Source organism: Phaethon aethereus, assembly GCF_964289735.1.
Source record: "Phaethon aethereus genome assembly, chromosome: 4".
NCBI lineage: Eukaryota > Metazoa > Chordata > Aves > Phaethontiformes > Phaethontidae > Phaethon > Phaethon aethereus.
Genome location: NC_138578.1, coordinates 74,907,291 through 74,979,379, shown reverse-complemented (window position 1 = coordinate 74,979,379; position 72,089 = coordinate 74,907,291). Strand labels below are relative to the sequence as shown.

At 40.0% G+C, this 72,089-nt stretch overlaps 2 protein-coding genes across 8 annotated transcripts; one reads left to right on the top strand and one right to left on the bottom strand.

Annotated features, from left to right (window-relative positions):
• Window positions 1-14,303: 14,303 nt before the first annotated feature.
• ADD1 (adducin 1) lies at window positions 14,304-44,758 on the top strand (the record flags this gene model as incomplete). Of its 7 annotated transcripts, none has more annotated exons than XM_081999296.1 (16): window positions 14,304-14,498; window positions 15,774-15,936; window positions 17,074-17,225; window positions 20,427-20,507; window positions 21,669-21,818; window positions 22,798-22,941; window positions 23,067-23,165; window positions 23,546-23,722; window positions 25,629-25,880; window positions 29,049-29,150; window positions 30,990-31,079; window positions 31,933-32,025; window positions 37,894-38,050; window positions 38,916-39,290; window positions 40,066-40,161; window positions 44,406-44,758. In XM_081999296.1, the coding sequence occupies 16 exons, from the start codon at window positions 14,304-14,306 to the stop codon at window positions 44,756-44,758; spliced, it is 2,679 nt and encodes an 892-aa protein (XP_081855422.1). The 7 variants fall into 7 exon arrangements, with proteins under 7 accessions (XP_081855422.1, XP_081855421.1, XP_081855423.1 ...); XM_081999295.1 differs by having other exon boundaries at window positions 25,629-25,973; XM_081999297.1 differs by having other exon boundaries at window positions 25,629-25,973; window positions 37,894-38,064; window positions 39,134-39,290.
• A 3,084-nt stretch (window positions 44,759-47,842) lies between these two features.
• MFSD10 (major facilitator superfamily domain containing 10) lies at window positions 47,843-71,178 on the bottom strand (the record flags this gene model as incomplete). The annotated part of the gene is made up of 12 exons (XM_081999081.1): window positions 47,843-47,949; window positions 48,668-48,757; window positions 49,903-49,950; window positions 51,657-51,747; window positions 53,520-53,628; window positions 54,999-55,110; window positions 56,077-56,185; window positions 60,555-60,743; window positions 62,565-62,723; window positions 63,713-63,816; window positions 69,733-69,829; window positions 71,008-71,178. The coding sequence occupies 12 exons, from the start codon at window positions 71,176-71,178 to the stop codon at window positions 47,843-47,845; spliced, it is 1,386 nt and encodes a 461-aa protein (XP_081855207.1).
• Window positions 71,179-72,089: the final 911 nt, after the last annotated feature.

The window sequence follows — 72,089 nt, the reverse complement described above, 5'->3', positions numbered from 1 at the left end:
TCTTGAAGCTGTTTACACAATCAGAATAAACTGTAAACCAGAATCTGGTAATTCATGTGCTTGATTTTCAAAATTTCAGTTTCATAGTAGACTTCCTTGATTAAAAAAAAACACTTCTCTGTTTACGTATTTAATTCGAATAAGTCTAGTTTCCACATTTAGGTGTCTTGTGGTTAAAAAACCTACAGAATCTTTTCTGCTCCCCTCTTTAAACATTCCTGTTTCAACCTCTTAATGAACAATGATGGTAAATGGAAACTTTTTCTTTAGGTATGGGCTTTTCCATGCTAGAGGTGAGACTGAGCAGCAGTGCCTCAGTGTCTGTCTTCATGTGTCCATAGGCAATTCAGAGGGATTGTGGGCATGCCACCCTCACTCGTACTGATCTGTGGGGTCCATATACTCAGACTGTAAAGTGTGGAGCTGACCTGTACTGTCTGTTGTAATTTCTAAGGCTAACTTGAAACCTTGGAATACAGTGCATTTAAATTTGCTCTAATGTTGTCAGTGCAATTATATTTAAAACTAACATGACCTGGTCTTTGGGTTTTTTTGTATCTGATCAGTTTAAGGGTTTATCCCAGGAAGTCTTCTGTTCTAGAGGGTAGTACCCAAATGAGTAAGTCAACAGATTCTTCATTCTAGGTTGAGAGATGTTTTCAGTGTTTAACCTGAATTAACTTAAAAAAAAAATTAAAAAAAATCTAACCAAACCCGTAAAATTGCTCTCATGCTTGCATGAAGTGAAATCGCAGCTTTAACAAGTCTAGTGCAGTGTTTTGATTATTTATGTGTAACTCGGGGGGGGGGGGGAAGACTTCAACTGCTTTTCTCTCCCCTGTAAATAAGTAAAGGTACAAAATGTCATCCAGTTGTTTTGGAATAAGTTATTTTTGAAGAATAGTTCAAAGGGTTAAATGACATCGTTTTGTTCATTGCCGATGCGTTTCAGAAATCTCATCCCTCGCTATTCAGTCTACATGAAAATAACTGGATTCTGGCCAAAATGGGGCCACTTTGTCTGTGCACTGCTGCATTTCAATTGGTCCTTTATGCATCATGATACTAGTATTTTAGACATGAATACTTAAAGATACTGAAACTTCTTGCATTTTTAAAGTATTGGGGAAGTATCTATGTTCCTGTTAAAAAATGAGTTTTAATTTCTCCTGTAATATGTAGGAGCTTTTGTTCTTCACAGCACTTCTTGAAAGCATTGGTTCTGAGCAGCTTCAACAGTGGTGAACATTAAAGATAATTTAAATTTTAAACATAAGGAGTTTGTGGTTTGGGGTTTTTTTTTTATATCTGTGATAGCATTGGGTATGTGGGTTGTTCTTTGTTTGTTTGTATTTTTCCCAGAGACTGATCTGGGGTAACATTTTTTTAAAACCCCAACAAACATTTTTATAAAGGTAGATTTTCATGTCTAATTTTAGAATGCCCTCTCTCATTTATTTAAAAAAAGAAAGGTAGCACTGGATGGGTGGTACCATCAGAAAATATTACTTATAAAACCTTATAGGAAAAGTGAAACAATGCTACTGTGGTCATATTGCATAATGGAGGGGCTTTGTTCGTTTTGCATATTTTGCTGAACCCTGAGGTCAAAAGAAAATCTTGAGGGAAGAAGAAAGTTTCTCTTTCGTCTTGGCTTTGCACCTAGCACATGTGTGTGACTTTCCTTTAGACAACTTGCAACTTGTGCTGTGTCCTGTATTCAGATGAGCTCTGGAGTCTTCTGCCTTCTAATAAAGCTGCTTATGAACTCCACAGTTGTCATGCAGCACTGCAGCCTCCCCACTGCTGTGGGGAAGGGCCTGTGCCGTGCGCTCTTCCTCTTGACCTGCTGTGTCGGAAGCATCCCCAAGTTTACAGTGGACAGTGTCAGAACCTTGTCCTCGTTCACAGATCCTGAACTCATTCTCATTTCTGTCTAAAGCCACTGGTGCAACCACTGCACATCTCCCTGAACTTGCTACTCAGTGAAGCAGCACTTAAGTTGTCTTGGGTAAGCGCCACCTCTGTGTGAGCAGATGGTTTTCTTTCCTGGGGACTGTGTAGAGTACTGCGAAAGAATTCAGGGACTTTCATGACTTGTAAGTGTGTTGTTTCCTAGGAAAACCTGATTTCAAATGTGTGTGTGTGTGGAAATTACACTTTTTTTTTTTACCTGATTTATTATATTGGCAAATTAAACATCTAATTTTGCTTTGGTCAGTTTTGGCTCTTTCTTTGAGAAACTGATGTGTGCATTTGTGTTTTCCACAAATCCAGTGTTAGAATTAAAAATCTAGCAGCTTTTAGAACTTCAGTTTAAAGGCCAGTATTCATTTTTGGGTCAGACATGCTGATCAGTTTGTCTCAAGCTTTCAAAGTACTTGTTGGATAAAGCTGGGGCCCTGCCCTGGGAAAGCTGATGATCTGATTTGACCTGTGCTCAAAAATCTGAGGGCACTGGCTTATTGGTGTGTTTGGTGCGAGGCTTGGGAAGTGCATGTGGGTTCACAGAAACCTAAAAATAAGCAGTATTTGGGTTAAACCTCTTTTATTTGTATGGACTCATGACCCTGATGGTAGAAATAAATGTACGTTTGTTTTCTGGTACTGCCACCACCATCCGTGAATATTGATAGTGGGAAAATATTTGAATTTTACATTGTCTTGGCCTCAGGTACTTTCTGCACAATTAGAGGATGAAAACAAAAATTAGTGACTTGACTCATTCTTGTGTAGTACTGGGTGGCATGTGTAGCTGAGTCTCTGACATCAGTGACAATATTTAATGTACCAATAAAACAAGCTGGGAAAAATACTTGTCACCAATGTTTTCTGTTCAACAAATTTTATAGTTTTGTCAATAAGGCACAGAGAGACCACTTCTCTAGTGCAACCCTTTTTATTCTACAGGCTGTTAAACCTCACTTTAAAAACATTAACCTAAGCAATTTCGTTTCAGTGGACTAAACTGCTGAATGCATTGAAGAAGCCAATGAGACCAGCTAAAGTATTTGGGAACTTGAGTAGTTTTTGTCACTGAAATTTCTCAGTAACGTATGCCTGAATGATTTGGATTGGAGGTTTGCACTTTGTGCTGCAGAAGATCATTAAAAAATAGTAAGAGATATCCTACCTGATCTGAGGGAAAATTTGTCCTCATTGCAAGTCTGATCAATTTGACCTGAGCACAGGAGAAGGATTAAGGAGGATTTTTGGTACTGTCTGAGTACTTGTGCCTTCTGTCTGACATTCAGTCTCCAGCTGTCACCAACCTACGAGTCAGAGGAAGGTGCTATTTAAAAAAAAAAAAAAGTGCTAGGATACTAGAAGTGCTTTGGAAGCTGCAAATAACATGAACATATTGTGCATGTGAGAACTTATTTTTCTCAAAGCCTAAAAAGGAAGGACAGGTTTATAGATTCCAGAAGCAGATGGACTCTGATCTTGGCGCAGACAGAGAGTAGAAGGTATTCTGGAAGTTGGATTAAAACTTCCATTTTATGAAGCTTTTTTTCAAAGCAAAGTTACTGACTGAGTAGTGTCTGTATATGATTAGTAAACTTCCATCTCTATTCAAGGCCAAATGTGTTTGATACTCACTCCCAAGTGTTAAATCTCTCCATACTTTTGTTAGCAGGACTGAAAGGCCCCTTCACCTCTGTGACCAGTTAACATTTCTGGTTAAATGAACAGATCAAGCTACTAATCCCTACAAGTTAGTCTTCTACCTCTGGATTGTTTTTGTAGCCCTTCCCTGAACTCTGATATTTCATGTCTTTTTTTGAAACATGTACAGGAGAACCAGAAATAATATTCTAGTAGCAGGTTTTTTTCTAAGTTAGGGAAGGTAATTTTGCTACTTGATAGTCTTTTTATTTTATGCTAACAGTAGAACACTTTCCCACAGCATCATCTTTGCAATACCTACATAGTGATCTATGACAGCTTGTGAATTCAGTTCTAATCTTCCCTTTTCAGTACTGAGTAATTCTGGCTTAATTTTTGTGTCCAGTTTTACTCCTTTGCATTATCTGTGTTAGATTAGATTGACTTTTTTGGTATTACACTATTAATTACTTAATTCTCTATAGTTTTTACTTGAGAAGCTTCTTTGAATTGGAATTCAGGTTTCTGAAATAAAATTGCAGACAAATCAAATTCTGTGGTATTTGGCAGCGTAATTACAAACATTCGTTTTGGGTGCTCTCTAAGTCCAGGTTCAACATGCAGCAAACTTAGTTTCAGTCTCAGTGTTGGAACAACTTCATAAAATAAATTTGTCTAAAAATCATGATACAGCTGCAAACCATAACGCTGAAGCCCATGTTTTTCACTGAACTGTAAGGAGTTGTTTTCAGGGCTAATAGCCACCGAAGCAGCAAAAAGGAAAAGTGTTTCCACTGCCATTACCTCCTCTGACCATTGGTGCTCCTCTGGTAAGAGGCAGTGGAAAAATGTTTGCAGAATTCATACTTTCACATTGTGCCTGGAGAAATGCAAAAGTCACTAGTGAAACTCCTGTTTTCTCATTTGAATGCAAGTTTTCTGATACATTTGTGAAGCCTAAGAGCTTCAGAATAAAAGCTTAAGGTGTCTGTGCTTTAAGATAGTTACGTAGAGAGTTTCTGTTGTATGAACAGTGTGACATCTTATATTATGATTTCTGCTAAAGGAACAAGTAGATTAAGTTACTGAATCAAAGAAGTGAAAGCAAGGTAATTTTCATGTTGATAAGTTGGTTTGAAACTGTTAGTTTTTAGCAAATTCTTGGAGGCTAGAAATGGCTGTTCTGGTTTTTGTTGTGTCAACTGCTTAGGAAAATCGGAGAAGAAATGAGAGGAATAAAGAGGCAAATGGAAGTTAAAAGGTTAGGACTGCAAAGAAACTGGGGGCCTGGTCAATAGGAGGTACGAGTTAACAGTTGCAAGAGTCATTCCCTTTGTAGTCTTAGTCCTAGTCCCGTTTTTAGATTGGGATTTCTTCACATTTTTAATTAGCTTGGAATGAGCTGTTTGTTGGAAATTTAATCTTTCCAATGTAAATTAATAAATCATGTTAGAGAGGGTTTAACATGAAAATAGTACCAATGGTGACTGTAGGCTCCAGCCATACCTTCCAGTGTGACTGGTGCCAGTTGCTGAGGGGAGGAATAACGCAGTGTGCTGCACTGTTCCTCCTTGTGTGTCGTTCCCTTCCTGCGGCGTCTATCTCTGGGATACAGTGCTTTTCCAGGTCAGGGAAGGGAGGTGAATGATTACTGTTTCTAAAAGTTTGATAACCTTGGTCTTTTAAATCCTTTATTAAAAGGAGGGAAGTTACCTTTCTGTATCTTGGCTTCTAGTGTAGTTTTAATGCTGGCTTCTCCCCTCTTCTGTTTGCAAGGACTAAATTATGTATTCTGAGCCCTATATATTGAAACTTCTGCAGAATCTAGACAGCTGTATTTGAACAATATTGCAGCTGAATCTGCCCAGCTAAATTCTAGCTTAAATTTTAGGTGGGCTTATGCTATGTAGAATCATAGAACAGCCCAGGCTGGAAGGTATCTTAAAAGATCATCTGAGCCAACCTGTTGTGTGAAAGGGAGCCTAGATGCGATTATCTACCACCGTGCCCAGTTGCGTCTTGAAAACCTCCAGTTGGTGGGGACTCCACCACCTCCCTGGGGAAGTTGTTCTAGTGATTGATCGTTCTTAGTGTAAAGAATTTTTTTCTTATATCAAGGTGTCCTGGTTTCAGCCAGGATAGAGCTGGTTTTCTTCACAGAAGCTGGTGTGAGGCTATGTTTTGGATTTGGGATAAGAAACTGTTGATAACATGCTGATGTTTTGAGTTGTTGCTAAGCAGTCAAGGACAGTCCAGCTTCTCGTGCTGGCCGGCCAGCAAGAAGGCTGAGGGTGCACAGGAAGCTGGGAGGGGACACAGCCAGGACAGCTGACCCAGGCTGGCCAAAGAGATATTCCCTACCACACAATGTCATGCCCAGTACATAAACTGGAGCTGGCCAGGGGGCAGGAATCGCTGCTTGGGGACAGGCTATTGATCGCTGGGTGGTGAGCAATTGCTGTATTGGGCATCACTTGTTCTTGTACATTCCTTTGTCAGTATTATTGTTGTTGTTATCATTGTTGTTTCTTTCTCTCTTTCTGTCCTATTAAACTGTTTTTATCTCAACCCACGAGGTTTTTTTCCCAATTCTCTCCCCTGTCCCACTGGGGAAGGGGGAGTGAGCGAGTGGCTGTGTGGTGCTTAGTTGCTGGCTGGCGGTAAACCACGACACAAGGTGAAACCTCTCTCGGTGCAACTTGTTCCTGTTGCCCCTTGTCCTCTCCATTAGGCTCCTTGTGGAGAGACAGCCTCCATCCTTTTTGTAGCCACCCTTTAAGTACTGGAATAGAGTGATGAGGTCCCTCCAAGCCTTTTCTTCTCCAGGGACAAACAACCTAACTCCTTCAGCCGTTCCTTATAGAGCAGGTTCTGCGGCATTTGGTCATCTCCATGGCCTTCCTTTAGACCTTCTTCAGTCTGTCTCTGTCTTGAATTGTGGAGACCAGAACTGGACACAGCCATCTAGGTGTGGCCTGACAATTGCTTGGTAGAGTGGGATCATCACTTCCCTTATCTCTGCCAGTAATGCCTCTGTGGATGCAGCCCAGGATCCGATTTCTTCATTGCTGCAGTGGTGCACTGCTGACTCCTGTTCAGCTGCTTGTCCATCAGGACCCTCAGGTCCTTCTCAGCAAGGCTGCTGTGTCAAGCGCTTTGCTGAAGCCCAAGTAAACAACATCCACTGCTCTCCCCATGTTGACAGAAAATGTTGTTCTGTTGTAGAAGGTGATCAGGTTAGTCTGGCATGATTTGCTTTTGGTAAATCCATGCTGGCTTTTCCCAATCACCTGCTTCATTTGGCTTTGGTAAAGCTAGACTGCAACCTGACTTAGTTATCGCTGTGGTTCTCAAATGTTCTCTTGACACAGCAGCCTGGAAAACCTGATTATTAGGAAGTTAATAAAAGTCCTTTTTGAAGTTTTGTTTCTTAAGATACATACTTTCCAACCTGTTTGGGACTGGGGCGGGGGGATTTTGAGGTTTTGGGTTTGATTTTTTTGTAAAAGGCACACAGCAACTGCTGTTTTAACAGTTCTGTTACATAGATTCTTGCCCTTCATAAGTAGTTGGAATTTTAGGTCTAATTTGAAGCAGGATTCTAGCTTTATTCTTTGCTCTTAACCATTTTAAGAGATATTTTTAATGTAAGTATTGGAAATAATATCATAAGAAATGTTCAGTAGACAAGTAATACTGTGTCTTAAAAACTGGTAGAAATGTTCACTGTTTTGTACCGTTTGAGGCCTCAAGTTTGCCCAAATGAATTTTTGCCAGTTCTGTAGTGTACCCTTGTGATCACTCACAGCCCACTGTACTAGGTTTCTGATTTTGGTGTGTTGGAGAAGGTGAAAATAGGAAATAATTACTGACACAGTAGATGCGTTTCAAGGAAGTTTTTGTGACTTGGTCTAATTTTTTTTCCTTGTTCTCTAACACGGTTTGTTTCTTGAACTAGCATCTTAGAAATTAAGGGATGATACTACAGTTATAAAATGCAATACTTCTGATCAGATAAACTTTTTGTTTGATTTCTCTAAATTTTTAGAATTCAGTATTTAACTTGCAGCATCTCTGTTAACAAGAAAGTTGATGGTGCCTACATTCAGTACGAGATAAATAACCGGTCTTGTTCATGAAATAGTCTCTTCTTGTTTGAAAACAAAGAGCAGAGGAAATGTTGAAGATGCATGAGCTAGGAACATTTGCTAAAAAAGAATATAATTGTTTGTGATGTTAAGGATGTTGTCTAGTAAGTACTACAGTCATGATTTACTTTCTTTGTTCTCAGACTTCCTAAGACAGTGCCAGGTTTTCCTTTTAAAAGTTCAGTAGGAAACATTTGAAAGGGCAAGAACAAATCCAGTGCCATTGGGGCTAAAGTCTTCTCACTGGAAATGATGGAGATTGTAGTGCAAATCATAAATAATTTCCCTATTACAATGTTATATTAATTTTTTAAGGAGCAAATTTGGCAAATGTTATTCTAAAGTGAAGGAAAATTGAAAAAAATATAGAAAGTACCAGTGTATTGAGTGAAGTGGTAACCATGCAATTTTATAAATAGTATTTTTTGCAGATACCAGGTGATAATGAAACCTTATTTTCTGTAGATGGATATTCCGCTTCCTTGCCATCTCCCCACTGAATCAGTTTTCACGCGAGCTCTGTCTGTCGCAATGACTTAGTTACCTCTTGGGTTTCTTGCTGCCCGGAGTACTGCACTGCCCCAGTGCTGCCTGGCTCTTTCCCTTCCTCTTCCTCCCACCTCTTGCCTTGTGACTTCCCTGTGCTGTAATTTCAGCTCTGTAGCTTTCCACAGTCCCCCTGACTCCCTTTCCTGGGCCATAGAAGCTACTCTGCCTTTCCTCTATTCTTTCCCTTTCCTTTTCTGTTTGCATCCAAAATAGAGCTCCATTCTCTCTCTCTGCCAGCACACTGCCTGATTTGTCACTTACATGAGCCTTTTAGGTAACTTTTACTCCTCAAAGATTGCTGATTGCACAACAGTAAAAAAAAAAAAAAGAGGTTATTTTCTTTAAATTTGTTTTGCTACCCCCTTGTCCCTTCCCCAGTAACCTCTTGTCAAATCTGTTTTCACCTCTGTTAGACTTAGTGGCATTGTTCTGATGTGCGAGGAGTTAACTTGTTGAAAGAACTGTCAGAAAAAAATGGATACAAAGCAATTACTATATCATTGTCAAAATAGGTCTCGGAAGCTATACGTTCTGTAAATGGGCAACCTTGGTTGTTGATGCTAGTGACTGGAGTTGTATCAACAGTTGAGAAGTGTGCTGCTCATTTACTTTGCAAATTTGATACAAGGTCCCATACAGATGTTTTTCTTGTGTGTACAGAGTAAATTGTAAGCTACCTCTAAGAAGAGGGCAGGTTTTTGGTTTTGGTTTTTTTTCCTATCTGAAATGACTTGATTTTGTAAGGTTTTGATCAAATAACTCTTTCCTAAACTTAGAAAAAACCTGAACAGAACTGTAGCGGGTTTTTTTTTTCTTTTGCGTGTGCTGAATTAGAGTTGGCAGTGTATTTTAAATTTTTTAGACGCCTTGTAGGTTCCCTTGTCTTCTTGACACAACCTTCTTCCTGCTTCTTAGAGTGTATTTTTATTCTGAATTGGCCTCAGCAGACTTAAAGCTGCATTGGTGTGAAGAGGTGTGCTCAGTCCTTTGGTGGCAGTGAGCCTTTAGATTATGTCAAATCCCATCAACTGGAGCTGTAGTAAAAACAATTTCCTCTGGGTGTGGAGGAGCAGAAAATAACCCGTTACAAGTTATTGCAAACAAAACCAACCTTTAAATGATTACAAAAATTCATTTCCTCTAAGAAATGTAGTTAGCTGGTCCCTGCTAGTGTACATGTGAGACATTTTTAAATCCTCTCAGGGTTCCCATAATATTCATGATGATGATTCAGGTGGGAAACACTGAACCTGTAAACTACCGAAGGCATAAATACTTAAATCTGTCCCAACTTCTACGTATTGAAATGAGTTTAATACTAAAGTTTTAATTGTGTTTAACAACTACAATTAGATCCCAGCCCAAATAAAATGGTGTTTTTAAATTATTGTAATTTTTTTTTTATATTTAAGAGTTTGGGGTTTTTATGTGCCCTTAAGTTATTGTAGATTGTTATTGGGTATTATTCACTGTCTTACCCATTTAAATTTATGTAACTATATGTGCATCATCTAACTCTACAGATTGAGTGCTGAGGAATGTAAGCTGTCCAAAAAATTGAGATTTTTCTTCTTTCTGGATGTTCATGTGAACAATTTTATGGCATTCCTGTTCCAAAACTTTCTTTTGTTTAGAGTAAACTCTGTAACACCACTTCCTCTTAGGTGAATCGTGTGGGGAAACTCTCTTGGGTTACAAGAGGATGGGGAGGAAGGGAATTTTGAACAATAAAAGTAACGCAGAATATTAATACTAATTTCAGAACGTTTGTTTGTAAAAAATGCTCGGTATCTCTGAATGTTCTACAAATTTTATAATGCTGGTTTTGTGATTAAAAAAATGTATTTCATGAACAGCCTGTTTATAGTACTTGCATACACATAACCTGTACCCTGTGATAAATACAATACGCTGTTGGCTTAGTGGCTCTCAATTGATGTGGTGGTTTATTGAAATTTCTGGTCTTTATACCTACATATGTATTAAAATAATGGATCTAATTGCTTCAGTTACTATAAGGTGTGGTTTGCGTTTTATGATATTCCCCCCCCAGTAATACATGCTGTTCCCTCTAACGGTCTCTTTATATTTGAAAATAACTGCTTCTGAGAGAAGGGCTTTTTATGCACTTAGTTTTCAGCCACGGCTTTTTCAGTTAAGGGTGTGGCTTTTTCTGACAAAGTTGTGTTAGAACAGACTCTTGCATAAAAACACTTATCGTGGCAAAAAGTCCTTTGACATTACAGCTTATCTTGGGGGCTGTAGTACACTACATCTGTATGGAAGAGTCGTGGGTATGATGACAGTCTTAAGTTTTGTCATTTTCTACTGTCTGGGCAGCCCGTTGTGATTTTCAGAGTGACTTTACGGTTTATAGAACCATTGGCCATTCCCCAGCGTGTGTTCAGCTTAAATGCTCAGGTTCCTTTTATTTATTTATTGGTATCCATATTACTGAAGCTCTTACTGGGGAGTTCATCATGCCCTACTCCCAAAGGGTCTTCAGAGGAAACTCATAAATAATTTTCAATGGCTTGTGCAAAATGCTGTCAAACACATCTGGTTTTAATTCAGAAATCAATACCTTTATCATCAGTAGCTGACAGCCATTAAAATAAACAATTACTATTACAGTTACATTAAAAGTGTTAATTACTAGACCATGGTGGGGGGATGTCATTAAGTTTGGGCATCAACAAAACTGAACTATGAAAACAATATTTAATCTTGGATATAAAATGATCACTTAAACCTTGAATTCCCTGTTAAATTATTGCCACTACATAGTGGTGAAGCAGTAATAGCTTCCCAGGATTGTCCTGAACACCGTCTTATACTTGGGTGAAGGAGGAATACAACTTTGGCAAGACACTGTGATACCACTGTACTGTTGCCTGTGCAGTCTGTTAAGAGACCAGCTTCTTTCTGATGTGGGTAAGAAACTGTGAAGAGAAGTAACTATGTGTATAACTCATTTGGAAATAGCTTTTGGTACTCTGAAAGTAAGATGGAATTAGTGTAAATAATTAAATGCAAAATTATGTTTCCAGATGTGTGTACACTCTAAATAAGACTGCACATACACACATACACGAGATACAACATTACACTTAAATACATTCTGGAAGTTGAATGCTTCAGCCAGTAGGAGTGGGCTGCTGTTCTCTGCTGATGGCAGTAGTGGTAAGCGTGGACTTGATAGTTTTCTTATGGTTTGCTTTGAAGTAAATACACATTTGCGGCTATACTCAGCAGAATGCAGTATAAATTCTGAACTACTTGAGCTGTTCAGTTTGTCTTTATTTGTGAGCTTGCCCTTGTGCTGTTTCGAAACTCTCTGATTCCTTGTGAGAAGCAGAAGTTGAAGTTCAGACTTAGATTGGGAAAAGTGAACTATTATGGTGAGAGAGTAAGCTATGTGTTTGGATCTGCAAACTGTCATTTTCAACAAAAAACTGGATGTCGAGGCATCAGGAGAGCTAATAGAGCTCAGATGAGGGCTTCTGGAAAGTGGTAGTGGGCCTTCAAAGGCATTTTGGGGGTATGAAATGGGCAGATGATGCAGGCTGGAGGTTGTGATGAGGAAGAGAACTTAGAAGGGTGTGTGTGTTAGGTGTCTGAAGCTGCCAAAGGAGAGGTGGCTCGTTTGCTGTAATTTCACTTGCTTAAAACTTTCTAGGTCTACCTTGAAATGTTCTCCATGCGGTTAAAAGCATTATTTCTTTCTGCTGTACTCTGCTATATTTCTTTCTGAGTGGAGGAAAGCCAGTAATTAAAAGAAGTTAGAATAATAAAGATGTGTATATGTGCTTACTTTAAAGACAAAAGGAAAAGAAAAAAAAAATCCGACTGACTTTTAAAGCCTAAACTGATTGGTTTAAAACAAAGTATGTTAAACGGTGCAAAGATATCTGTGTTTGTTTAGCTATTCAGTGGGTGGAAATCACTGAGCATCTAAAACTCCAGTGTCTTAAGTGCTAGCATAGATTTTGATAGTAGTATCTTCTTCTGCAGAGTCAAGGAAAATACTTTTTGTTCATTGTGTTCAACTGTCTCAGTTCAGTGATTTGTTCATTCTGAAGTAAGAAACCAGTTGAGGTTTGAAACTTGTTTTCTTATGTAAGGATTAAAGAGGATGAGATCTGCTAATTCTGATGTCTTGAAGTAGATCATTTTCTTCACTGGAATAACATAATCTGCATTTCAAAATAACTTATGTAAACTTCCCTTTTCTGTGTGGATCCATAACTGAGGTGGCTTTAGCTAATAAATATGCAAGTAAATTCCTAATAAAATTAAATTCCACAAGCAAGTACAGTTTTAAGACAAGTCACTAAGAAGAGTACTAAAAATAGTGAAAGAGTAGAGATGTGTATTAAAATTTACTAGTTATAACATGTGGAAGAATAATCGTTACTTAAATGAAGATGCATACAATCTTTCCTACTACATAGCCAAAAGAATTGGAATGACTTGATAATGCCAGCAGATTTTAATGGTATTAATCCTTGCAAAATGGGAGATGCATCATGAAATTGACTTTTTAAATCAGAGCTCCCCTTACAGTGTGAACCCCAAATCTAAATTGGTATTACTGAAATTAGTCTGGTTTGCCTTACTGGGACAGGGAGCTAGATCCTGCTACTTTGTTCTCTTTACCTGTTCTTCCACTTCCAGGAAAAGACCTACTAGCTTTTATCGGCTCATTTTCTTAGTAAAGTTGCTAAGTGTCGTGATGGCAAGGGGTTTCAGCCTTGCCTATTTTGTGTATAATGTAAGTAATTACAGTTTGCTGAACTGGCAAGCCATTCAGAGTTCAATATTCTTATTACAGTTTTCCAGTTCAGTGAAGTACAGTTTGTTAGTGACATTTTGTTTAATCATGTACGATATGCAAAGAAAATAAAGCTTTTCTGAAAAAGCTCAATTTTAAATTGATATGTCAGGTGATCAGGAATCAGAGTTTTGAGCCTCAAAGGTGTTGCAAGGGTGGCTTTATTGAACTGGTTGCTTGTCAGTGGAAGGCTTCAAAAAAAATCTTCTAAAAAGGATTTTGGAATGAAGGTTATGATATTATGTCCAGAAAACTGGGATAATGTTACTCAAAGGGATTCTTGTGACTGAAAAAAGGATGTGTGTATGAGCAATACCAACCGAGTTTTCAGCCTTTCTAGTAGACACATGCGATTGCTGATTACAACATGTAAAACTGAAATGAACCTTGGCCGGTGGGTGGGGGGGTTGTGTTTGTGTGTGTGTGCTTTCCAGATTCCAAAACCCACATGCTAATGTGGTGATGCACATGTTGTTGAATGAACCTAGAATAAATATACTTGTGAAAAGCACGCCTTAGGTTGTAGAGTCAGTATTTCTGCCTTCATCTCCAGAAATGTGTTCGCAATCTGAGCATATTTTTGGTGGGGTTGATTCTTCATATTAATGAACATGTGTAATTATGTTTTCCATAACGATTTAAATTCTGATTTGTAGAATATTTTCATTATGTCTGCTTTAATGTTTTAAGTAAAAATAAAAATGCAAAACCAAACCAAAATAACCCCCCACAAACCCAAACCAAAACCAATGAGTTTTGACCTCATGTGTCTTGAACTTTGCTGTCATTGTTGGTGAGAAGTTTTGAAGGACTTCCAGTGTTCTGAAAATCAAGCTATGTAGACAACTTAAGGAGCTGATGGTGGTTTAAATGGGAACTCTTGTATTAGTTTTGTGTAGCATGTTTGTGTGTAGCATAGTTGACTTTGCGTATATGTTAGCCTACTTTTCTAATCTTATATATTAAAATCTTTTTTCTCCTTTAAAATATTACTATCCAATTGCATAAACAATGGTTTTTGTATTTGGGAAGCCATGCTAATTTTAGATGGATTTGAATTGTTGCTCTGAAACAAGAAATACATATGAAGTTCTTAATTATTTTCTTGCTTGATTTATTTATTCCTCTTCTCTGCCTCCTCTTCACAGGTTCCTTAAAACTGTGCTATGAATGGTGATTCTGGTGTGGGGGTGGTGACTTCACCACCTCCAACAACAGCCCCTCATAAAGAGAGGTATTTTGATCGAGTTGATGAAAATAATCCAGATTATTTGAGAGAGAGGAATATGGCACCTGACCTTCGCCAGGATTTTAACATGATGGAACAGAAGAAGAGAGTCTCCATGATTCTTCAAAGCCCGGTAAGAAAAGAAAATGCTCTAACTTTAAAGTGATACATTTAATATCTCTACTTTTAATATCCCTATGGAATTGTAGAAATTTGTGGTATCTCAGATCCATTTGATCTTTTTTCTGGTTGGCCTGTCTTCTAAAGTTCTAATTGTAGCCTAATTTTTCCTCACATTATCTGGTTGAATTTTTATTGTCTACTCATGAAGCAGCTCTTCAATCTTGCTTTGAGAATTCTCTGTGTAATCGTCAGCATTTTTTCATATTGTCCATCTAGTCCTGATCAACCATTTCTTAACTTGTTTCATATATTCAGTATTCATTTAAACACTTAAATTAGGTACCTGTTCTAAGAGTAGCTTATACAAGGGAGGCTTGTCCTGTGCTCGGTTTTTCATGCATAATTCTGACATACGAAATATTTTTGTATATATCTTTCTGAAAAGGTGCACAATAATAAACTATGAATGATTGAAATGTAATATTACAAGCCGTTTCCCTCAGGGAGAAAGTACAGAATGCAAAATTTCTCTCATAACATTCGTTCCTTTTGTAATAACTGATGGGTGACTTTAGATACAAAATATTTCATAGCAGGACTTCATTAGGAATAGGGATGTAGTGGTATATTATTTACAGGTTTTCCATGTGAAAACAACCCATTTTATTTAGATTCACTTAACGGTTGGAATACTTTTCTTTCAATACAAATTCCAGTGTTCTTGTCAAAAGCAGCAGCTACCAGCAGTAGTAAAAAAATTCTTGTTTTCTTCTGTTAAAAGTTAAAACAAACAAAAAAACTAAACCAAAAAGAACAAAGCAACCAGGAAGAAAGTGAACAACCCCTTGTTTAAACATATTTGTAAAATTCAGTGGCTATTCCTTCCTGTGTTGCTGGATGCCTTCTTGGCACTCAGTTCTCTGTAAGCCACACTGGTAATTTTTCTTCTCTTTTCTGGTTCTACTTTTATTTTCATATTTGGTGTTCAAGTCTGTCGTACATCGTGCTTACTCTTCCAGAAATCCATATAAGTAAATTCAGTGGGTTTTGGTGTTACTCGGAGAGAGAATGCTGGAATTTCCATTAACAAAAATATGAGTGACTCGTATCATTTGAGCTGCAGAGAGCAACATTTGCAAGTAACAGTATGCACCAGTAATTTTGCCCTGAGCTGTTTTTTAGAAGAGGTATAGGATGTTTCCATCAAAGTGCTAAAAAGAAGCTGTGTATAAAAGTTTGAAGTTCATTTGAACATGCTTAACGACACGCAATGTCCTGTTGCTAGGCTTTTTGTGAAGAACTGGAATCTATGATTCAGGAACAATTTAAGAAGGGGAAGAACCCAACAGGTTTATTGGCTTTACAGCAGATCGCAGATTTCATGACAACGAATGTACCAAATGTCTACCCTGCAGCACCACAAGGCGGAATGGCTGCACTGAACATGAGTGAGTACATCTGAATTTATAATAGCTGAATTCTTTATTTCCTTTTTTTTTTTTTTGAAAGGCTTAAAATGAAGGCAGTGTGAATGAAATGAAAAGTGCTGTGAGGTTCAAATGTGATCCTGTTCTGCTTACAGGAACATTGCAAGCATAAAATGAGTTAATTAGTTTCTAATGCCACAGTGATATGCATTGTGATTCATGTATATAATTTATATCAAAAGCTATTTCCTGTATGGTATCTTAATTGAAAAGTAAGCCTGATAAGTCAGCACTAGTAAAAAATTTAAAGATTTATATTTTGCTAATGTTTACCACATGGATTGATGCAGGAAAATGAAATGCTCATTAGTAGTCCAGTAACAGTGAAGGTCGTTAGAAACTAATTATTTTTGCCATTGCAATACTGTTTGCAGCTTTCTTCTCTGAACTGAAGCTATAGACAAGAAACTCCAGCAGGCAAAACAAAGCAGGAAAACAAATACCAAAATGTACAAATGCACATACACATAGGTTTTGTGTTCAGATAATATAAATCCTTGCCTGTGCTTCAAAATAATATCTGTGGTTTAGACTTAGCATGGCCTGGTTCTGCTTTATTACAGTTACTTTTAGCCACGTTTCTAATTGCACTGTAACTAGAACTACAGTATTTGTAACTATTTACCATAATCTCTAGCTTGTACTTAATGTTTCCTAACTAAATGAACTTGTGTGCATCTTTTCGGATATATAATTCTCCTTTTCAGGAATACTAAATCATATATCTCAAAAAATGGAATATTCAGGGTTACATTTTTCTGTTAACAATGAAATTGTATTTTACAGACAATTGTTAGTTTGAGAGAGGAAAAAAAATACTTTGCTAAGGAGCCCACTGTCACATTAGCACTAATGAATATTAGGGAAGGAAACAAGTGCTGAGTCTGCTGAAGATAGAGACTTGTCTGAGACTGTCATTGTGTTTGTGGAATATAAATTATGACATTATAACAATTAAAGTTTGCTATCCATTTCTTAGGTTAATATGTTGATATAAACCAGTAAGAACAACCACTGTAATAGTGGTGTGTGGTGTTAGGTGTTAATTGAAGTTGAAGACAACCCCCCTTGTACTTTTTTACCGCTTCTCCTTTTCAGGTCTTGGCATGGTGACACCGGTGAATGATCTAAGAGGATCAGATTCCATTGCTTATGAAAAAGGGGAGAAGTTGTTGCGATGTAAATTGGCGGCTTTCTACAGATTAGCAGATCTCTTTGGCTGGTCTCAGCTTATTTACAATCATATAACAGTGAGTATTGAATCAACAGATAACTGAACCAATTGTTTTAACATACAAGAGAATTGCTTCCCTCCCCCATTAGTCACTTTCTCTTTGTGTGGAAGAGGAGCAAAGCAGTATTGAAAGCAGTATAATAGTGAAGAGATTTGTCATTACATCTCAAGAATAAGAACTGGAACAGCTTGGATGTCAGCTACCATAGCGTGGATAGAGTCTTAAGAGAGTGTATGTGAAAGTTCTTATGATGAAATTAAGATTCCTGAAAGACTCAGTCTTTTAGTATCTTAAATGCTTTGAATAATTGTATGTGTCATTCTGCAAGGTTATGTCTTCGTTTTCTTGCTAAGTACTGAAATATCTTATTAGTCATACAGATGAATTTTATAATTCAAGGTACCAACCTTTTGGAAAAAGAAGCCATAGTATTTCTGAACATGAGTGAACTACTTAGTTTAAAGCAGTGTGCCAGCAATTTTCCATGTTACTGGATAATTGCTGGCATCCATAAAAATAATGACAAGGAGGTCAAATCAAGGATGTTTTATATGCCAGAAGAATGATCATGAGTCTCATGAGTAAAGTCACAGCTGTGGTGTGCAACACAGTCAATTGTTTTCCTAACAGAGCTTAATTGTTTTTTTTTTTTCAACACTGTAGAGGTTGTCCTTTATGTATTTTCAGTTCTTCTAGTTACAGCCTGAATGAGATACGGTAATTTTACTATTACTGCTTTTTGAAATTTCAAGGTATATTATTTGTGAAGCCAATGAAGATGGTAAACGAGATGGGTAGGCACAGGATCAAGGCGATGTTGGTTAGAGCATTTGGTCCTTTCAGTAAGGGAATGTATCCAACATAATGGTTCTTGTAAACAAATCTGTGCCGCCCCGTGATTTTTCATACATGATGGGAGAATTCATTGTGTAAAAGGGACATTAATGCGGTAAAAAGATTACTAGGCAAGCGGGTTTGGAGATGGCTTTCTGGTGTAAAGTTCAGCCCTGGGAATGTTTATGCATTTAGATAAAAAAGTAAATGTAATGAAGAGCAGCATGCCAAGGGAAGTGGTTAAGGAAAGAGCATGTGATTGGGGTGGAATGCCTCAAGTTTACTCCCTTGGTGGAGGTAAAGCACAGCAAGATTAGATAGTAGTGATACCAGCTGAGGTGGAAGATAGTCAAAGCACTTGGAGTTTGAGATTCTGAAAGTATTTTTAGACAGTTTTGAAGGGCAAAGTGGTACTGGAAAGCTCTTAGTGGTTTGTCACTGGCAATCCTAAGTTGTCATTCACCCATCTTTTAGAAACTCCTCCAGTGAGTAGCATTCTAAAAGGTGACTAATAGATATAACGTACCTTCAGAAGCTGATCTAGAACAAGGTTGTTATATTTACAAAATAGTCTTGTCTTTGTTCTGTATACCCTTACATTTAGTAGTGTGGTAGTAAGACACTCCTTTGGAATGTGATGAATGTTTACCACTTCATGCAGAACTGGAGTTTGACTCCAGGTTTTCAGTTTTTTGTGTGTGGATGCTGTAATTACTAGGTGATTGCATTCAAGTTAAAAGCTGCCAGTGTACCTCTGACTTATAAGAAAAGATAGAACAGCCTCCTGTGAGGGGCATAAGCCTGTGTATTAGAGGAGAAAGGAATTGTGAGAGTGTGAGAGCATATGCCAATCTGGGCATATCAGGGAATTGGGTGGAGTATCTTTGCTTTTCTGGATCTTTATCAGTCACTGACAGCTGCTGTGTGTGGAATTGTTCAGACTGGTGTAGTCCTGACACAGAAGCAGAATTACAGAGCATCAAGAGCTTTCATGTCAAGTACAATAATGCAGAGTAAACTTGGGTGCCTCCAGGGTTAGGCAGAATTTGAGATTACAGGCTTACAGAAGGTACACATCATTCACCAACTCTTGGTTTGCTTTGAGGGCATGAGCTGTTTATTTGATATAGTCTTAAAGTAAGGTGGTTTGTGAGTCTTGCTGCTCGTTTATCCTATGTTTGAGCTTTCTTACTAGCTTTTGCGGCATTTTGAGTAATACCTGTTCATTGTCTTGCATAAATAAGTAAAAGATATTCCAGATCATTTAATTTCCATAATGGAGAACTATTTTGGTGATTCATAAGTACAGGTTAACTTAAACTAACTGGTGCAGTATAAGGCTCTTAAGCTATAGCATGTTACCAGCTGGTTGTAAAGGAAACTATATTTCTACTTTCTAGAAGCTTTTGGATGACTGATCAACTACTTATTTTAGAAACTTTTTTCCCTGCACTAGAGCTGTATTACAGTATATATGTATGTAATGTTGCAAGTAGTAGAAGACATGAGGGAGCATAAAGTAGCTGCATCTTGGGGAAATGAAAAACTCATAAATAAAAAAAATTAAAAATTTAAAAATATTTAAAAAAAAAAAAGTGGGTAGACTGATAGCAAAATAGGGAGTTGTCTCATACGTCCAGTAAAACATTTGAAGCCTTTTACTTCTCCATTGAGAGACACCTAAGCTACCTAGCTGTCCTGTATTTTTCGTTGTACAGACTTTAAACAGATACATCCCAAGATGTGAATGGTTTGAATTCAGAATTAGTTTTGTATTCTAAACTCCTGATTGTGTGCTTTAGACAAAAGAGCAAAAATATAAGTGGCAGTCAGGATACTTGGTAGAAAACCTACAAGTGTGCTCTGCTGCTCACAGATGTCTCGCCTGGCACCAGCAGCAGCGATGAAACCCTTCTCAGCATCAAGATGTTTTAGATCTGTGGGCCAAATTCTTGCGTTTTCTCACATACTTCCATTTCATACCTTCTGTTTTACTGCGACAGAAATACAGTTGGAATACAAGCTCATTGTTCTAAAAAAAACCCAGTAACCTCCCTCGCTCCCCACTCCCTTCCTTTTATCCATAGCAGTTTAGTTGTCATTACCAGTAAGGATCTAAGGATTTAGTACCTTCCACCAATCTGAAGGACTCTGATATATCTACCATGTGGTTTTGTTCAACTTGAATTAATTAACTGTGCTGTATGTTGATTATCTGTTGTAGCATACACGACAGTCATATTGCATATGTTGTTGGCATACTTGCCCATTCCATACTCTGGAAGTGAAAGTAACTTTCATGGTTTTGTGCCACCTTGTATGCTTTAAAAGTAAAAGCCTTTAAAATATTCTTAGTAACTTTTGCTCTTGTTTTATCCTTAGGCCAGAGTAAGTTCTGAGCAGGAGCACTTCCTCATTGTACCTTTTGGACTCCTCTATAGTGAAGTTACTGCATCTAGTCTGGTAAACAATTACTGTTTTTCACAGCTGTTAGATACGAATAGCTGAATCTGCCTATCTGTGTATCTGTCAATGTTTAAATTGTGTCCTAGAGAATATTTCACTGTGTCATATGTTTAGAATAGTTTTATTGAACATGGTTGGTTTTTGTACAGCTGAGGTATCTCGGAGAGATTTCTTTGCACATGTTCACTACCCACTGTCCTGCAGTTGATCTAGTTGATCAACAACTATACAACAACTAACAACAATAGCAGTTGATCTTGTGTTGCTCTTGACACCTTAAGGTCCCAATACTCCCTCTCAGCTATCTGTGAAGTTGGCTCTTTCTTACATAACTCCATGTTAACCATCTGTAAAATTTTAATTGAAAAAGCTGTAGAAAAAGAAATGGAGAAAACTTAGACTTGCTCTTTCTTGCTTCTACAAGACTTTTAGAAGAGTAAGGGCCACGCTGTGGGGGTATTTTGTGTATTTTGGTGTTTTGGTTTGTTGGTTGTTTTTTTAAGGTGTTCTGCTTTTATCTCTATCAGGAATGTAAGTACCTTGAGAATGAAGGTTGCTGAAGGTAGAGAAATGCACACACAGAGTAGAGAGCATGTTCATGCAGAAAATGGCTAGCAGTGGGATTTAATAAGAAGATAGACTACAGTGAGGAGGTATATAGCATAGCCAGATCAGCATGTGTTGTGGTTTAACCTCAGCCAGCAACTAAGCACCACACAGCTGCTCACTCACTGCTCCCTCCCACCAGTGGGATGGGGAGGAGAATGAAAAAAAAAGAAGGTAAAACTCATGGGTTGAGATAAAGATAGTTTAATAGTTTAATCTGTAAAGTTTGCAAGTTTCTTGTATAACCCTACCGTAACTCTCAGTGAGTTGCAGCCATTTGTCACAGCTCTCTCAGTAACTTTTGTCAGCTTCTTGCACTGTTACCTGTTATGTGGAACAGTTTTGTGTCATATCCAGTAGTCCCTGATGTTGTCTTCAGTTAGCTTAATCTAAAGCCAGGGCCCTGGTCACCTACCTACAGCACATTTTGACACTTGTTAAAATAAAATGCTGAAAGAAATACAGTTTTAGTGTTTCAATGGTAGATGTTGAATTAAATCAGATTTTTGGCAGTCATGATTGATTTATGAAACTAACTCTTTTCATTCCCAGGTCAAAATCAATATTCAGGGAGATGTAGTTGATCGTGGAAGCACTAACCTGGGAGTAAACCAAGCTGGTTTTACTTTGCACTCTGCAATTTACGCGGCTCGACCTGATGTTAAATGCATTGTTCATATTCATACACCAGCAGGGGCAGCGGTAAGCCCACTTTTTAGTTTGTCATCTGTCCTGTTCCCCCCACTCAAGTGGAAAATAGGTGGGTCCCCTTAATCATAGATTTGCTTCCTTTCTGAAGGGCACAAAGCCTTTAAGTCTGCCTTCAAACATGTGGTTCTGTTTTAATCAATCACATCCTCCTTATTTGGTTGTTATGTGAGTGGTCAGACAGTAAATTGAGCTCTATAATTGGAAAATACATATTTCATATTTGTGTGTCCTTTACCACAAAAGACCATATCTTTTGGCAGTGAGTCATGAGAGCTTTAGCATATTTTGTTGGTTTTGTAAAAGCACAATTTATCAAGGTTTTCTTAAATATTTGAAACTTGTCCAATACCTCTCATTAGAACAACTGGTTACAAGTCAGTTGTACCTCTTCGGAATTTTTTGAGAGAGTCATCTGGTGACTTTATTTCAAAGTTCACATTCTGATTCTTTTAATTTTTTTTTAAACTGATTAACAGCAGTGATACAACCATTTTAAGGATAAAGTATTAGATTCCTACAATTGTGAATTATAATGTAGTCTTTAAAAATGTTCCTTAACTTTACCCGCAGTGCTGCAGAATTACCAGTGTCAAAGTTTGTCACTAAATTTCTTCTTTTTGGAGGGGGGGGTTGGAATAGAATCACTGAGTGGAGTGGAAGGAATGAAGGATACAGTTGATTTGGGTGGTAGGTTTTTTTTTCCTGACTCTTTTGATTTTGGTGTTGAAGTCATGTAAAAGCAGCCATACTGAGTCAGACCCAAGATCAATGTGACTTTTCTATCCAGTCCAAAAGTTGTGAAAAATAGAGGCTTTAGGGATGGAATCTAAGACCACTATGTACATGTCTGTACGGACACATACATAAAATATATAAACATATTTTTTTATCGTAATTCTTATCATTGTTATATTTTTCTAATTTTTTTTCTGATGGAAGAAATTCAGTTAGTTGTTTTAATATTTCTCAGGTTTCTGCAATGAAGTGTGGTCTCTTGCCAATTTCACCTGAAGCGCTTTCTCTTGGGGAAGTAGCTTATCATGACTACCATGGGATTTTAGTGGATGATGAAGAAAAGGTGGTTATTCAGAAAAATTTGGGGCCTAAAAGCAAGGTCAGTATTTACATCTAGAATTAAAGAAAAGTATATGTGTGGGCATGGGGGAGGCATGTTCTCTAATCAAGAGCAAGAAGATACGTGCCTTACTGCTGTTAATTTTCTTTGCAATATCTCTTTAGGTCCTTATTCTGAGAAACCATGGCTTAGTATCAGTTGGAGAGACTGTTGAGGAGGCTTTCTACTATATTCATAATCTAGTGCTTGCCTGTGAGATTCAAGTAAGAGTTTTAGTGTATTATGTGATACTAGTCTGCTATATTAACCTGCAAACAGATTAATAGTTGCACACTTTACTGCTTAAACTCTTGATCTAAACTAACATGGTGATCTGTGAAGTCTTTGTTATGCGAGGATGTTCAAAACCTTAGTTTAACTAGCAATATTTAAATACTGTGTTGGAACCATCGATTTGATACATACTGCCTATTAAAACAGAGATATTTTCGAAGCCTTAAGACAAGTTTTATGCAAGTAGGTTACTTTATTTAGCTTTGAAATGAAATAGATTTCTTCTCTTTTGCTGATGTCAATTTTTTTATTTTGGGGTATTCCCCGCCCCTCCCCCAAGAAACTAAAAGATGACTTTATTGTTTTTAAGGTACGTACGCTGGCCAGTGCCGGTGGACCTGACAATTTAGTGCTTTTAGATCCTGGAAAGTATAAAGCCAAGTCTCGTTCCCCTGAGTCTCCAGCAGGTGAGGGTACCGTATCCCATCCAAAATGGCAGATTGGTGAACAGGAATTTGAAGCTCTTATGCGAATGCTTGATAATCTGGTAAGGCAGACGTTTTTGTCTAATTGTTTTATATTATATTGTATAAAATACTTTAAAAGCTGCAATAAGGGACATTGGTAAAGAATGGGCTGCATGTAGTTGGGATAGTTCGTACAGCCTGCAGCCTGTTCTTTCCCAAAGACTAAGGGCCCCCAGGGGAGGGGACAACACGAAAAGCATCACAGAATGCTTCAGGTGTCCTTTGTGCAGATAGGAGATTTAGTTCTGTATTCATTCTGGTAGTTATCAGTGAGATGAGAGTGGATCCTTGCGTGATTTGGCACTTCCAAATGAGAGTACTACAGTGCTTGCTGCTCCTTAGTCTACGTCGTCCCCTCTGTACTAGAACCTAGAAGAGGCCAAAAGACAGGCTTGAAATCTATAAAAGTCTTCAGATAAAATGGTTTCAGTAAAATCCCACCTGCAGTGAATGACCAGTTACTAACATTTGCTGCTCAGCTTTAATGAGGAAAGATGATACCTTTCCTGTTAGAAGGCTCCAAGTGGTGACTGTAGACAGTGGTAATGAACATATAAAAAAATTTGGTCACTGTAATAATCATAGTCTTTTGATTTGTGATTCAATTAGTCATTTTCCTTTGTAGACCTAATGGTGTTCTTCATGGTCATGTGATGCATATGCCCCTGACAGGATCCACACTGATGATGCTCTCTTAAAACACTATCCATCACATATACTATGTAGTAAATAACAAGGTTTTTTTCCCCTTACGTCAGTGTCCTATCTGTAGTATGGAGAAAAAAAATGCAGGCTACTTCATGAGTAATTTGAATATCTAATGCTTTGATATCAAAGTGATCGGCTATAACCTTAAGTCAACAGAAAAATTCTAATTGATTTTTAATGAGCAATAATGAGACTATTAATGTAGTTGGCTATGGGTAATGGGCTCCCTTTATCACTCACTGACTGGTACCTTTGGTAGATTCAGCTGAATTTCAGTTTCTCTAGGGACTATCAGTTTTACATTTCTTACTGCAAACAGAAAGCAGGATCACAAAGGAAATAGCATTGTACCTGCTAGGAAGGAGTGTAGGAGTAGAAAGGAGCTTTCAGTCATCCAATACAGGCCCTTACTATTACTAATAGCCACATATTTTACTGGATAGTTAACTACATTAGGCAGTAGATAATTACTCAAGATGTGCTTTGATTGTTAAAAGATGGAGCAGCTGCCAAGATAATGCCTCAGCAGTGCTTAATGCATGGAAAACCTGCAAAGAAAGCAAAGTCCACATACTCGGGACTGAAGTTTCTTTAACAACTAGCTTTATCTATAAAGAATTTGAGTGCTTTGGGAGGTAGGCTATTCACACTGTTTTTCTTTGAGCCACACTGAAAATAGTTTGCTAGTGGAAACTTCTTACGGAAACTGTTAAATGTCCTTTTTGTATGTTAAATGCTGAGCAAAATATGGAAGAAAGCAGGGGAAAACAGGACTAGTGTATTATGGATGATAAAAAGGGAAACAAAATATAATTTGGAGGGAGTATGAGAGAAAAAACAATGTAGGTAGAGAAGATCAGGGAGAGGAGAGAGTATGGACATAAAAGCAGCATTCTTGAAGCCTTCCCTTGTATGTGATATGTTGAATTCCAGATGTTAGAATGCAGAAGACATCTTTTTATCTGACCTGCATTTTGTATCATACACATCCTTTTTTATGTCCTTGTTTTAGAATTGTGAGAAACAGTCAATAGATTTGATTGCAGTAAAAAAAAGAAAGTGTAAATGAGTAGCTGGAATATGGTATAATGAAAAGTCGGGATTCTGTGTTTGGACTTAAATGCATCTCCAGAGACTTGAACAATTACTTGAGCAATGAGAAATATCAGGAAAAACTTGGAGATGTAGAGGACTAATTCTGCTGCTCTGCTTCTTCAGGGTTACAGAACCGGCTATCCATATCGATGCCCTGCTCTGAGGGAGAAATCTAAAAAGTACAGCGATGTTGAGATTCCAGCTAGTGTCACAGGTTACTCCTTTACTAGTGATGGCGAATCAGGCACTTGCTCCCCCCTCAGACACAGTTTTCAGAAACAGCAGCGAGAGAAGACAAGGTGGCTGAACTCTGGCCGAGGGGATGATGCTTCTGAAGAAGGGCAGAATGGCAGCAGTCCCAAGTCGAAGACTAAGGTGTGGACGAACATTACACACGATCACGTGAAACCCTTGCTGCAGTCTCTCTCGTCCGGTGTCTGCGTGCCAAGCTGTATTACCAACTGCTTGGTCTGTGCCTACCTTACTGTTCATAGTTAGATGATGTAGAGCAACTTGGGGTGGCTGGCACTTAGAGGCTTTGGGAAGAAGAAGATTACTCTGCTAATTCTTTTCTTCTTTCTTAATGTAAAAAAAACTAAATGTGTTTTACTAACCACTTAATTTGGCTTTGATTAGATGTGAGCTGTAAAAATCATCTTGCTTGTTAGTGCTTAAAACTGCTTAAGACTTTGGAGCCTCTAGTTTTCTTTGGCTTTTCAAGCTAATGACCAAACAGATGGAATCATAGTTTTGACTGAATAGGTTCTGCATTTAAATGGTTTAATTAAGGACAACTGTGTTAGGGAACTACTAATTCTATCTGCATGAAAGCTTTTCAGTTAAAACAAAAATGAAACTAACTATTCTGTGTACTTTTGTACAAGTATGTATAAGAAAGTCTAACTTCTACCCACTGTTACATGTACCACCTGAATTTGCAAGCCATTTGCAACCTTCTGTAAGTACTAGAGGGTAGAATTTCTCATTCTGTGAGAATTGATTTCAAAGTGTTTTAAGTGTTGGGTTTGTGTGGGTTTTTCTTCCTTAAGCAGTTTTTCTTATCTAGTTTCTCAGCTCCTCTTCCTGTCCTGTTTACTATGCTTTTGTCTAGCCCAAAGCCTCTGAGTGTTCACAACCAGCTGCCTTCTGCATGTAGTGTTGCATGTAAGTAGATGGCCATAAATGGAAAGTCTTTCCTAAAGTATCAGCTGGGTGCGGCATGACTAAAGTGCAGCTCAGGCCATCAGCAGGCACTAATCAATAGATTCTGCAACTGGTGGTTTGTTTTGTTTTGGTTTTTTTGTTTATCAATGCTGCTTACAGTTAAATTTTGCACTGAAAGATATGTTAATTGAAAAGCAAAAGTATCAAATGCTTTCAAATGGACATCAGTAGCTGTTGGTGTGTAACTGTGGTTTTGGTAATTTCTTGGGCATATACAGGACATCTAAAAAGTAGGCAGGGATTTGCACATGCACAAGCTTTTGTAACGGTTTACTTCAAGCTGAACTATAGTAGTTCAGTAGTACTTCAGTAGAGGTACTACGTATAGTAGTAGTATGGTTACAGGTGAGTCTTAAAAATAAACTCATAGTACTCATGAAAAGGAAAAAAACCACACTTTTTTGTTTCCAGAACACCTCTTCATTCTTTCTTACCCCTACAAAACTAAGCTTCTCCTCTGAATACATTCAGAGTTCTCTATATTTTGAATACTTCTATGGAATGATTACTCATGCAATGCGTGTACTGAAATATATAGTGTTAACATGTAGAAAGCCCTGAAAAAACAGAGGATCTCTCTCTCTCTGTGGTATTTTTATTCTTTTTGGTTTAAGAAATTAATATATACGTATATTGTTTGTACTATCAACATTTTACTAAACTCAGCTGTAGTTTTGCCTTCATTGGAAGAAAGCTTAAAGATATGCATATGTTTGGAGCAGTTTGCGCTTTTCAACCTTAGCTTACAAAGTAGGTAGTATTTTATATTTGAAATTATTAGTGCAAGATTGAAGGAGAATTCCTGCTCAAACTAGTCTTGTTTAGTGATATACTGAAGCAATAGAAAATTTCATGCAGTATAACAGGTTTGTGTATTTAAATTTTTTAATGCTTGTTATTAATCTAAAGAAAAAGTGGCTTGTTATGTTGAGGTTGGTTTTATATATGCTTTGACTAAAAATTATCTTTAATAAAAAGCTGGAGTAGTTTTTATCTGAGAAGATAATCATCAGTGAGTATTTCACAGCTCCATGTTCATTCCATTTTTTACTTTATAGTTGCAAAACATTTTAAAATTCTGTTGCTTTTTGAAGTTTGACGGTTTCTGGCTATCTTATTGTTTCTTGAAGTTACTCAGGAAAAAACGCATAGCATTTGCTCTATAAACAGGTTTGCTTTACTTTTCAGTGCATTTCCTATGTAATATGATTGGAAATTAGGACACCACATATAATAAATATATTAAGGTAAAAGACTTAGTTGTGCATCAAATTAAACAGAGCTCCATACTAAATGCACTGATCAAATAAAGCAACCTTCTATGAAGAACCCATGAAGCGCTTAAAGTTTGTGTTTGGGATATTTTTGTAACCTTTTGAGCTATGAGTTATAAAATATTCGACATCACCAAACTGTTCCTCTAGGTTGCTGTGCTGATACAGCTATTTATTTGTGCAGAAACTAATTCTGGAAACAGAACATTTTGCTGAAGTAGCTTGTTTTAATGCAAAACTTTGGTGATGCCCACTCTTGCTTCACAGTACAGAATCATTCACTAAACCTGGTTAGTGACATCACATTGCTTTTCATACTTCTGTCATCTTATGCTTTAAGTTCGCTTTGATGTTTGTTGAGTATCAGAGGATTGAATCAATGATCTCTCTGTCTCTCTTGTGCTATTTTGTAAAAACACCCAGTGCAGAAAATGAAAATGGCAATAACAGGGATTTAGAGATCATGTCTTAGATCATGCTGTACTTCTGCTTGGCTAAAGTATAGTGTCCTTTTTAAACAAATACGAACTCCTTGTGAAATTTCTGATAAAAATGTCCTCAGAAATAAGTAATTATATTGGATTTTTCCTACTCCTGTATTAATATGTCTCTTCATAAAGGGAGAAGTAGACTGTTTTTAGAAAAAAACACAGAACACTGCAGTTGTCAGTGTGATCAAGTGCACAGAAAACCAACTTAAAAACCTTTCAGTCTCCATAATCTCTGAATTGCACGCAGGTGTAGTAATTGCATCATTTTGGGTGGATGTTATTTGCAAGTTAACTGGCTCTCTAGCTTGTTGTTGTTGTTACTGGCTTGACTTAATAGAATGATTCTGATATTTATAATTGTATCTGAAGGTACAGTTTATATTATTGAAGAAGGAAGCAACTTAAACAGTCTTAGGAATGAATAGAAGAATATAATCATTGGTTCAGTTCTCTGCTATGTATAATGCATGATCAACTGTTCTGTAAATTTGCTGCTCTGAGTGTCCATAGCCATTGCAGCAATTCTGACTGTTCAACTGTTCTTGATATTACAGTGGACTAAAGAGGATGGACATAGAACTGCCACCTCTGCGGTCCCCAACCTGTTTGTTCCGTTGAACACCAATCCAAAGGAGGTCCAAGAAATGAGGAACAAGGTTTGTAATAGCAGTAAAATAACTTTTTTTTTTGGTCATCACTACAATTAAGTTGTATGCTTGTAATGAACTAACTTACTTTTCTATAGTGAAATTTTTAGGGCTCAATAACACAGCTCTGGTATCGTCCTGTCCCTTTATAACAAGATAGTGAAACAATTCCTAAATATTCTGAATTCATCTTGGAAAAAGATTGTATTACTCTCCACTGTATGAAGACTTGCATTGTCCTATATTTTGTAACTGTCAGACCAATTGCTGGAGATATCTGAAACAGCCACCACTGAATTTATGGTAGTAATTCTGTTCCCTTAGATCATAGTTTTGCATTAGTGACGTGTTGTCCTGTTTTGGTTTCACGAGGTGAATTTTTAGCCTAGACAAAGAAGTCTGCGAGTATCTCTCCACATTATATTTTATTATATTATAATAGGGTGTGATTGTTGCAGAGATTTTTTGGGCCTTTGGAACTGCATGTTAATTTTTTTTTAAATGACCTAGCAGTTAATTTTCCAGTCTTCAGATTTCAGATCTTCTTGTCACCAGTATACCAACAGGAAAGCATTGAATGCATTGGGGCTTTTTCACTTTATTTCTTTTAAAGTATAAAATATGCACTGGTATCTTGTTACTACTTAGTAACTTGTTCTGGATAGTTTTGCTGCTTCTGATGGCCATATGGAACATGGGAGTTAGCATTATGTCACAGGAAAGTCTGTGTGCTGGGGTACTAGCAGGAATACTGACTTGCACTAAAATGTTTTATATAAGGCTGACAGAGCTTTTGCTTTTCCTGGCTTGGCACAATAAAATAATAATCACTTGAAATGAGAAGTCTGGTGAAATTGCCAAGAAGTTTCTTGGTGTTTGAAACACAAATATTGCTGTATTAAAAACTTGAATGAAGTGACTAAGAGGAGAGAAGTAAAACTTGAAACTTTTTACTTTCCTGATGACAAGAAGGGTAGTAAACTAGAAACAAGTACAGATGATGCAGGATCTTCATACTTTCTGAAATACCAAGTATTAGTAATACCTTGTGTTTCTATACTTGTATGCATGCATTTTTATATAAATTGAATGTCCTTTTTACTTGTAAAGTAGAGGTCTTTCAGGATGCTTCCTTTTCTTCATTTATCTTAGAATTTATTTCTAAAATATTCTGGTTCTTGTTCCAAGTCAGTTGTTAGGAATTCTTTAGCTCTGTAGGATATCTAATTTAAATAGATAACATCTAATTTTAAATACCCAGTTTCTGTTCCCATCATCTGTATGGAAAATCTGAGAGGTATTTAGGATGCAACAAAAGTGATGCATTTTAGTACTGAGTGTCAGCTTATGCATAGAAAAATATTCATACGTCCTTTTGAGAATATGGTCCTGACTAGATGTAAGAATTGAATGTTGTGCAGTGTTTTACAGTAAATTCTTCAGGAAGATAATATTGTGGTGCAATAGGCTAGTGACAGAAACTTGTAAATGACCAGTCAGATGCAGTAGACTTACATAAAGATGTAAGTGGTTCTCTACTCTCCTCAGTGTTATTCACAAACTGAAAGTGTGTGTTATCTATCTGTAGAGTTTTAACATGAGCCAGTACTAAAAAGCACAGGACAGTACCTAAAGACTAAATTCTGAGAAATGTGAGGAAACAACTAGGAACCTGAGCACATATCAAGTGGTGTTTATAAGCAGAGCTTTATTTGATGTGTAGGACCATAGCAATCTACACTAGTTGCAGCCTATTGGCAGGTTCACCCAGTCCTTTTTTAAATATGAAAATGTGGTTAACTTCTCTCTGTTGTTCATGTGACTGTATTCTGCTGCTTTCCTTTACAGATCCGAGAGCAAAATTTACAAGATATTAAAACTGCGGGCCCTCAATCACAGGTTCTTTCTGGGGTAGTTGTGGACAGGAGTCTTGTACAGGTAAGAGTATAAAATGCCTAAAACTATTAGCTTAAATTTAATCTACGATATCCTCTGCTTTCACCTAATATATCACTATAAAATTATTCTTTAATTGGCAGAGAGTAACTGTTTATAAGGTAAGTCTTAGAGGTAACACCGTTGTCTTTGCGAGAGTGCTCAGGATCAGAAATTTAAGAGGCTTCAGCCATGTAACCCAAGCATGTCTGCGGAGGATGCTTGTGTTTTTTTTTTTTGCTGAATGTAATGCATGAAATTCAGAAGGCTTATTTGTACGAGTTAGATTCTTCTTCAAAACTAGTTGGGCTTTGTGACAGCTTTTTGTTTGTTTGTTTTCCAGGTTTATGTATCTTGAAGTATTAATACTGGGCACAGCAGGCTCACTATGGGGCAGTAGTGTTGTGTGTTAAATATGTTTTATCATGCTGCATTATATTTTATTTGAAGAGTAGTTTGGAAAAAAAGCTATTAAACGTCAATAAAAGTTAAAAGCAGTATATCTGGGTATACAAAAGACTTTGTCTATGAATCATAGCTCAAAGCAAAGTAAGAATTAGAGCTATACAGTTATACTGTATAGCTGAATGACTTTAAAGCTCTATATATCTGAGTGCTTTAACTGACCCAGATAAATATTTTCTGATATACTTTAAAAAGTTTGGCAAGTCTTATCATGACTATGGCATTATTCATGTTGGGTGTCATATTGTGTGCATGTCAATTCATTGTCATTTGCAATTTTATCTACCAGTTACCGTTTCTTTGCATGTTTTTAGCAACCGTCATAATGCTTTTGGTTGATGTTTTAAAGCCTGGGCTCGGTTTGCTCTGTTTACTCAATTTACTGTTGCAGGATGCTCCCCTCTCAGACTGTACGGAATCTATTGAAGGGCTCGATCTCACAGAGCAGGCCTTTAGTCCCGCTAAATCTCTGTCTGTTAGAAAGGTACTGCCCTGTCATACTGCTCTAAATACTGTTGTTCACCCTTCATTTTACCTCTTCCTTACCCTGACCTTTTCCTTCTGTTAGCTAATGATTTGGTTAGAAAAGTAAAAAAAGGGGGGGGGACGAAAAAAAAGGATGGATCTCTAAATTGTGTATATGCAACTATACAAGTAGTTACTTTACCCTGATAAAGTATCTTTTAAGGATTTTGATCTTTTTCATTGTCTGTAGAGGCTGGTGAGGAAACACTTGATGTTAAGGTGCTCATTAGATTCTGCATATAGTGCGTTTCTTTGCGCATGCTGTTAGTGTTGAATTACTCTAATTTGAGATCCATTTTGAGTTAGCTTAAACTCAGCTTGATTACATCAGTGTAATTCCAAAGATATCCACATGTTCAGAGTGCGCCATACTGACAAACACGGTCAACTTTTGATCCTACATCGCTAGAGATCTTGTTTCCTTAAAACTTCCTGTGGTTATCTACAAGAGTTGCTGAGTAATGCTTCACACTTCAAAAATCAATTGGCTTTCAAACATGTAATCATGCTTCTGCTTATGTAATATACTTTAAATAAAGAATAAATTCAAGAGATGGGGGGGGGGTGGGCCGTCCTTTGAGGCTGAGTAAACAGGAACAGTTTGCACATTGGAAACAATCTGTCCTTAGCTGTGTTTCTCGCCTAGGTTTTGAAGGAGTTTCTTAGAGGTGGTCTAGCATGGAAGCACAGTGTGTAAATAAGCATCAGTGTCTCTTCTGCTCCAGTATTTTACCTAAAAGATTCTTAAATGGGTTTAGGTCATGCCTAACATCTCATTATCAGAATAGCTTTCCCATCAAAAACCCGAACACTTTGAATTACATCATTGTTGTGAATCTCATGACTTTATAACACTTTCTAGTGTAATGAGCCAGTTTGTATTGTAGATAGTTGTATCATAGTAAGAATTTTGATAATGATGTTTTTCAGATTACAGTTTGGTTTATCCATATGCTGAAAGGAAAATTAATAAAATACTATTTACAGATTTAAGATGAAAAATAAAACAAAGCCAAATTCTTCCAGGCAGTGCATGCCTTTTATTTTCTGCGTAATAATACCTTCGAAGTGGAAAATTATTTTTATGATAGTCATTCGTTGGTTATCACAACACAAGCAGTTTCTTTCACCAATGATGTGTAAGATATCTTTCAAGTACTACTTTTGAATAATGGCATCATCTTTCTATAAAACTAGTCAAATATTTTACATGGATTTTTGTAGATGGCAAGGAGCTAACAAAAGGTCTATTGGTTATATGATTTTGCCTAGTATAATGTTAGGGTTTAGATGTCCAAATAATATGTTTCCTTTTTGTGGTGGTGTGAAAGTGCTTTCCTGCTGAAATTAGAATTAGTTTTGTGTAAAATTAGATCACAATGTTAATTACAGTAGGAGTCGCCTATTTCATAATCTTTATTATCTTAATATGGATTGTGACCTGAATGCTTAATAATTTCCTGTTGGGGGAAGAAAACCCACAACCCCCCCAGTGAACCAAACAACAAAAAAACCCACCAGAGAAATTTCCTAGAAACTGTATGCCAAAAATCAGTTGTGTATTATGGACTAAAGGAAGTGTAAGCAGTCTTATGATGCCCACATAGACTTCATGTGAAACTTTGAGGAGACCTGTACATCAAGGACTTAAGGACTTTTAGGTACCAGATAATTACTAGTTCTCAGTTGACAAATTCTTTGACACTCTATTATGGTTAAAGTAAAAAGTTCCATCTGATTGCAGTAATGCTCAAAATATATTATGTTTTCAGTTAACACTGAGAGTTATATCAACACTAATGAACACTGTTTCGGATGAAAAACATCCTGTTTGTGTATGGTATGCATGTAATGCTTGGAGTCTTCCGTGCCTATGGCTGCAGTAGTAAATACTCCATTTTGCCTTGTCATTTGCTTTGTCCATGTTCTCAGAAGTCCTGGCCATGTTACAACACAAGCTGCTTGTGCATGATGTAATTTTAGTCGTGTTACAGACTTGACTAACTAAGCTTCTGCTGCAGTCTTGGCTGAATGAGATGGAATGTTGGTTACAAAGACCATTCTGCAATCTGATTTGAAAAAAAGTAAATTCACATGAATTTCCAAGAATATTAAGTACAAGGGAAATGACCCATTTCCTGTCTCTTCCTTTAGAATGGAAATTTTGGGGCTTTGTTTTTCATGAAGAGCCTCTCAGTTCTGCCCCAGAGGTGGCACTGTGTTTTAATGGCGACTTCTACATGAACAGTACTTTTAAGAATCTTGGTTTTTTTGGATAAAGGCACTGCTTTAATGACAGATTGTGTTAAGAGAAATTGTTAACTCTAGACTATTATTATGAACCTACTGTCTGATTAAGAGAAAAATTGGCATGTATAAGGTGCCAGTTTTGCTCATATCTATCCCTGTGAACAAGATGAAGTGCTTGCCTGCTAAGTGACGATCACCTCCTAGCAATTTTGATTTTTCTCTGAAAGCAAGATTTGGTGGAGAAGTTGCAAAATGACTTGATAATCTAAAGTTTCCTTGTAGGTTGTGTGAGATACAGGTTTAATACGAAGGTATATTGGACAACATTAGCTATAAACGACTTTCCCTTTGTTGGATCTTTGCAGGGAGAGTATGCGCCTACAAAATTCTCAGGAGTGAAAATATATTCTGTTCATGAATGTAATCTGTCCATTATTTCTTACAGTGGAGAAAATGCTGTTGATATTCAGGCGCTTACACATGCAATCAAACTTCAAGTAGTCATCAAAATTAGTAGTAGAATCAGCAAAATAATACCAGTATCAGCATAATCCAGATGAAGTCACTACGACGTTAGTTTTTTGCATGTCATTCTGTGTGGAAACAGAGTGACAGTCTTTTACATGGGAATTTATTCCCTCTCTACAGGCTCTCTAATATTGGAAGCAACTCCAGACCAATTTTCTTGTTCTGTTTTCCTGAACGTTTATAGGAATCTCTGAATGGTATGGGCAGGTTGATAGCTCTGCAAAGTCTTGTCTATTTTAGTGTCACATTTAACAATCTAAAATGTGACCTGTACTGGTTTTTTTTTTTTTAGTCTTTTATACTCATTTTCCTTCTGTCCCGTGTTACTCTCTTCATTTTGAGTGTCTGTTTTTATTTGAATTCTTGAAAGGCTGCTCTGTGGCCTATTCTGTGAAGTAATGCATCTCTACTTCTTTGGTTTATACATGTTTTAGAGTAATCATGTTGCAGAACTTACTAATAAACTACTGTGATTTTCCCCATGGAATCAGTACCTCTACCCTTACAATTTTCATAAGTGGCCTTTGAACTGCTTCCATATTTTTGATACAGAGCAAAGCTGGATGTGTTAATCTGGAAACAACCTTTAGCAGATCAGAAGTTTGCCTTTCTGGTATCTCATTAATTTTTCTGCTTTTATGGTCCAAAAAACATAAGTGTTTTTACTTTGTAATGCTTACTGTCACTGCCTCTGATCTTTTTCAGTATTACTTCTCTTGTGTCAAAGATATTCAGCTAGTAGAAAAACTGTTTTGATTGTGGGTGTGGTTTATGTGTGTGTTTGGTTTTGGTCTGTTTGTTGTTTTTTAAATTTAGTAGATGTGGTAAGCTTGATGCGCTGCTTTTATTCCCAGTAGTTAACAAAGGTACACTCTTGAGGAGAACGCATAAGGCCAGTGCACTAGTCGTCTTGCTGCAAACTGCATGTCTTGCTGTTTCTCATTATTAATTCAATAGGCATTCAGTAAAACTGTTTCATGTGAAAGTTGTTCTACCTAGTCATTTTGGATTTAACTTGCAGACAAGATTCGAAGATTCTTAAACATTCCGGCGATACCAGTGCGCACTGTGTATGTCTTGTTCCTCTGTTGCCTTTTGTAATCCTAGAAAACTCTAGAAACACTGCCTGAGATCAGTGCTTTGCAAGACCCTGCTACTTCTTGAGTTTCAGTTAAAACGACTTATTTTGTTTGAAGGGTGGGCAGAGATAGAGGAGGAAATATAAAACTGCTATGGGCACCAATTTTCTGCTATCATTAAAAGCTGGGACCAGTAGCGTTGGGGGTCTTTTACGTTTTCTAAAAAACAATTAGGATTTGTACAAAGCTTGATGTTTTTGTGACTTTTTAATGCATTATCCTGTAGTAAAATCCGTGACTGTCAAGGCAGAGGTTCTATGGTATTGAGACAACTAGTGCTTCATGGCAGTAGTTGAGAAAAGGATTCTGACATTCTACTGACATTCTGCCTCTGAAACGAGAGTTCATCTTATTTTATGGCAAAACAGAGGCCATCTATAATGTTTTAGAGCTGTTGCTCTCCAGCAGTTTCTTTCAGGATCTTAGTGGAGACTTGTTACGCTGTTTGTTCCTCAGTATTTCTGGATGGCGTTTGCTTCCTGAAGAGCAGCATAGATTCTAACAACCAGCTGTTCTTACCTCCCTGGACTGCTCTAGACCAGATTTCTGGAGATCTCTCATGAGGCTTTCAGAAATAATCTAACTGCTCTTGCCCTCGTTCCATCTGGACATTCTTGTCTGACACCTTTCTGGTGTTGACAGCATGTCCAAAGCAGCTCTTGGCATCCAAAACAGTACTCGGTCTAATTTCATTTTCAGTTTTACGGTGAAGATCTCGTGCTTGTCCGTCAAGTATGGACATAGAATGGAATGTTTGTGTCTCTGTTCAGGTGGTATTTATTTTTGAATTGTGCTTTCTAATGCTTTCTTCTAAATATGGGTACCAATAACATTTGAATATGAAGATGACTTGGGCCAATCAATAACCCACACAGATTTGGTGATGGGATTTGGATACCTCTTTTCAACAGTGAAGACAATTCAGATATTACAATGACACAAGGCACAGACCACACATCAGTCTTTTCCAAACTAGTGTCCATAGAGTTCTGTATATCCAATGAAAAAACTAAATGCTTAAGTCACTTGAAAGATACAGCAGCTATCCAGGCAAGCATCTTCTGTATGAAAAAGCCAATGGCTACTGAAGTCATTAGCTTTACTATATGATTAGAGAAGAAAAGCTAAAAACCTTAGCATTAAAGAATCTCTGATACAGCTGCTTTTGTCCATTGGAACTTACTGTTCTTAGCATTGCTAATGTTTTACTTTTATTTGTGTAACTTTTTATCTGGCTTGTATGACAAATGTTATAAATGTAAATATGCTAACTTGTATAAGATTACAGTTAACTTTACTTTAAAATTGCTTGTAATAAACTGTTGATCTGGTGTATACAGAACACGTACAAGATGGCTTTTTACTATAACATCTGTTAGATGTTATGCGGTAGCTACTAGAAATGGCTTTTCCCTTAGTACAAAAAACAAACCAACCCACAAAACAACAAAAAAAACCCCAAAACAAACCACAAATAAAAATCCTTATGAGCTGAGTCCTGTGAACTTCTATAGGTATTCTGTGCCCAGACTGCCATGCAGTTGGGGCTGGTATCCTGTTTCTTTTGTGGGGAGAAAAAGAAAATTGATAATTCTGTGACTTAAGATAGAATTCAGTTAGACTGTTTGGGTGCTGTTTGATTTACTGCTTAATGGTGGATATTCCCTGGTGGAAGCACTGATGTGTCTGTAAGAGTAATTAATGAGACCTGTTTTCTCCTTTATATTAACCTGTTGATAAAATTAAAAAAAAAAATCTGTAGTAGGTTTTTTTTAAATCTAAAAAAATTAATGTAGCATTTTTCAGAATATCTTCTTGTTTTGTTTTTGATTGCTTTGTAGTCTCTGTACTTCTCAGGCTCCTGCAAGTTACTGCCCGATTGCAGATGTATCTTAATTTTCTTTTGTCAGGGAGAACTGGTGACTGCGTCAAAGGCAATAATTGAGAAAGAATATCAGCCAAAAGTCATAGTGAGCACAACAGGACCAAACCCCTTCAATAAGCTCACTGATCGAGAACTAGAAGAATATCGCAAAGAAGTAGAAAGAAAGCAGAAGGGACCAGAAGGTTGGTTTCTCTGTGTGTGTTTTTTCTGCAATAGACTATAATAACAGCAAGTTTACTAATTGGAAGGTGGGTTACCTGCAAAGGCCATGGATAAATTATCCAGCTTTTGTGTGTTTCAGTTTTTCCAGTGTGAATTAGAAATTTAAAAAGCATACTGGAGGTAGAATATGTGATCTAAATGTTAATGGAGTATTCTGTAAAAGGCATAGATCTTATTTTAAAACTTACCCTAGCAGACGAACTGGAGTGTTTAGTATGGCCAGTTACTGCTGCTATTGTGAAGTTGAAAGCTTGAAACTTAAGTCAGAAAAACTCTTTAGGTACTGCAAAGTGTTGCAGAATGTTCCACTTTGTTTCCCTTTGCGCTAGAGATAGAGAACAGCATCATTCTCTCACCCTAGACTAACTTGTTGAAAACTGTGGATGTGGGAAATCTGTTGAATGGTGAAGATACAGAACAACATTTGATTGCTGCTTCAAAATGGCACGTCTTGGGGACTTCCCCTAAAACGGACTTTCTAAATTTTCACAGAATTACGAGAGAATTGTGCTGTAAAAAAGAGATCATTACTGCATCTGAAGCGGTTATCCTGCTTTACTTCTCTATAGTTTTAAGGGATGATACTTAGGATGCGCATTTGTTGTTAAGTTTTGAATTCAGATGATGCAGGAACCAGAAGTGCCATTTATTTTGCAGTGTGCTCTCCCTGCTTCTGCTTTTTGATAAGGCAACACAGGAGCCAGTGTAGACTGTTACATGTTCGGTTAATCAAGTATCGGGCTGTGTGGGGTGGGATGCTCTGCTGTTATGCCTGTATAACTGCGTACGTTTATTGTCTCAGTAACATTGCTACATCCTTCTTAGATAAGCTATCAAAGTATGGAGAGACTGTGTTACTGAGACAGACACCAGCTGGGGAACAGAGTACATTGCTTAGAAATCAGACCATCAGTGAGCAAAATACGTCAGATAAAAAATCTCTGGATTTGAAAGGCAGATCCAAAACCTTTCAAGGAACAGATACGAAGACTTTGCAGGATCGTGACATATCATCACTGTCTAAATCTTTAGATAACACTCAGTTTGCTGCTGCATGGGTTTCTTGTCAGACCACGCAGCAAGTCATCACACATCTTAACCGAGAAGAGCCAGATGGACAGAAGTCCTCCCATAAGGAATTTCATACTGCAGTGATCAAAGCATTAAGGTCCAATCCTGACCTTTTGGCTGAGGCCTCAGGTATTACTAACATGGTACAGTTGGGCTTGCAATCTAAGGAACAACCTCTTTACCTACACCGTTGGGAGATTCTGTCAGTTGACTCTCGTCTGTGGGACTGATTGCACTTGTAACTGTTCAGGTGAACTGTATGGAACAATGCTTTAATATTGTTCTCTATATACGGTGTACTCCTTATTAATGTTTTCCTTTGGATATAGGGCTGTTTAAACCTGGAAGCGAGGGGGACCCTCCTTACTAATAACAAATTCACAAACCACTGTGAAATCTGTTTTGAATCATTTACTTACTGCATGTTTCTCTGATTACTTGTGCAGTCGTCTTTTCTTTTGGGATGCAATTTTGTTTACTCCAAGTTTCAGCAATACAAAGCAAGCAAAAGAGAGTTACCTTGTGTAGGTCTGATAGCATTTCCTTCCCCCCTCACCCCCCCATATTTGCTTATACCTTCCTTTGTGGTTTTTCCTCACAGCTTCCTTTAGAACAGCATGATAAAGCAATTCATAAACAATTACATTCTTCATGTCCTCTTATGGGGCGGGCGGGATGGCCCACACACCACAGAGCTCAACTGTGACTTCAACAGTGTTTTTAATATCAAACTATCACTTAATTCTCTTTTGCTTGTTTTGGTGTTATTTAATATCCTGGCAGAATTTTGACTCAGAAAAATGTATTTGTATCCTGTCTGTATGGAGCAAAAGGACACTTTGGTTTTCTCACATGCTGAAAGGGTTTGTCTGCCTTTTTAATGTCTCTTTGTCTACATCTGCAGAACCTTCAGAAGATGGCAGACAGCAGAAAGAGCGAAGTGCCCCTGATCATGCTGCAGCTCGCACTCCTCCCAGTACGCCAATTAAAATAGAGGAAGGTATGTTCTTCTGATTTGAGGGCCAGGGGAAACCAGTAACTGCATCATTAGTGACTGACGCATGAAAATATATGAACTAGTATCTAATAAAGGTAAATTATTTCTTGTATTTTATTTTTATACTACCTAAAATATATGAAACTGAACTATGAGTATAATAGGAGTTATGTTTACAATAATAAAGAAGTGTGCATTAATATAAAGACAAAATTTCATCTCTTTATAATTGCCTTGTCATCTCTTGGTGTTTCTCAACTGATTTACCCTTTTGTACATTTCCTGCGAGAAAGACTTGCTCTTATGAAATGAAATAGTGTCTGATGCTGAACCAGACACAAATTTAGATGCTTTGGTATATCTTCTTCACTGATTGCACATTTCTTAAGCATTATTGTACTTGGATTACACCTCAGTAAATATTTTTTCCAACTCAATTTGAATCTAAATATCACTGTTTGCTCACCTTAGGTGGTAGTCATAACTAAAATGAGAGCAGGGCTGGTAAAGTCTACAATTTCCTCAAAAAAGGATAAAATAACAATCTTGAACAGGTGTAATCTAATTTTTGTCTTGTTTCCTTTACCTTGTACATTGGATATATCACTTGTCTGTTAGTCTTCCATTCACTACTTCATCTCATTCTGTTTTCTACAAGAATGGTTGCACCATTCTTCTAACTTAACACAATGGCTGTGATGAATGCATAGATTCTCTACTTGTGCTTTTTTCTTCTTGTGGCTGCGTTACAAACAGGAGATGGATATGCTAAAGAGTACCTGTTACCATAGTAAGTATCATTCCATAATCTGACCTGCTTATGTGCTTTGCTTCACTCTTGCATCTTTGTTTTCTAAGGTTTTTTTTGTTGGATTTGCTTTTTTTTAAAGCAGGCTTTTTCAGTTGAGATGCTGATTTCTTTAGTTCTTGATTTCGTTAAACTCTAGGTAGTTACAGATCTTACATTAAAATGCACTCCCCCTTTAAAAGAGACTGTGACAGTGACATCATGTGTTTCCATATCTATATGTCCGATTCCTCAGTTTCATAAGGAATAGTCTGAAGTTGTCTTTCAGATATAGCTGAAACAGATCTGGGAGTTTCTGCTGCACCAGTTTGCTGCTACCTACACAGCTTGGACCTGGTAATTAAATGGAAGAAAGTTCCTAATCTGTTCCAGTGCAAAAGTGTTACCACTGCCACTGATTTAAATCTACCCAGCAGGCTTCTGCACAGAAGTGGATGTGGAACTACTCCTCTGTTGTATATGTCAGCTGTAGGGAAATTCAAATTCCAGCCAAGGAACAGCAGCAACTTCTACAGCTGTTTCAGCTAGATCTGCTGGGCTGCATCAGATTATACTTTAAAGTAATACGGATGTTTGGCCCCTTCCATGTGTATGTCCTGTTCTATCTGAAAGTCAGCGTGTTTGTCATCGATATGAAAGTCAAACTACATTGTAGACAACTGTGTTGTTACTAATGAACCTGAAAATTCTTTTAAACTGAAATTCTTTTAAACTTTTTGTTCCACAAACTCTTCTAGTTGTGTAAGTTTTAGAGTACAAACATAAACTTATTTTAAGAGTAAATGGAAGTCTACGCCATGACAACTTTGGCAGAAGTTTTGTTGAATGACAATGTTCTCTGTATACAGCCACTTCTCAACCTTTTTTCCTCATATTGTTTCTACTTAAGTGTAGCTGAAGTCAGGAGAATGTTTTGTGTTAACTCAGTTATAGCCTAGTTTGTATGTTTGTCCACGTTTGTGCTGGGGAAAAAAAAAAACAACCCTAAACCTTTTATTTCCATAAGTAATGTGAATTGTAAACATACACCAGTATTAATGTTACTTCTCAAACTCTTATGCTACAGTATATGTAAAGGGAGAGCATGGATGTAGACATGATTATTCTAAAAAACTTAGAAATTTTGAGGTACTTGCTGAGTTCTTAAACTGTAAATAGGTTTTGCAGCAAGATGGATTTTTAAACCTTCCTAGTTACGTTCCTGAAATCCATCAAGTAGAATAGCAAGACGTTTACATATTGTACACTTTATCGAATGTGGAATTTGTAAATCTCCCTAATTCTGGTAGAATGTTGCCCTTAGCGATCTAGATAAACAGATGTTTGTTCAATTCCAGCATAATGTTAATCTCTTTAGTGAAGATGATGGTAATTTGACAAATTGGGAGGGATAGCAGTCCTGGATTAATGAGTTATAAAACTGTTTCTATTTATCCAATGCTTAGGCCAACTGGCAAATGCTGTTTGCATGCCTCTAGCTTCCTATTCTTTAAGAATTTATAATCCCTTTTTTAAAACTTTAAAACATTCTTTTAAACTTCTTTTAAAAAGATAAAATAAAACTGACAATCTACTGTGGTGCCTATTCTAAGAACTGGGCCAGCTAATGAATAGAGCAGAGTATTTTCAGCTGGAGGGGATGTACAGTGATCATCTAGTCCAGCTGTTTGACCAGTTCAGGGCTGACCAAAAGTTAAAGCCTGTTGTTAAGGGCATTGTCCAAAAGCCTCTTAAACCCTGACGGGCGTGGGGCATCGCCCACCTCTCTGGGAAGCCTGTTCCAGCGCTTGATCGCCCTCTCGGGAAAGAAATGCTTCCCGACGTCCAGCCTGCACCTCCCCTGGCGCGGCTTTGAACCATTCCCATGTGTCCTGTTGCTGGATCCCAGGGAGTGGAGCTCAGCCATGCTTTCAGTTAAATCCTGAAAAGTAAAATGAAATCCAAAAAGAGTGTAGTGGTAGTGAAGAACTGCAGGTGGTACTTTTGACAAATTTGTCTCGCATACGTACACGGGTTAAACTAGAGCTTCAGGAGGCAGCTTGTAATGCACATAATTGCTTTCTCTTTTTTTACTCTGTTTTAAATCCTGCCTGCATTGTAACTTTTAAACTGCTAACTTGTGCATTCTGAGTGTTTGGCACTGAATACTAGTGTGTTTTGTTTATTTAACCTATTAGAAGTTCATGATGCTGTAGGCAAAACATGTTGGGTTTTCGAGTAGGTATTCACAGCACAGAGCCCCCTCAGATACATTAGAAGATTATTAATCCCATCTGGCAGAAATAAAAAGAACACTCATTGTCATTTCCATGGGAAAAATGAGGAAGTATCAAGTATTTTCTGTAAATTCTTGTGAAAGCCTTCAGTCCTTTCAAATTAAAATGAACAAGATTTTAAAAGGGGAAGAAACAGTTTGCCTGCCTTTTGTGCCTGACAATGCGTATGGCCTGGATTTTGTTCCAAATTCCTCTTTATGTAATATCAACGGGGACGTATTTGGCACAGCTAACGAGGTCCTTCTCTGCTACAGTGCAGTGATGAACATCACAGGGAGCTTTAAAAAGTGCTCGTTGTTAAACATAGATACACAAAGAGGAGCTTTAAACAGAACAGCTCTGAAGCACAGCGATGTTACAGTTGAGGGGGTAGTGGTAAAGTTCCCCTTTGGACATAAAGTTATCACTAGACTTTTGATGTTTCTTTACCCGTGGGTGAGGTTTGCTGTTAAATATCACATACATCTGAAAAAAAAAATAGCTGTGTCGCCTAACCTGCTGAGCTCATTTAATTTGATAGAATACATGGACTTGACTTACAGGAATCCATAATGTATACTCATATCTTGCAAAATAAGTGAAGCCTTTGTGATAGGAAATATTCTGAAGGAACATCTGTTAGATCTTGTGGAAGAATATTATGAAAATCCAAGCATTGTGATTAAAAATTGGCAAGCCAACGGTTTAGAAATTGATGGATTTGCATGTATTGGATCACTGCAAACCAGCAGTTATTTTTATGCCACCAAAAGAAAAAAAGAATCAAGATACAGAATTTCATGACGCTCTCTTCCATGCCAGTGAGAATTGTAGGTTTAAATCCTGTTTACTGTACCAAAATCTCATGGTGCTTGCAAATTTTATGAATAAAACATGAGAGAAGTCTAAACAGTTACTTTCTTGCTGGTTTACACCCACATGACGGAATTCAGCTTTATCTGTTTTGTGGTAAGAAGCTTGAAACCAACCAAAACTTTTGTGAATATCTTATTTCTGTCTCTGTGCCCAAAGCTAAAGGAGAACAGACCTATTACAAAGGCTTTTATGCAGAGTAAATATATTAGGTTTTTTTATAGAGAGCGCTCACCATCAACTTGCTTGGCTTTCTCTGTTCTAGGGACACTTAGGTAAACTAACAGTGTCATTGTCTGTCCGTCCACTAGAGACACAGCAGGACCAGACCTACAGAGATGACAGTGACGCTGCAACTTTCAAGCAAACCCTCCCAGATCTCACCCCTGATGAGCCTTCAGAAGCACTCGGCTTCCCTCCCTTAGGAAAGGAGGAAGGGAGATGTGATGATGATGTGCCCAAAAGCCAAACGGAACCACCTGCAGTGGAAAATAAGGAACCTCAGTCTCCACCCGCTGAAGAGCCAGTAACACCAGCAGCGGAGGAGGGGACGGCAGCTGATGCAGGTAGCGATGAATCTCCAGGGAAGTCCCCATCGAAAAAGAAAAAGAAGTTTCGCACTCCTTCCTTCCTGAAGAAGAGCAAAAAGAAGAGTGACTCCTAAAGGCCAAACACACTGCAGAAACACTGTCATATTTTAAAATTCATTAACCACTAGAATGTACCAGATCGTACTGAAGTGTTTTGTCTTATTAGGTACATGAATGCAGCAAGTAATCCAACCAGCCCCTCAAGTTATGGCTTGATTGTTTAAGGTTATAACCAGAAACTAATGTCCAAAAAGGTGCTAATCCTGTGTTTTCAGCAGCTGCCACAGATCTGATCCCTAATTTGTAATCAAATGTGGAAGGCATTCAATCACTATTTTTAATTTAAAGCCTGCACTGCTTTAAGAAAGAATTAAAAAAAAATTCACAACTAAAAATAAAACACACATTGCTTACCACAAGAAGTGTTCTTTTCCAATATTCTGTTCCAAGTCACAAGTAAATTCCTTCTTAAATTCTGACTTTTAGAGAGGATGCTTTTGCAGTGGTGATTTCAAGGGAGTTGTATTCCTGGACTGACACGTAAACTTCTGCAAGCTTGCAATTACTGATCATGTTTTAGTCAAGCTTTGAGGCTGTCCGGCCCTTCCTCTCTTCCTCCCCTCTGACTATTGTAACAAAATGAAGGTGTTTTTCACTTTGTTTTATTTTATAACTGGCACTTGAAATCATCTTTGATGTCTAGGACTGAAATAACTGTTGTGTGTTCCACTCATGTTGTGTGTTGAAAGAGCCCAATCTTTTTATTTTTTTCTAGTGAGTACAGTTTAAGGGAAATTTGTCTTTCAGTCTTGCCTCCCTAAGAATCATTTGTAATTTGGCTGTTAGAAAAGGTTAAAAAGTAACTGTATTACAAGTATATCAGAAGTTTTTCAGCTGGCACTGTGGTGCAGTTGTGTGTTGGGCCTTAGCACGGGCTTTTTGCACCCTCTTAAAACCCCCTTGGGTGCCCATGCAAAGCTGTTGCGTATAAACCCCATTTGCGGCCTTTTGTGTTCCTTCCCATCATAAAAATGTAAATGCATTACACTGAATATTTAACCTTTTGTTATATTAATTATTTTCACTTACAAAAACTGGCATTTCTTTAATATTTCTGTTGCCAGCAGTGAAGTACAGAAATCCCCAGTAACCTTAAAGGTGTGTTTTCACAGTTCGCTCTAAATGTTTAATATGTAGCATGGCAAAGAACATGACTTTCACCACTGAATTCACTGTTTTCCAGTTGCTGCCATGCTTCTGTCTGTCACTAATCGTAGCAGTAGTTTCAGATCAGATGGATAAAGCTTGCAGGAATTCTCCAGAAACCATGTGGAATTGCCCCTGCCGAAGGTGCAGCGGGTTGGTAATCCTTCCTGGTTCCTGCTGCCAGCATTTCTGGCTTTAACAGCAGAGAACGTCGACACCCCTGCGTGGGAGAGGGCGACACGCAGTTGTGCAGTAAGTGTGTGTAACAGAATCCGGTGTAACCTTTTAGGACAATATTAAACGTTGCAATTGGTAAAATAGCAGACTGATGCCTTACATTCACGCAGCAGAAAGCATCAAGCGAGCAGCAGGCTGAGCGGTTGGACGTGGCTGCGGATGAACGAGGCCTGTGCTAGGATGGGAGGTGCTGATGCTGGGGGAAGCAGCCCAAAGGAGAATTGGAGCCGGAAGGCTTCAAGTGAGGGAAGAGGTTTCGGGGTGGTGGTTGGTGTGGTGAGCGAGGACAGGTGGCCCATTGTGGAGGGGGCAGAGGTACGGTGGAGCAGAAGCTGTGGTGAGGCAGTATGCGGGAGAGGCCCCCGAACAGTGATGTTTAGTCCAGACTGCATGGCGCGAATGGCTTTCCGCTTGTACTTTAACCTTGTATGTCACCTGTACACTAGGAAGCATACAGTACTTATTTTGCTAAATTGTGTTTTACTGCAGGGTTGTAATTAAATGACTGCTCTATGTTTCAGTTCTTTAACGGACTCCCTCCATTTATCTTGGCCACATATGCAATGACTCTTAATTTCTAATTTTGTAGTTTGTTCTTTTAATTCTTTGTATTACAATATGAAATGTAGTCATGTATGGTATGGTTACACACTTTGGGGCAGAAAAAAAGTCCTGCATTTTTTTTTTCTTTCTTGTATCATTAAGTTCTACTCACAAATAAAACTCTTAAAAAAAAAAAAAACCACAAAACTTTTCCTGCTCTGCTTTCAAAACTTGTGCAGTTTTATTCTACAGGTGCAGCCTGTTGACTTTTATTAGCTTGCTCTTTTAAGGATTAATGTGTTAATTAACGATTGCTTTAGTGTATGGGGCCTCCATGCCAGGGGTGGCTGGTGGTGGGCTTCTGGGCTGGCGTCCTGGACCCTGCTTGGGCTAAGCCAAATGGCTACTGTAGTTCATTAGTGACTGGACTAGACAAGTGTACAGTGTAACCATTTATTTGTAACACAAGAACAACAGTGCTTGGTCATCAAAGAAACATCCCACAGTACTAGAAATGAAATATAAAATATCTCTCTAAATTTAAGTGTATACATACTAAAAACAGTCCACCTGTGCTGAAGTGTCAGTTGGGCTCAGAAAGCCTGTAGTATGCTGCTCGCTTTTGTTTTTGAGTGTCAGGTTTTCAGGCAGCTGGTATAGCTTTTGCCAGGTCTGCTGAGCATCGGCAGTGATCTCATGGCAGTTGTGCAGAAACTACCCAGTATTTGTTCTCTGCTGCCCAAAAGCAGCCTTGGGGGCAGAGCTTTGGCCTGGCCTTTGATGATGACAAAGGGAGAGAAGCAGAGGAGAGCTGTGTGCGCTGCAGCGCGGTGGTCAACAGCACTTGCTGGCAAGTTGGGATTGCGCTGTCCCATGATGTTGTCATGTCAGGCTCTGCTTGTCTGGTGACCTTAATGCTTTACTCTGTTTTGGTTTGGGGGTGTTTTTCTATTCTCAAAGTTAGCCCAGCTGGCTGGGAGGCCAACTTAAACCTACCTGCTTGTGGAGAGCTGTAAGAATCCTGAACTCTCTTGTTGCAAATGGCTGTTGCCTGTCCCTTTCCAACAAACCAAAATCCCCCTCCTCCTCCTCCTATCTGATCTGCAGCATCTGTGCCAGGAGTCAGGCTGTGTAGGATCCTTGGGAGCTGGCGATAGTCCTGTGGTTACTTCCTACTCCTCCTTTCTCTGCTGTTTTATCAAACCAAGTAAAACGAAGGGGATGAGGAACAAAGCTCCACAGACAGTGAAGCAAACCTCAGCCCCTGCCAGCCAGTAAACTGCAAAGGAAACAAAATTCAGCTTGTTAGTATACTTCATCTGTGTAAACCAGCCTGCCAAGCTGCTGCTCTCAACAGCTTCCACCTGGAGAACACAGAGCTGCTGACTCCTTCCCTTGCTGGCATGCAAGTTACAAAGAGGAGGTAGCTAACAAACAGCAGTGCTGGTGCCCTTCCAACAAACCGGCATGTTGGAAGTGGGTATTTTAAATAGGATGTTTTCATTCTTGCTAGTACGGAAATGGGGAAGTTCCTATTCATGCCTTCAGCTTTAGCCACAGGGCGACCACTTAACACTCTGTCCCCAGCACCTGCTCCGTGGCTGCTCCTGAGAGCAAAGAGCTTTACTTGAAGGAGACGATACAAGCAAGAGACCTTGTGTGAAACAAGCAGGAATCCAATGCCTAGGGAACAGCTGCTGGCTTTGCTCAGACTTAACTTTAGGTGCGAGTTCAAGCTCTGACTTGCTGCGTGGCTGCTTCCCTTTTACCCTGTAATGGCTTGGGGGAACTGAACCCAGTGCAGGGCCTAGGGGCTCTCCTCCTTAGGCACAGTCTAGGCTTGGCCTTAGCCTAGGGCCGCTAGGCTCTCAGGGGTACCTGCTGCTGCAAAGACACCTTCATGGCTCCAGAAAGTGCCGGACTTCCCCTTCTGCCCCACCTGGGTGCTGTGGGCCCAGAGTGACGCTGTACCTTGGCAACGTAAAAGCTGTGCTCACCTGTAGCCGACAGGATTGGTCCCAGGGCTCTGGCAAGGGCACCTAGGCTCCTCAGGATCCCCATGACACGTCCTTTCTGGCTGGCAGAGCCTGTGCAAGCAGAGAGCCCTTACTCAGGCTGGAGGTTTTGCTTGGGGCAGGGAAAGCAGGCACAGCATGGATGCAAGTTAAATAAGAGCCACATAATAAAGTGACATTAATGAGCAAATACTGACTGACTGACTTTTATCCACAGCAAGCACAGTAGTGCTGGCAACCAACTGAACCAAAGCTAAAGAAAGAACTGTGTCATTCCCAGCTGGCAACACAGCAGCATCAGCTTTACAAGGTTCCATAGCAACCAGTGCCACAAACCCAGAAGGTTTTGGAAGGTTTGGAAGGTTCCTTGGATTATCTTTTCTAATATATCAGGAATAAATTACTTTACTGCTGGCAGCAATGGCTGGTGTCTGCTTCAGAGAACCCCAGCCATTCCTGCCTCAGTGCTGTTTGTGGCCTTTGCCCACGATATTAATTCTGTGCCCACTGCTCCCCATCTTTTTAATTGCAAGGTTGCTTCCAGTTTCCCCACAGCGTTGGAATGAGCTATGCTACACAGTACAAAACTGAAGTGTGATACTGGTGTTCACACCGAACAGGCTGTTGCTGTTTGTTAGCTCTGAAACTCTCCATTACAGAGTGCTGACAGTTTTCAGAAATGGGTAGAAGTCAGTTTTGAGTTATCCGATGCTCCCTTGCAGGATATTTCTGCATTTCCCAGGGTCAGGATGTTGCTTTCCTATCCCCAGCAGTCCCACTGAGCTTCCCTTCTGCGAAGGAGGTTCAAGGAAGGGAAGGGACTGAAGGCTGCAGCACCTGCAGCATAATAGCAGTCATGGATTGCTGGCTATATGGAAAAGGGGCCACACCCAAGCAACCGGGAAAGGCTCTTTTCTAGGCCTTAGCCTCACTCCTGCAGGGGTGGTTGCCACTTCAGCGTGACATACATACAACAGGGAGCGGCGGGCCACTGTCCACACTTCTGCTTTCCTGGTTAATGCATCTGGGGGGAAAGAAGCCAAGCAGTGGCCAGAGTCACTGTTGCAATATTCAGAGCCGAGGTGAGCCGATGCCATGAGCGCTCCTGTCGACACATCACTAAACCTGAGGGCAGTTCTGTGTTTGTCTGAGACAGGCCTATACAAAGGTCAGTTATGCAGCCAAGGGCTGCCGCTTAAAGCGGGACAGACACTCACCATAGCCTGATACCACTGCTGACAAGCACGGGATAACAATGGCCGCAGCTGGAAAAATCCACAGAAGAGACTGTCAATGAGCTCAAAACAGTTACAAGAACAATAGTGAAAAACATGTGGCCCAAACGCGTTACTACTGCAGAGAACTATGCTGAGCTCTGGGGCACTGTACCAACAATGAATCATCAGGTTTAATCCAGTTCAATAATGAAAACACCCCCTCAAAGCCAACCTGCACGAAGAGCCCAGAGCCCCAAGTGCTCTGAGCAGATGTTTCACATTAATATCTCTCATTCCATCAGCCCACAGGAAAGGGGCGGGTACCCGCTGGTTTTCCAAATCACTGTGGTCTTGTCAGGTGGAACAGGGACATATTTCAAACAGACAGTGAGGTGGTTGTACACAGAATCACACTGTCCCCCTGCGTATGGCTTTACCGTACTCAGGGATGAAAGAGGTAGCTACCTTCTGTCTTGGGGAAACAAGACCATCAAATCCAAGAAGAGGTTACAAAATAGCTGGACACAAAAGCCAAGAGCTGTTCAGCAATCACTGCCCTCTTACTGAAACAGGGTCCTTTTCTGCCAAGAAGGATGTGCTTTAAGCATACAAAGCAGAATCTTTCCTGGGAAGGAAAGAACAACTGGAGAGCAGGGACAGACATGTTGCCTTAACTGCAGGCACACTAACTCCTGGGGCAGAGGGAAGAAGAGGGGCCCCTCCAGAGGCACTTCTAGCAGGCTTAACTGGGGAGGAGATGGGGTCTTCTATCGAGGTAAGAAGCCTCATCTCCCTAGGCTCCAAACTTAGAAGCACAGTTGCTTCTGTGACAAAGAAATATTAATACCTCCTCTCATCCCTCCTCACTCAGGGGGCTTTCAAAAATCAGTTAATCTGTAGAGAAGATGTAGATTTTGAAACCTGTCAAACACACAGCTACTAAATAGATGCATTTTGTGGTTTACAATTTACTTTTAAATCAAGCTGCATCATGCAGAAGAGAAGTCTTCTACCTTTGTAATTAGTCATATTTGAAGCTTCTTAACAATAGTTAGCAGCACTGGGAATATCTCAAATCTCTTTTCAGATAGGCACATCAGTAGATGAATCCAACTTCATTCATAATTGTTTCCCTGAATAACAGCTTACTTTGGCAGGATATTATTTACATAAACACTTAAACATCTTCGAAAACCACTTAGCAGAAACAAGAGGTGGAGTTTTGCTCCCTCTCTGAGCTAGCAGCTTGCGATGCAAGAGAGCGGAGCGGTGTCCAGCCAGCCCAGCCCTGTGCCACAACACTGATTCACCCTCACTCTCTCAGCCTGAACGCACACTCCGGCCTCCAGCTTCAGAGCCTGCAGGTCTCTTCAGCCTGTTGCCTAAGAAATAAGGCAGCCACCACAGAAATATAGAGGGATGCTGTCTCCCTTCTTTTCCTGAGTTATTCAGTGAATATTTTGCTTCTAGGACTGATGAGAGGGAGAAAAAAAAACACGCTTGAGAGCTCCCCGGTGAGACAGGACAACAGGCACACTGGGGATGCGTCCAAACATCACCAAGGCAACTTCCTGTGATACAAACAGCATCAGAAAAAGCGCCAGACACTATTTCTTCCATATTTTATAAACAGAAATGTCAACTTTCTGTTACTTACAGTTTGACATTAGAAGTGCATCTTTTTTAACGGGGTGGATAAATAGATGAAGAAAAATTATTTGTGCTTAGCTGTCAGTGCATTTTGAATAGCTCACCAAAGGAGTACAGCAACAGTCCAACGCTCAGCATGGTCACATTTGCAGCCCATCCAATTAACAAGAAAGCTGGAATCAGCAACATAATAGCCTGCAAAATGAATGAGTCACACAATTACATTTAAGCCCTGCTTGTTAAAGCCTAACTCTAAGTGTCCTGCCAGTTCTCTTCTGCTGATGGGATTACATTTAAGCTAGAAGCAGAAAGCCCCTTCTTCCCAAGCAGACATTTCAAGTTCAACTGGAAAGCCACACATCAGCAAGGTCTTCAGCTTTCAGAGTCCCAAAAAGGGAAAACATTCTCCCATCTCCAAGAGCTTGGACTTCAGTTACCCTGTGATGTCTCCCTCCATACAGAGCTTTTGCAGAAGAGACGGATAGGTTAAGATCTGCTGCGCGTTTGATAAAAGAGAGTATTCACTCCCACCGTCTCGTTTTGAAGATTCAGTTATAAATCAGCTACTGTAATCACTGTGCTAAGAGAGGCCACCTTTGCCGTATGATCCAGATTCACAAACAAATCGCCAGAAGAACTTCAGCAAAAGAGGGAACTCCCACAAAAGCCACATACATGCACAGGAAGAGTGCCCTGGGGCCAGGGGGTTTCTGCATAGAGCACGTGGGTGAGTAAGAAATGATCAGCCCAGAGCAACTGAACTGAGCGTTTCGAGGTAACTACACTTCTCAGTGCAGGGAAGAGGAAGGACTACAATAATTAGTGGGGCAAACCACAGTTTGCAATAAACTGCAGTGCAGTGACAGAAACACAGCAGGCTGGCAGAGCACACAAAGGAAGCTGATGCAGAGGATAAAGCAGTGCTAACATAGCAGCATGAGCTTTCCTTCCCAGGGAAATGCTTCCTATGTGACACAACAAACATGCCATTAACTTCTGCCTGCCAGGGAGCAGAGTGGAGATGGTTTCACCAGCAGAAACGACTTTTAAGAAAAGCTGAGTCAATTCACTGGAATGCAGTGCAGTTTGGTCATCTTTTTTACCCTGCCACTGCTGAAATCACACTGGCCTCAAAATAACGTGTAATAATCGATGGAGACTTTAAGAGCCCGAGCATAGGTATTACCAAGCAGCCAAGAAAAGTTCAGAAACACTTGAAACCTGCTTTATTTAGTTCCACCCACAGATGTAAATGGCAAAACATATCCACTTGTCCCACAACTGTATAAGATGCAGGGAACTGTTCCCTGTCATCCCAGTACAGCAGTGTCATCACCTCTATGAAGAAAGAGGCAAGCAAAACAAAGAAATGCACACTTTTGTCAGTGGAACTTCCCTCTGAACAGTGGTACGTGCTACTGTTACATGTAATACTGATGATCACAAATGGAAGACTGGAGGAAGACTCTACTTCCCCCTGCCCACCAGTGAAATATACTCTAGGGGAAGCCTGTCAAGCATGTAGACAGCCAGACTGATGTCCCTGAAAATAATTTGCCAGAAAGAGTCAGAGATCAGCCCCGAAGCAGCTTTAGTAGTTTCAATGTCTGCACTGCAAGAGAAATCACTGAAACTAAGCATAATCTTCACAGCATTTTACCTAGCTTGCACAGACACTCTGTCCTTATTCCCTACTGCAGTTATATATATGAAGAGCTCAGTTTCAATAATATCATAGCTGATATTATAAGAGACTGCTCTAATATTCCAAAGTTTAGTTAGACTAATAAGTGCCCAACAACCAGGGTCTTGAGAAGTCATTTAGCTGGATTAACGAGACAGAAATTGGTTTTGATTTGACAAATAGAGTTTATAGCCTCCAACTACCCTTTGTTGCACTGTAGATTGAAAATTAAGACATCAGATTTGTGGGGGAAAAGAAAAAAATTTTTTTTTTTTTTTTTTACCCTTTTTACAGCTCTGATTTCATTTCCTGGCTTGATTCGGCGAGCATAGCCTCCCTGGATCACAGCCATTGTTATTCCAATAAAGAAAAACATCTTGCCCTGCTGCATGCTAGAAGGGAGGCAAAAACACAGATTATGGAGTCACACACAGAGCATTCCACCCTGGGATTCACAGGTTCAGTGTAGACCCTTTCCTGAACCAGAGAGAGAAAATGTTTTTTGGTGCTCATATGAGCAGTGCCAAGCTCTTCATATGCTGACATTCGTTTCAATGGCAGGCAGACAGCAAGAAGATAAACCTCTGAGGTCTTACATAGAGATGGGACGGCTGCTGGCAAACGCTGCAGTCATCTCTAGCCTGCTATGATTTAGTTGTTTCTAGGGTGGCCCACAAAGAGTCAACACACTAATTACCCTGTGCCATGGAAGTCTGTGCATAAGCACAGGAGTTGACTTCCAAGGAACAAGTGTTTTGCTTTCCCACAACCATTGCCACCACTTTTGCAGAGTTTGATTAAAGTTACCAAGGCACAACAACGGGCACTGACATGGCGGTGATCATGTATTGCACCAGGAAGCTTGCAAAAATCACTCCCTCCACCCTTAAATATGTCTTCAAATTTCCCTTTCACCTCTCCTATCTACTAAACTATGTGGATATTCTCAACTAAAAGTTCTCACCTCCATAACAAGCTTGATTGTCACACAACGTGTACTGTCGGCCTGAAGTTGTATATCTCACTACATGGCTATCCTGAAAGGACTGTGCCGAAGCAAGCTTAATACCCTAGAAAGCCTTTCCTTGGTGTACACACATTAGTTAAGGCACAAACCGTAATGAAAGACTGACAGGGAAACATGAGACAAAATCCCCGAGAATTGCTCAAAGGGAAGGACACACATAAGGAATCAAGCTGTAAGATCATGTTCCTGGCTGGCAGGAAAAGTATTTCAAGCTGAGCTGCTGTTAGTGGATTCTGTTCTCTTTCTTCTCTAGTGTTTGACTAAAGCAATTCAAACTCTATGATGTAATGACTGCACACCGTACGCAATGCAGAACTCTGATGAGCAAATATAATCACATAGCTATCCCTCCATCCTTTGCCTTTTTGAGCTTCAGGATTCGTCCTGATACTGAAGAACTCTTCTCGGCTAGAAGAGAAAAGGTTTTATTGTAATCAATACAACTAGCCCAGCTACACATATTTCAGGAGCTTTAAATTTCATCTTGTGTATGGATTTTCTCTAGTTATTAGAAGTTGTCGATTCAATATTTCCTTTCATGATAAACAGTGTGCCTGTATTTTCATAAATTCCTCCTACAAAGCCCAAGTATCACTGAATGCAGTGGTTCCTTTCTGTGTGTTTTTACTCACCTCATAAATCCTCTCTTGAAAATAAATGAAGAGACCTTAAATCAAGATGTTGGAAAATATCCTAGACAAAATATACAACATTTATCTTTTAAGTGTGCTATACCTGCTGAACTGGAATCTCTGGTGAGTGAGAAAACTCAGTGTATACTCCAAGCCGGAAAACAGGAAAAGGTACAGGAAATAAGACAGGCCCAAGATTTTGAGATTCTGAAGATCTAAACAAAAAAACACCAAGGGGAAAAAAAAAAGAGAGAGAAATATGGTGGTGTTTTTCAAGCATAGCTTGAGAATATAACAACAATAGTAGAGCAACATTTATCAACTGTACAGGGAAAAGTTCTCACCTCAGGCGCTCATTTTAAATATCCACACAAGACATGCCAGAAAATTACTTCTGCCCACTACGTCCCTTCTTATGAAGGGAGGAGAGCCAAAAAGACTAATTTCTCTCTGGGTCACCCAATCCAGCCCCTCTGCCTCACCTATACTGAGGTTTATTTCTTTATTTTTAATCAGTACCTACATTCCACCGAATACCTTGATGCCACTCTTGGGATGATATTGGCTAAAGCACAGCATCCCTTTTTCTAAGCTACAAGTGGTCTACGGCAGATTGCCATACTTGTTTTTCTGCCAATGCAGGCTTTAACAGGTTTTCCCCTAAGTGGCAAATATTACTCTATTCCTGATGCAGCAGCAAGGAGGACTGAATGGTAAATTGGTGTACCTGGCAAACACCGATTTATTTTCTATGGCTTAAATAATTTCATATAGAGAAATGGCCAGCTTAAATCGTACATCTCCAAGTCCTGAACGGAGAAATAAAATTCCAGTCTGAAGTTTCCTGGCAGCTTGGATAAGCAACCTCACATCTCCCTTACTCGTGCCTTGATCTATCTTTTTAAATCACTTCACTTGCTGCAGCTTACCGCATGCTGCAGCAAGTGCCTGAAGAAAACGCAAGTAGCAAGTCAGAAATCTTCAAAATACTAATCTCTAAAACCTTCTTTTGGGAATAACAGGATGAGCACCCAAGGGAACTTGCAAATCCTAATTTAGTAGGGCGGGTTGTAATTGAAATGCTGCTTCTGAAATCGTTTGAGTACAGTTTTCACTTAGAAACCACTACCACATACAAAAAAGACATACAATATTAATATAAAAAGTCAGCTAACACTTACTCTGCTCTGAAGGGGATTCCTTCCCTCGGGTGACTGCAGAGAACTGAAATAAAGCCAAGGGACTGAGCAAGTCAACTGCTGCTTGAAATCCAGACGTCACAGAAGAGACCTGATCAGAGAAAGAGAGATTTATTTAAAAACCTGACATAACTACTACTTCAAGGAATTGACAGTAACAGTCAAATATGCTTCTACACCTACACAAGTTATCTGAGATGAAACAAGGCAACTGGCAGTGGGGTTTGAGTGACCCCCAGTAACATCACAGACTTTGTGATCACAGAACTGGCTGCAGCACTGTAACTAGAAGGTAGAGCACTGATAGCAGCTTTCACTGAAGGCAGAAAACAGATTCTTCCTTGGGTTCTTAAAAAGCAGAAGAGGCTCATTCTCCACAGCCTGAAAGTGGCTTTATTTGGTTCACTTTTTGCATCATCCCTCATGTCCAATGGGCAAATAACAGCACATCTGCCTGCAAGTTCATGGGAACCTGTGGATTTGCTTGTGTGCTACAGGTCTGAACATACGTGTAGCACATCAAACAATGGTCTGTTTTGGTACTGGTTGTTCTTCTAGCCATCCAGTGACACCTCCTGGAGAAGAAAAGGAAACTATAATTTTTAGAGATATCCCTTGGAGAAATTTTAGAGAGGTTTCTAGAGACATTCTGCCCAGACACATTGTGTGGCTTTTTGAAGTGGAAAATTTATTTCATAGCACTTCTGGTCCTTGTACTCCATACATCTCAACCCAATTACGCCTCTAGTGGCACTCTCTCCTGCTCCTTATCAAAAGGCAGTTAGGAGATGCTTATTCTTTCGTCTATAGAGAATTAAATTTTTTAATTTGTTTATTTTTTATTCTAAGGTATAGAAAATTAAAGAAAATGCTGAAGAAGAAATAATGTCTAAATTCTTAAAGAAACAATCCCTTTTAAAGTAGGAGAATTTGGACTGACACTTTACATGACAGTCACAGGAAGAGATAAGACAGACTCAAGAATCATGAATAATCACACTTAGTATTTCACATCTTCAAAGCACTGCACAGACTTTATCTGATGAGCTTCCTTCTCTTCCCAGATAGGGAGGGAGCTATTACACCCTTGAGGGCAGAGATTAAAGGTCAAATAATGAGTGGAACTTAATCTCGGTGCGTGACCTGAAGACTCATTTGGACTGGATTTAATAAAGCTGTAAACAAATCTACCTTCAATATGGTATTAACATGACCCATCTTGTTTTGATATTCAGACCTTCTGAGTATCCAACAGCAGAGCTCTGTAGACCCTTAGTCTCACAACAGCAACCAGTTCAATATACCAGGCTGGTTTTGCATAAAGCTGCTGACCCACACAGAATGAACTAGGATATTTATTTCCCCTTCCACTGCATGTGCTGCAGAGAGTAAACAGACACTCCCAAGAAGAAGTTTCCTCATGCTTTCAAAAGGTCTGTAAGAGGATTTCCTGAAGCTAGCTTGTAGCAATCCTCAGTTCCTGCATTTTTTGGCATAATGGTGTTTGTACTACAGCACCCAGAATCTGGTAATAAGCAACTCTCTCCAAGCATGTTTGCCAGTAATAAAAAACCCTATAGTTCGTACCTGTTTTGAATTATTATCCATGTCAGACAGGGTGCCACGCTGCTTTGTACTACAAAACCGATTTTAATTTGGTCCAGAGAATATACGTTATATATGTGTATGTTTAAAGCCTTAAGTGTTTTATGAAATACATACATGTATTAGATTTTTTAATATGCGTGTATGTGTGCGCATGTAAATTTCTTTTAATTTTTCCTACTTTTGCCCTAGAAGCAGTAGTCTAGAAGTAACTTCATCTACTGACCAATAATGAAAACATTCCCCTAAAACTGACAAAAGTGTTTCACCACCTCCAAATAACAAAGCATACACTGCCAATTTCAGTGTCACCAGCTGCATGGAGTTTAGATTCTTTGCAGGTTCACAATCCACAACATCTAACTTTTATTTAATTTCCATGCTTATGATTTATTACTCAAAAATTGCTCAATTTTATTTCATGATCGCCCCAAAAGTCACCTTAAATGGTAGACATTTTTCACAGCGTCTTTTACTCTGTTTTCATCTAATGCAGAGAAACTAAGTAACATGTCTTGAAGGCACAGAGTCAGTCCAAATCAGGAATGCATCCTGGGCCTTCCAAGCTCCAGCCTTACCCTTCAAATCACACGCTGTTCAGTATGCATAGAGCAAAAGCCTTGTTCTTCCGTAAGTCTGCTAGTGATGCTGCATAGCCGTACACACAGTCCTTACACGATCAGCTGCACACCAGAAAATAAAAGTAGTAAAAGCCTCCCTCCAGCAAGGCAGTCTTGCCCGTGACTAGCTTAGCTAAAAATTAACTCAAAAGCTCTTAAGTGGGACAGATGCCACTAGAGATCTTTCTAGTCTTCCTGTCTCCCAAGCAGGTCACAGCAGGAGCTGTTTTGGCCACCTTGCATAAGACCAGTGTCTCTGACAGGTGAAAGGCACAGTTCTCTGATCCCCTGATAAACTTGTGGAACAGTTGAAAAAAAGGGGAAAGAGGACAAATTCTGTTCTCTTAGGATGAAAACTCATCCTACAAGTTAATTCCAACATGAATGAATGTGAAATACTTCATGTCTCCTTTGAAAAGAGGACTGATAGAGAAACAAGAATATCATGAGAACACAGCATATTTCAAGGAAACAGATGTCTGATCCCCCGGCACATCCTCCTACCGGTTATCATTATCATTTCCCCTTGTTTTACAGCTTTGTCCTTCCAACGCATCCACTCCTATAATCCAGTAACACCTGCTCCACCTCAGCCCAGCCAAGTTTCAGAAAGGCAGCCAACATACCTGCCTTTCCTCTGTCATCCAGGGGCCAAGAAAACTGCTCCCCTCCCACTCAAAGTGTGAGGAATTACCCAAGAAAAGAGCAAAGCAGCCTAATCAATGAACACCCTAGGACACATAAACCATATGGGCCCACTGCCCAGGTGCAGGCTGAAAGGAGCAGCACAAAAGCACTAACACCAACAGCAATCACCAGAAGCTCCAACGCCTGCCAAACCACTGTCTGAGCAGCACTCAAACACTCTGTATTTTGCATGACTGGGACCTGACCCTGAGAGGCACCTATTAATCCACCTCATGCAATACCCACTGCTGCACAGAGACACAGCCCCAAAAAGCAGGGACAGAGCATTCATTTTCTTGTAAAAATGCAGTTGTGTTGGCTAACACAGACTAGGTTATCAGATGAACTCTCAAGAGGATAATAAAAGTGGGAGGGATGTATTCGGTCATCATACAGTCCTACAAGGTGCTGAAGCCATTTATCCCTCTACAGCAAAGGAGGAATTGTTTATAGAACACAGATTCGCTCTACAGCACTCTCCTATGTCAACATGTTGCCACCACCCCAGAGTATGGAGCTCTGACTGAGAACAGGGTTTTATCCAGAATGTTTAGAAACAGCCAAATAGGAAAAAGGAACAGATGACATGGAAGAGCTGTTAAAAAAACAAAATAGCTGCAGTGCTTGGGAAAAATAATGTGAGCAACCAATTTCACATGGGACACAACCTGCTGGGAAATGCTCAGGGAAGGTCTAAAGTTTTGCTGTGGTAAAAGCATTGCAGACAGAGGTTTCCTGAACAATTCTCAATGTCAATGGGTTTGGCTATCCAGAGACCAAGCACGCTTCAATGGCTGAGTGCTGCTTAGAAACAAGGGATGATAGGAAACATCCAATCCAGCTGAAAGCCTCAAATCGAGTGTCACCCAGATACCTAGGGCTGAATTCAGGCTTTCCCACACTACAAAGGAGACTATTCCAAGACACTTTTAATCAGATATATCTTGGACAGCATCCATTCACACAATATTAAATCATAATGTTAACTAATGTTTGGCCCCATAAATCCAAACAGTTGCTGAATTTTAGCACATACAGGTATTTTGTATCTGTGGAAGACAGCACAGATCAGAGAGGAGAGTCATTTGCTACTTTAGTGTTCAAAACAATCAAGCAAAGAAAAGATAATAGTTAAGAAAATTTCTAACACATACCGGCTAAATGAAAGAAAGGCCAGTCTCTGATGCATGTACTTTTATGATTAGCTGAAATTCCTCCCCAGGGAGCTATTGTGATCATAGATGAAAATTCACCTTCTCCCTCCCATGTTCCCATTAGGTTTTGAGAAATTTTAACGTACCAAAACTAGCAATTAAGCAGACATGTTAACTATAAAGAATTTCTCATATTACACTGGGCTAAGAGATGGGACCATCATGTAACCACTTTGACACCAGCCTGAATAATAGTATTTAATCCTGGTCCCAGGAATGAGCTAAATTCCTGAGACACTGGCTAAGACTCTTCTTCATTGTTTTCAGTATTTCAACAGTTCTCAAATCCTGTTTTTGCAAGAAACACAGATGTTCAGATTGATAGTCTATTTACCCTTTTTTCTTTGGGAAGCGTCTCCGGAAGTAGGAAGAAGATGAAAATTAAATCAGCCACAGCAAAAATGAGTGCTAACAATGCTGAACGAAGATAGAAGACTTCTCCTTTCTCTGTCTCCATGGCTAGGTAAGCTCCGATCATGGGACCCAGGGTAAAACCAAGGGAGAAAGCAACACCAATCATTGCCTGCAGCGATACAATGAACACAAACATCTAGTTTTAGACACCAGTCTGTTCAGGTTGCTTCGTTCTAAAACAGTTTGGATTCCCTAGCATTTGCGTTAAAGAAATGCAACCAGATACAGAACCTAACTACTCTGAAGATGTAGGGAGTGCACAGCAAAGAGCACTAAGTGTGAAAAACCCATTATTTCCAAATAACCAACTTTATTTGCTGTCCAGTCAGGAAAGTGGCAGGAAAAAACTGCAATGTGGTTATGACTGAAAGGAAGTTGGGAAGGGAAATAATGATTCTCATCTCAGGGACTACTCAGCCAGCAGATCCTTCAGCCACAGGACACACTTTTGCAGTGTAAAACTGGAGAAAGGAGGACAGCGCCATGGTAGGGATTCATAATGATGTCTACAGCTTCTAAAACGCTTTGGCAATTTTTGTATTTAGGAATTTATGTCTCATATAGCAAACAGGCTGAGAGGCTTCCCAGAACAACCTGAATTTAGTGCAGGTACTAAAGGGGATTTATTAACTAACTATGAAACCCGCACACAGGAAAAGAGGTAGGATCTGTACATGCTGCATGGGAGCTTAAAAGAGCACTGATTTGAGTCATCATCTCAGTGTGACTGCTTAAGAATACAACAGTGCAGGATCTGGCTCATTTTCTTTAGGAGACATTCAAAGATGTATACCCACACATGCAGGACCCAAACATGTGTCATCCCAAAACACGATCCTCCTGCTTTCCTGAGTCTATTTAACTATACCTACAGTACTAAACTAAACAAGGCCAGGGCCCACTCAGGTGTCACCTCACAGTCTCCAGTGTTGTTTCAGCCTGCCCAGCTAGCACTCTCCCAGTGGCCCATCACAATTCAGGAATGGCATCAGTCAGATGCTATTCTCTTCCCAGAAAGCAGAATGAACATGCCTACTCTGCTTTGGAAAAGGAGAGAGTATAGCCACATGGATGTGAGCCGGGCTGAACTAACTTGCTCTCAGGCCCTAAATATACGCCCTGACCCATTTTATTTACTAGTGCGGTATGGCTATCCCACTCCATAAATAAAAATATATTTTGGCTCACCAGAACTATGATAAATTCCTTCAAAAATGCATCCGCTATCACTGTGAAATCTAAAGCTTTCCCTTCCCAAGAAGGGGCTGTCCCGCAATAGCAGCTTGTAACAATCTGCTAAGAGAAGTTTGAGGCCACAAGGTTTTTACCAGATAAAAGATCTAACTGGTAATTCACAGGCAAAGTCCAGCCTGCAGGGTGTTTCCCATCTGGGCCAGGGCCTTCTGGAAGAGGACAGGGCAGCTGTTCATGCTACTTTCTGCTCAGTCAGCCAAATGCCGCATCGTTTACCTGCTGAGCTCAGGTCCTGAAGCCACTGGTGCATCCAAGGAAGTCAGGAGGCATGCTGTGCTGTGCAGAGCTGTTGCACTTCCACATTTTGGGAAGGTGAGAAAAATGGTTTGTCCTGGAACTGGTTTCCAGCTACCAAAATTGGGCCATAAAACCTTTTGATTTCTAAGCTATTATAATCAGGATTACAGTTATCAGTAGGAGTAACAGTTGTAACACACAGGCAGCTTTTCCACCTCTAGCGCATCTGTGTTTCACACGTAGGTGAAAGTCATTGACAAGTAAAGTCTAAGAGCTCACCAGCAAAATGATCTGGCATCTTTTCAGAAGCAAGGTAGTACATAAAGTCACATTTTCACTTGATCAACAAATACAAACCTGAGGAAGCCATTCTGAGTCCCTGAAATCAATTAAAAGTTACTTAGAAAACCCAAACACATACCCCACAGGTGTAACTTACCATGCCCTTGCTCCGTGCTTTTGGAGAGTGCAAGTCAGCAATTATAGCTGTGGAGAGGCTGACATTCCCTTTGCTTATTCCACCTACGATCCTGGAGAGCAGAAAAACGCCAAAAGTCCTAGAGGCAGCCCATAGTGCGTATGATGTTATCAAACCCATCTGCAGAAGCAAGAAAGGGTTCTTATAAAGCAGAGCAAGGCTGATCTCATTTCTGCGCATTTCCCAGCTAAACATTTGATTTTTTTGTTTGTGTTTTTTTAAACAGTTAGTTGAAAAAAAACATGTAACAAATGTCTGAATATACAGATACTGCACTATGTCCTGGACAGTGATATAAAAGAAGCAGAAACAAATCCATAAAAGCTTCATATAAATGTGAGATTACTAATAAAATTACAAGAGCAAGGAAAGTTCAAAGAAAGCTAAATCAGTCCTGGGCACAAAAACACTTTTGCGCACCCTGCTGCACTTGTTTTCAACTTCAAGAGAATTCTAAGTTCAAAATAAGAAGAATTCACAGTTCTAGCCCTTCATAATCAATTATAAGCACATGTGCTCTTTTAATTCCCTCTGTACAAGCCTACAGGATAGGGGGATTTATATATAATTTGCTGCCAAGTTCACCATGTATGTATGCACTTTCTCTGCACTGCTTCTGTAATTAGAACCCCATACTCTGACCAGCAACAGAGAAAACCTTTTAGAGAGGGTTCATGTTCACAAGAAACACATCTTACACTGCTATATAATATAGCACTTCCTAATCAACAATCCCCAGGCTCTGTGAAATGGGTCATGAAGAGATCAACCCTCATTAGTCACTTGGGGAACTAAAATATACAGGGATTAAGGCTAACGTTTGTAAACAGGGCATCTGAAGTCATACTGCCATACGCAGGGGAAAGGGACTTTGGAAAATCCCAGCAACAGATGGGTATTTTGGTGCCTCCTATATACAATTCTGGATCTGGGAAGCTCAGCTTAAGTACCTGCATTTGGAAGTGTGGCCAAGTGACTTGGCAAGAAGCAGTCAGCAACCATCAGACCTAAAATGTTCGATTTCCCAACGCTTTGTGCTAACCACAAGACCATAGTGCCTTCAACTGCAGATTGAGATGGCATGACTAAAATCAAGATGAGACACATACCACCGTCATCAAGATGACAGGTCTTCTGCCCAAGCAGTCTGAAACAGCGCCAGTGAGGGGAGAGGAGAAAAACTGTAGAATGGAAAAGATTGACCCAATCAGACCTAGGAAAAAAAAAAATTAAAAAACCAATCTCATTAGACTTGCTGACTTCATCTTAAGTACAAAGACAGCCAACCTGTTCCAGACCTATCACTCCATTATGTCCTTTAAAAGTATGCAATTAGACGTAAAATAACAGCTATAAAGAACAGCTTTGCCTCTGAAACTAAACCACCCACACAACACCGACCTTGCATTGCTGTTTAACTGAGGTGGCAAATACAGACAGACCAGAGTAACAGGCACAAATTGGATGATTCGCTGGTTATTTCACCTGTGAGAAGGGGTTTGAAACTCCGTGGTTATAATGGAATGCTGATTTTCCAATGGTTCCCCAACTAACTACATAAATTTTCTGTTCTTAAAGCAGAGATAATGAAGCTTTAATAGTCACAGTTCTTTTAAGATTTTTTGATTGTTCGAACCTGATTCTGTCACACTTAATTAGCTTTTCTTCCTTTCTTATCATGGAACAGAGGACATAAACACTGTTGTTAGTGAGGCCCCCTAAGAGGTAGGAGTGACTCCAACAGACTCCAAGAGCCTTTTGAAATCTGCCTCCAGCTTCTTTGATCTTTAATTCCTCTTTTCTCTTGCCATTTCTATCTTGACACACCTATTAATTTGCACTACACTCTCAACAAGCAGGCAAAAAAATGCCTTGTTGTAACAGTTTTTCCTCCAAAGGAAAAACTAGGTTATATGTCTCAGATCATTCAGCTATCAAAGCTTTAAAAGCCAAGGAGAGAGAGACCAGAAGTTCTGCTCCCATCAAGTTTGAGGGGGGCAGAATATTGATACTGAACACCTTGGGGAGAACAGCTGCTTATAATAGCTCAAAATGCCAAAAAACTGTGTTAAAAAACCCATAGAATCATAGAATAGTTTGTGTTGGAAGGGACCTTTAAAGGAAATCTAGTCCAACCCCCCCTGCAATAAGCAGAGACATCTTCAATTAGATCAGGTTGCTCAGAGCCACGTCCAACCTGGCCTGGAATGTTTCCAGGGATGGGGCATCTACCACCTCTCTGGGCAACCTGTGACAGGGTTACACCACCCTCGCTGTGAAAAACTTCATCCTTCCCTAGTCTAAATCTACGCTCTTTTAGTTTAAAACCATTACCCCTTGTCCTATTGCTACAGGCCCTGCTAAAAGGTCTGTCCCCATCTTTCTTATAAGCCCCCTTGAAGTACTGAAAGGCTGCAACAAGGTCTCCCTGGAGCCTTCTCTTCTCCAGGCTGAACAACCCCAACTCCCCCAGTCTGTTCTCACAGCAGAGGTGTTCCATCCTTCTGATCATTCTTGTGGCCTCCTCTGGACCCTCTCCAACAGGTCCATGTCTTTCCTGTGCTGAGGGCTCCAGAGCTGGACGCAACACTGCAGGTGGGGTCCCATCAGGGCAGAGTAGAAGGGGCAGAATCACCTCCCTCGACCTGCTGGCCGCAATCTTATAGATTGGTAGACTGGCAGTTTATATTAATGAGAGACAAATTTTCCTCCTTGTATTTCTAGCACTGTAAAAGCATCCAGACATGCCAAACACTTCATAGCGAGGGAGCAGCAAAAGCAGGGCTGTACCACACAGGGGAATGAGCCAGGAGCTGAGGGTGACCACAACACTGGCAGTGCCCTCACCAACCAGAGCGCAGTCGCACGCGATCCAGATGGGATGGGTAGAGCAGAGTGCCACTAGCAGGGTCCACTGACAGTTCCAGGCAAGGCAAGAGTTATACATCAGGTCCATCCAGGGAGTCCAGTCATGACCAACAGAAGACAGGGTCACAGAAAGGAGTGGAAACAAGACTACAACATAGGTCCATTCATGAGATAAGATACCTGCAGTGTAAGTCCAAGGTCCATCCAAGAGGCAGGGCCAGAGACAGACCTAGAGACAAGGTTATACTTACGATGTGGCTCAGGCAAGGCCCAGGCCTGAGCTGAAATACAGCCCCTGAATCACTGGGCAGAAAGTGTGTGGGTGAAGGTTGGTCACCGCAACCAAGTCTTGGTGCTCTCAGGGCCTTCACAAGGACAGGGAAGGTTTGTGCTCTGAAGAGCTTGCAGTCTAAGCAAAGATGAAAGAGAGCAGAATATATCCTGCACTGGGAGAAGCAACAAGAGGATCTTGCAAGTATCTTTCCAATCCTATGCTCCTTGTTGTAGATGAAGGCAATGAAGGAATGCAGGCTGCAGGAAGACTGCAGTGGCTTCTACTTAACATCACAAGTATAATGAACCTTTCCACCATAATAATTTAAGGTGCAATCAGACAAGATGGACTGAGACAGGAGCTGACTACAACTAAGATGGCTTGTCCACCTTCCCCCTGCTTCTGCAGCCTTGTTCAACTCTCCAGTGAGCTAATTCAACTCAATCTGGCAGAAAATTAATGGAGAAAGGGAAGGGGAAGAAAAAGTCTTCTGCTGGTTTAGCAAATTAGATGGATCATTAAGAAAAGCTGTCAAAGACAACGGAGGAGATGGAGTCAAATGTGACAGTCATCAAGTTAATTCAGCCACCTTGTCTGCACCCTCACTGCCTGTGGCTGCCAGGTAATTAGTGAACATTCCCATCACCACTCAATACTGCTTCTAAATGCTTTTCTCCCAATACTTTTATCCTAGAGAGAAAACACCAAGGGATACCAGATTCCTTTGAGACAAGCAGTGTCGATTTTATTTGCATGTTCCCAGTTAGATGCTATATTTTCTTCAAAGGGCAAAAGAGTCAGTTGGACTCCTCTAGAAGGAGCAGGGAGATTTCTCCTTCCCTTTGAAAGCACCTGAGCCAAGTCAAGGCATCCAGCACCCCCAAGAATATAGGGCACAGCAGGTAAAAGGAAAGGGAACAAGTTGGACATGACTCTGAGCTCCCAGCCCCTTATTTAAACAGAGTCTGACATAGCGAGAAGGAACAAGGAGGAAGCATAAAGTCAGGCCTTCAAGGAGACAGAAAGCAGTTTCTGAGGGATTAAAGACAACCGTTTCCTACAGTTGTACTGGGTTTGCGTGGCAAGGTTTTGGTATGGGGGGCTGCAGGGGTGGCTTCTGTGAGAAGCTGATAGAAGCTTCCCCTGTGTCCGACAGAGCCAGTGCCAGCCGGCTCCAAGATGGACCCGCCGCTGGCCAAGGCCGAGCCCATCAGCGACGGCAGCAGTGCCTCTGGGGAACAGAGTTAAGAAGGGGGAAAAAAAAACCCAAACAACTGAGCAACTGCAACGGGAGAGAGGAGTGAGAATGTGAAAACAACCCTGCAGACTCCCAGCTCAGGGCAGGAGGGGCTCCAGGCACCGGAGCAGAGGTTCCCCAGAAGCCCCTGGGGAAGCCCACGGGGAGGCCGGCTGTGCCCCTGCGGCCATGGAGCTCCACGGGGGAGCAGATCTGCACCCGCACCCAGGGAGGGCCCCACGCCGGAGCAGGGGGATGCCGTGAGGAGGAGGCCGTGACCCCGTGGGCAGCCCACGCTGGGGCCGGCTCCTGGCAGGGCCTGTGGTCCCGTGGGGAGAGAGAGGAGCCCCGGCTGGAGCAGGTTTGCTGGCAGGACCTGGGACCCTGCGGGAGCCAGGCTGGAGCAGCCTGTTCCTGAAGGACGGCACCTGTGGGGGACCCGGGCTGGAGCAGCCTGTTCCTGAAGGACGGCACCCGTGGAGGACCCGGGCTGGAGCAGCCTGTTCCTGAAGGACGGCACCCGTGGGGGGACCCAGGCTGGAGCAGTTCATGAAGAACTGCAGCCCGTGGGAAGGACTCATGCTGGAGAAGTCCATGGAGGACGGTCTCCTGTGGGAGGGCCCCCAGGCCGGAGCAGGGCAGAGGGTGAGGAGTCCTCCCCTGAGGAGGAAGGAGCGGCAGAGACAGTGTGTGATGAACTGACCACAACCCCCATTCCCCGATCCCCTGTGCTGCTGCAGGGGAGGAGGGAAAGAAAATCGGGAGTGAAGTTGAGCCCAGGAGGAAGGGAGGGGTGGGGGGAAGGTGTTTTAAGATTTAGTTTTTATTTCTCATTATCCTTCTCTCATTTGATCGGTAATAAATTAAACTAATTTCCCCAAGTTGAGTTTGTTTTGCCCGTGATGGTGATCACTGAATGATCTTCCTGCCCTTATCTCAACCCAGGAGCCTTTTGTTACATTTTCTCTCCCCTGTCCACCTGAGGAGGAGACTGATAGAGCAGCTTTGGTGGGCACCTGGCGTCCAGCCAGAATCAACGCACCATACATTCAAAGCCAGTAATCTGACTGAAAATGAGCACAGAAATAACATGCCTGCAAGGACACTGTGGGAATATAAACTTTCTAATGTCTGTTAAACCCCAAAAAACTACTTTAAATAGTAACAATACACTCACACTTATATTCTAATGAAGTCTTGCTTTTGCCTTTTGCTTATCGTGCGGGAAGCCCCAGCTCACTAAAATGAGAGGGTGTAGTCATTTCCAGTTAAAGTTAACCCAGACACCCTCACATCTTCATACTCTGAAATCCCGTTTTTCTAACAACTCTCTAGATCACAAGGAGACAAAAGAACCTCTGGTGTGTAATATGACATATATGCTGCTGTCACTATTCCCACTGAACTTCACCCACACCAGTGTCCTAGTGACAGGAAATGCTTCTGGACCCTGCAAGTCAGCAGCTCTCCTGCTTTTAATAGGACTAATGAGATTCAGAAGCCGTGCTGCACTATAGCTGCCCAGCAGGGAGGCGAGAGTTGAATTCCAAAGCTTCTAATTCTGGTGTTTCCTACTGATTGATCTCCAATCATGTGCAGATCAACTGTGAAGGGGGAGTAATTTCTGTGACTATGCAGGGTCTAGCACAGTAGGCTCCCGACCCTCAGCTGGTAGTCTGACAATAAGGAACGGCAGGCCTGTATTTCTGTTGCAGTCTGTAAAACAAATTGGGCAAGATCATAGGATAATTCAGGTTAAAAGGGACCTCTGGAAGTCACCTACAACAACTGCCTGCTCATAGGGTCAGCTACCAGGTCAGACCAGATTGTTCAGGGTTTCATCCATTCAGGGTTTGACAGCCTCTGGGGATGGAGACTACAAAACCTCTCTGGGCAACCTGTTCCACTGGCCACCCTCACTGTGAAAAAATTCCTCTTTATTCCCAGTCTGAACCTCCTTTGCTTCTACTTACACCTGTTGCCACTCCTCCCACCACACACCACAGTGAAATTCCTCACTGTCTTCTCAGTAACCTCCCCATAGGTATTGGAAGGGTGCTAATAGCTCCAGGATGAACAAGCCCAGGGTCCCCAGACCCTCTGTCTTCCTGGCCCTCTGCTGAACTCATTGCAGTGTATGAATGTCTTTCTTGTACCAGTGGACCAAAAACTGTATGCAATGCTCTAGATGTGGTCTAACAAGCGCTGAGTAGAGGGGGACAATTGCTTCCCTCAATCCACCAGCTCTAATTCCATTCATACAGCCCGGGTGCTGTTGGCACTTTGGCTGCCAGGGCTGGCTCATGCTCAGCTTGCTGCTCATCAGGACCCCCACGGCGCTGACAGCAGAGCTGCTCCCTGCCAGCCAGCACGCAGCCTCTACACTGCAAGGGACTGCTCCTTCCCAGTGGCAGGACTTTGCACTTGTCCATACTGTATTTCAGACGGTGGTCCCATTCCTCCTGCCTGTCTAGGTGTCTCCAAATGACAAGAGATGGGGCTGTCCACCTCCTCACTGCTATCAGTGTGGTGAAAACAAAATCATTTATAGCCTACTGTAAGAAACATTTTCTGTTAACACAGTCTAAAGTCTTTGAGTCTAAATCTAATAACAGGCAAGTATGCTTTTTGTATTTCTTGTAATTTTCCTCATTGTTCATCATTCCTCACATCAACACTGCAAAGAACCTGAAAACAACAAACTATTTAGGGGTGGGGTGTCTGTTAGCTTGTTTGTTTAATTTCCATACCTCCAAACAAGACACTGTTGTATTTCCGCTCTGGAGGCATCCCAACCATCACTGCAAACCAGTCCACACCACGCTGCAATGACAAATAGAATCCATCCTGCAAAACAGATAGCTGGGAATCAGGAAGACAGTTTCTGTTTTATTTTCAAAGACAGCATCAGAGTTTAGTGAACTAGAGGTAATGTTAGATGATTCCTTCCCTCCTCCTCAGGAAAATGTCCTCGTTGATCAGTTGTCATAGGCTAAAAATAGCTTAAATTGTGAATGTTAACAGGCAGCAGATAATTGGGTGTATGTGTTTGGGTGGGGTACATCTGAATTTGCACTTTTTTAAACCATCAGGCCTGCTACTTGCTAAAAACTTACCTAAGCAAAAGTAGCATGTCCTGAGTCCTTCGATTAATGAAGCAACATGAGACACACTCTATCCCTCTGCACATACACTATTAAGACTGGGAGAACCAGGGACTTTTAAGTCCAGAAAGAAGAGGTGGTGCGAAAAAGAATGGTTCCTGAAAAGAGAAGGACGACTTGAAAATAAGAAGTAGGCCCTGAAAAAGTGAAGATCTTGGCTATAGGAATATAGGAAGTGGGGGAAGATCCTGGAGATCAGAGTCCACGGTTAGGGTTAGAGATAGGGTTGTAAGAAAGACAAAGGCTACAGCTGCAGTTGGAGTGAGGTTAGAAAGGGGCTGCAAGATAGAGGTGTGGTCTGCAAAAATAATTCTCCCCTGACAACATCTTCATCTTGTCCATTAACACCTGAGAATGGTAACTGTGAGCAGCTGCATGGCAGGGAACCAAAACAACTCTCTGCCCTGCATTCCCAGACCAGCAGCCAGCTCCCTGCTAAGAATGGAAGTTGAGACCTAGTGAACATGAAGCTGGGGGTAGGAGCAAGAGAGTGTGTGAAATACTTAAGTAGGGTAAAAGCTTTTATCTCTTTGGTTCTTAGATAAAGCCCAGTATGCAGATCCATTATGGATTATCATTTACTCTGTCTCACCAGTAGCATCAGTGTAAGTCAGAAATGCACTGGTAATTACAAGGACTAGCCCCCAAGAAATACCTGAATTTTCCCCCAAACAAAACCCTCATTTTAATGAAAAAGCAGGAGGTTCACAAACAAATTCAGTCCATACACCATTCAAATGGGCTGGATATTATTATTCTGCCTACAGATATTTGGTTTGCCCCAAGGCAAAGGATTTTCCATCCTTCCCTAAAGATCTCATACCTAACATTTTCAACAGGCTGACTTTCTCCATTGCTTACCTCAGTCTGGCTATAATAATCAAGGATGGAAGGAAACAGTGGCAAGATGAGAGCGAATCCCAACAAGTCAATGAAGAGTGCCAGGAAGACAATTGTAATAACACGACTGCAGTTCTGTTCTTGCTTGTAATTGATGGAACTGCTGCTGGTTTCTCTCTCTCGCAGGGCCATGTTCCCAGGTGCTCTGCTTCTAAAAAAAATTACATTTATTCCCAGTCCACAGGAAGCATTTTGCAGGGCTTTCACAGAAGTATCTTGCTGATTCATTCTCACTTTCTACAGACTTCACAAAAATAAATAGAAGCTATGTTTATATTAAGCTACAGCTATATTAAGCTACCTAGTTTTCAAGGGAACAGGAACTTCAACTCTCTAGTCTCGGTTATTAGCTCAGCACCAAGTTTGCCCATATCAAGAACAGGCTACAAAGGCAATAAGATAACAAACTCTTTTATAGGAGCATCCAAATAAAACACAGAACTAAATTGGTTAACACGTGAGCAATGCTAATACAACTTTCCTAAATGTTTTCGACTCCGCATTACAGTAAAATAGATAAGGGCACTCTTGTTTTGAATATCCACATTCAAGTAACTAATAGATTATTTATGCCTTCAGTGTACACTAGAAATGACTAAATCAATAAGAATTTAAAAAAAAGAAAAAAAGGTAGACTTCTAACTACTGCAGAAATGCTGTCTTAAAGATAAATCCTGGAGAGCAACAGCAACTCAAAAAACAGCACAAGAAAATTTTGAAACTTGAAATATTTTTTTTCTTTCATTCTTTCAGATGACAGCCACTGCTAGGCTATATGAGTTGGGGCATCAAGTGATTCAGGCAGCGTTTTAGTTTGTCAGAAATATCAGAACTATCAACTTTCTTTGATAATACCCCAAAACTGTCTTAAAGAACTAACAAGGCTGCAGGCCATATCATGTTCAGTATTTAACAAATCAACGAGTCAGTCCGTATCCTGAAAAAAACTCATTTGCAACAGATACCAAAGTCAAGGAGTAATACACAAAACATGAAATTGCAAACTTCAGACTTGTAAAACATTACAGTGTATCTCAGTCATA